General features: G+C 47.9%; 3 protein-coding genes across 7 annotated transcripts; all 3 read left to right on the top strand.

The window, feature by feature from the left end:
- Positions 1–27545: 27545 nt before the first annotated feature.
- Positions 27546–36754, top strand: CNBP (CCHC-type zinc finger nucleic acid binding protein). 5 transcript variants are annotated; one of them, XM_051627448.1, is made up of 5 exons: positions 27546–27639; positions 33925–34044; positions 34350–34445; positions 34608–34809; positions 35676–36754. In XM_051627448.1, exons 2-5 carry the CDS (start codon positions 33942–33944, stop codon positions 35791–35793), a joined length of 519 nt encoding a protein of 172 aa, XP_051483408.1. In that variant the 5' UTR covers positions 27546–27639; positions 33925–33941; the 3' UTR covers positions 35794–36754. The 5 variants fall into 5 exon arrangements, with proteins under 5 accessions (XP_051483408.1, XP_051483411.1, XP_051483410.1 ...); XM_051627451.1 differs by having other exon boundaries at positions 27564–27677; positions 34353–34445; positions 34611–34809; XM_051627450.1 differs by having other exon boundaries at positions 27564–27677; positions 34353–34445.
- A 1990-nt stretch (positions 36755–38744) lies between these two features.
- ISY1 (ISY1 splicing factor homolog) lies at positions 38745–49599 on the top strand. Its single transcript, XM_051627638.1, has 11 exons — positions 38745–38810; positions 38984–39006; positions 39617–39668; positions 40964–41029; positions 41725–41767; positions 41933–42045; positions 42724–42841; positions 43573–43695; positions 46118–46227; positions 47294–47380; positions 48812–49599. Exons 1-11 carry the CDS (start codon positions 38808–38810, stop codon positions 48917–48919), a joined length of 846 nt encoding a protein of 281 aa, XP_051483598.1. The 5' UTR covers positions 38745–38807; the 3' UTR covers positions 48920–49599.
- Positions 49600–52783: 3184 nt separating this feature from the next.
- Positions 52784–67491, top strand: LOC127388292 (haloacid dehalogenase-like hydrolase domain-containing 5). The gene is made up of 8 exons (XM_051627637.1): positions 52784–52880; positions 55528–55737; positions 56774–56886; positions 58485–58578; positions 59733–59766; positions 61039–61213; positions 63620–63808; positions 64902–67491. The coding sequence occupies exons 1-8, from the start codon at positions 52785–52787 to the stop codon at positions 65296–65298; spliced, it is 1308 nt and encodes a 435-aa protein (XP_051483597.1). The 5' UTR covers position 52784; the 3' UTR covers positions 65299–67491.
- The last annotated feature ends 1770 nt before the right edge of the window (positions 67492–69261 follow it).

Genomic DNA, 69261 nt, shown 5'->3' with positions numbered 1-69261 from the left:
GCCCTAGCAGCAACCCAGCATCTCAGCAGGGGCCAAGCCAGGGAGGAGATGCCAGAGTCCTCCAAGCCAAGAAGTACCACTGAGTTACTTGTGGGAGGCAGTTCTGGGGTTCAGTCTCAGCTCTCCACCATCATGTAACCAGGGATGAATTCTCCATGATGCCACTACTGGCAGACATAATGTGGGACTATTGAACAGGGTCAACATGCCACCCAACCTGCATGGAGCAGCAGGAAAGACACACTGAGAGGTAATTAGGATTTTGAAGAATGTGTACCTGCTGTGCACGTTTGGAAGCTGGAAAACATAACCATTATAGGTCCTTTTAAGTAAGCAGAAGTGTCACTGAAGCCAATGTTGCATGAAGAGTGGCATACACACTGAGATAAGGCCAGGATTTCAGCTGAAGTTGTTGGAACAAGGTCTGCAGACCTTCGTGGCTCTTCATTCTTGCTTATCCTGTGCTACAGACGCACAGGAAAAGCCAACATAAAGCATATTTACCTTCATGATACAGGTCAAGAGCCAGGATGAGAACAAAGACACTCCTGGGTGCTGATAACAGCTGCTTTGTGGTTGAAACTGGGCCCTTGATGTTCAGTGCCTTGTTTTATGTGGTAGGGTGGGAGGAGGCCCTGGGCTCCATGGTCTCCTGTTATCAGCTGGGAGCAAGTGCTTGAGTTTCTCTCCTAGTGGAGACTGATTCCTGATGGGGCTCTCTCCAGTTTGTGCAGGGAGCTAAAACAGCTTCTGGAGTACATTTGCTTTGTGAAGGAGTTTGCATCCAGTGCCCTGATCTTAAGAAGAAGGAAAAACAATAAAAATCGAGTCAATGAAAACAGCTTTTTTACTCCTCAGAGATATACATATAAAAATACCTCTAACCAAACATATATCTGTGTGTCCTACATTATCTGCAAACCCAACAGAGCTGTGCAGAGGTGTTAGCAAGTGAAGCTCAGCAGGCAGGAGTTCTGTTAAGCCATCTAGTTTCCCTCTCTAGAAAGAGAGGGAGATTATGGAAACTCCAGTCCAAAGTAAAATAGCAGCTCACTTTCAGATCTAATCATTTAACTACTTAGTAACAATAAGAGCTTCATTTTGGAGGATCTATATTCTAACTTTACAACCACAGACAGACCCTGCTCTGCATCAGGAGACAATCAGGGCCACCACTGGCACCTCAGCACGTGCTCCTTGCACAGGTTTGTAGCCAGAGAATCCAGTACAGAGCCACAGAGCCTTCATTTTTCAGCCTTACTTTAACAAGGTTCTGTGTCCTGCCCAGTACCTTCCTTAGAGACACCCAGAGGTGGGAAGTGAAGCCCTTCAGCAGTGAAAAATTGTAGGGACAGCCCCTGCAAGAGCAGTCTGCAGGTGAGAACAGGAACCTTTTGCAGCTTTCAAGTTCAGACGAGCAACAGCCTGAACTTTCTTGGGTTATTCCTTGCTCTTTGCCATACAAAAAAAAGTAGAAGATCCTGGAAAACAATGGAAGAAATGCTAATTAGAATGAGGATTCTCAAAGCTTGAGGAGCAGAGCACAAAAACAACTTGTGACATGAAAAGCCTCTGATGATTTGTGATGTTTACTTATTTCATGCTAGTGACAGCTTGATATTTCTCACAGTGACTGTAACTGCAGAAGATGTTTTCTGCTTTAATTGTGCTGCTTTGACTCTCCCTGCAGGATTTCAGTGAAGTCACCATAAGCCATTCCTGAGGTTCTTCAGGTAGATGAAGAGCACCTAGGACACATTTGCACGTCTGCTGAGCCAGGGTAGTGACTTCCTAGCAAGAAGAGCAGCACTGAGCAAACAGTTTCCATGTCACAGGTAGGGTTAAGTGAGTTTCACTTGCACATCTTCATTGCTGCCCACGAAGCATGAGTCAGGAGGAACCCTGCTTCACTTTTGCCTCTCCAGGGAGCAGGCAGACTTGGCAGTTCAAGGAAAAACTTGTTTATAAAATGAACACAAGACAGATTGAAGCAGTTCTCCTCAGTGTCACTTTTAGAGTCACTTTTGAGCCTGGAAGTGCCCCTCAGCTGAGCCTGTCACCTGCTCTCAGGTCTGTTTACTGTCCACATTACTAAGTGCAGTTCTCTCTCTCAGCTCTGGGTGCACCTTTTCAAAAGACTTGATGGAAAATGCTTAATGTAAACCTGGCTTGCTCCTCTGGAAGTCCCTCAGCTTTCTAGCTATTGTTCAGCAGAGCACTGGGTATCTGACACTGCATACCAGGGAGGTGAAGTGAATGTCAGTGCCTTGAAAGGCACAGGTACCTGGAGCACTGGAGACTGGGTCTGCCCTTCATCTGTGGTTACACAAAGTCTTTTTCCAAGTCATTATCCATGACTCATTATATTGCCTAAACGGTTTGGGCTATTTCAGACTGGGTCTAAATTCCAAATGACACCTACCCCTAAGGCTTTTTATATAAAGGTAACTGGGCTCTTGCATATATGGTAAAAACACACTCAGCTGCTTTGCATGCTCTGCTGTTCTCCAGCCAGCCTGTCTCACAAGGCCACAGGCAGCCTGCTGACTCAGGCCCAGCATCTCTCACAGCTTGTAGGAGTTCTGTGTCTGCAGCCAAGTCTCCAGAAGAGACACAGGGCAAACCATTGGTGAAAGAGGCACTGGGAAGCATTAAGGGCACCTAGCAAACCAGAAGTGGAGTTCTAACTTCAGTTCAGCGTGAAATGGGAAAAAACTCTGTCAGTTAGAGGTGTTCCTGCATCTCTGAATCTGCCAGGTTCCATATCCTGTGGACTTCATGGTACATGCAAAGAGCAAAGAACACTAACAGTTGAGGTTTACCCTGCAAAGGAAAATGCCCAGCCAGAGCCAAGTGAGCAGGAGAGTAATGTGACCTTTAGCAATTCATCAGTTTCTGCATGCTCAGTCTGTTTGGTTTAGAGGGCACTCATATCCCTTCCCCAGCTCCTCCTTCACCCAGGGTAGGGATACTCACAGGGGAGTGCTTTTGCACCTTGAGGAAGGAGCTCTTTGGTTTCTATATCCAGATTCTTTCCTGCAGATAAGCTGAGAGCAGGAGTGCTGACTGTGTGAAACCTGAGCTCCCGTTCTTTGAGGCACATCTGCACCAGAAAAGCTACCACAGGCTGAAGAGAATGTCTCCCAGAGGAACCTTAACCAGTCAGGGCCAATCAAGAGTCACTGAGAGCTGATTCTCCTCCACCCAATCAGACTTTTGAAAAGATGGCTGAAGTTGATTAGAAATTTTTTGTAACCAGAGGGCAACATTTTTTTCTATCACAACATTAAAGTCCCTTCCCTTCCTACTCCCACTTTTGAATAATCCACAGCTGAAAACCCAGTTCACTTGGTCTTTCAAACCTGGCCTTTGATCTAGAACTCAGCAGGGAGAGCTTTGACCCAAGAGGAATGTACTTATTAAAGCCAGAAACAACAGAAGCAAGGGTGTTAAACTGACTTACCAGCACTGGGCTTTTAAAGGCTGCTGCCTGGGTCTGCTGAGCTCGTGGATAAAGCTTCAGCTTGCAAAGTATAAAATGTTGCATTTATTGGAGCTGTTTCTTCTGGGCAGTCGTTTCCAAATACCAGAGTTAGGTGTTCTAATGGTTTTCATCTATTAACAGCTGTTGAGCCCCTTTGCTCCCCACGCCAGAGGGAGTTCAGTAGCTGGCTAAGAAGTGTCCTGGGAGGCAGGCAGCCAGGGTCTGCCACTGGGGGAGCTTCCAGCCCCTGCCTGGGGTCACTTGCCTTTCCTTTCTTCCACAGAAGAACGGGAATCCTCTACAGAGGGAGATGCTGACAAACTTCAAGGGAACAGTTTGAGATACAAATATGCAGATCATCATTCCCACATTCCTGAACTCCACTGAAGATTCTCTGAAGTGCATGTACAAATTCAAGGTGGCTCAACCATTGTTTCATCCAGTGAAGTTCATAGACTCATAGAATGGTTGGGTTGGAAGGGACCTTAAAGATCACCCAGTTCCAACCCCCTGCATGGGCAGGGACACCTCCCACCATTCCAGGCTGCTCCAAGCCCCATCCAACCTGCCCTTCAACACTGCCAGGGATGGGGCAGCCACAGCTTCCCTGGGCAACCTGGGCCAGGCTCTCACCACACTGAAGAATTTCCTCCTCATGTCCAACCTCAATCTCCCCTCTTCCAGTTTTCATCCTTCCCCCTTGTCCTCTCCCTCCCTGCCCTTGTCCCAAGTCCCTCCCCAGCTTTCCTGGAGCCCCTTCAGGCACTGGAAGGTGCCCTGAGGGCTCCCTGGAGCCTTCTCTTCTCCAGGCTGAACACCCCAACTCTCCCAGCCTGTCTAGGTAGCAGAGCTGCTCCAGCCCTCTGATAATTTTTGGAGCCCTTCTCTGGACTCTCTCCAGGAGTTCCATGTCCCTCTTGTGTTGAAGGCTCCAGAGCTGGACACAATACTCCAGGTAGGATCTTACAAGAGCAGAGGAGAGGGGCAGAATCACCACCCTTGACCTGCTGGCCAGACTTCTTTTGATGCAGCAACCAAATGTCCTGAAGAGATAAATTCTGCCTTTGGAGCCACTGGCCTACTTGTATTGACACAGGACCAGGGCTAACAGCTTTGTGTAATTCATGGTTGTTTAATAAAGGTTTGAAGCCTACGTATGGTAAAGTGCTTAGCAGAGAATGGGTGCTTTTCATACTCAGTGTAAGGATTAGAAATCAGAAATAGTAACTGAAAAAGACCTTCCAGTCACAAGGATCCAATGTGGATAAACTTGAGATTCTTTTTAGAGTCATTGCTGAGCACAGATCACTTCAGTGAGGCTGTACAGCTAATAATAGACTGCTTGCTGCTAAAGGCAAAGCTACTCTACAGCTAAACCACAAATGCTCCTATTTTCTTGTCCAACAAAAGGTACAAGATGCTGTGCTGATATGTTGGTACCACCCAATACCCTCAAATTTCATCCACGATTATTTTTATAGAAGTTTCTCTATCTCCCTGGTGAACAGACTCCTACAAGTTTTTCTCCCTTGATAAGTCTGAACCAGGCTTTAATTTCTGCTGAAGACAGAACAAGCCAGTCTGGGATCTTGCCTCACATTCTCACTGTTGCCACATTTCCTTTCTTATTCACCTCAACAGCAATTTGAACATATCGGTGCAGGGGGGCCCAGCTGGCAAGGGGAAGGCTGCCCTGCACACACAGGCTGACAGGAGCTGGGCCCAACCCTGGTCCCTCAAGGCAACCTTGGCAGAGCCACCCGAGCAGCCCAGACCCAGCACATCACACCTGGGGTGCAGCAGGGGCTGAGGATCAGACGGGGACTACGTGCCGTCCTGGGCACGTGCTGGACCATTTTGGAGATCGTATCCATTGGTGGCTTCAGACATGCATTCTGCATGGACTTACATTTGTTCCAGTGTCAAACTTGAGCCCAACAAGAAGACCAGAAGGGTTAAATCCTGCCCTCTCTACTCATGCCTCAAAGCAAGTGGCATCTTCCCACGTGTTCTTACAGCAAAGAGCCTTGTTTGATGCTGAAGGCCAACAATGTGGTTTTGGTTGTCAGGAGCTTCTAAAAAAAACACTGACACTCTTGTATCCACCCAGGATTTCTGGCTCACTTCTGGCTTGCAGACTGGCCTGGGAAGAGTTAAGAATAATTTCCCTGCTGCCCTGCAGCAAATTCTCCTGCAAAATATCTGCAGGTAGCTGGGAACAAATACTGACCAAGGTAGAGGAGCATGGGGGCACCTGAAAACCTCTTCTGCAGCTACAGACAAGCAGTAACAAGCGTCTCTTCTGATGGCTACATGTAATAGTGGCTGTGGCAGTGCTGGGTGGAGGAAGGGGCTGAAGGGCTTGACTCTCTGAAGCTGCTCTTGGCTTCATCCAGATGCTGGATCATGGGTTCCTTAACGCTCATGTCCGTGCCAGGACTTTCCAAAATATAAAAACAGCCAACAAACAAATACTGGAGTCCCAGTGCTGTGTTCACTGGTAGTCTGGGAGTGCTGGAGCTGGCATGTCATGGCCCTAGACTAAAAAATCCCAGCTACAAGGATGTGAAGCACATGTGGAAGCTTCTGCAGCCAAGTGCTTGCAATCCATAAACCACGAGTGTATCTGGGCTTGTGCAGAGCAGCAGCACTGCAGGTCGTTGGGGAGCCCAGCTGCACATGCAGGGACAGGGCTCTGGGTCTGGGGTAAGGCTGGTTTTGGAGTGTGTGGCTGGATCATGCAGGAGCCATTGCCATGGTCCAGCTGGCTGAGCTGTGCTGGGGACACAGCCACAGGTGGAGGACACTGCCATGGTTGTGCTGATTGAGCTGCACAGCCCCTGACCCAGAGGATGTGTGTTTGTGCCAAGGCCTGGGAAACAAGCACAAAGGTTTGTGCCTTGATACATGTTCCTCAGCCAGTGTAAAGAGGTAGGAAGAAGAGCTAACAATGAAACACTGAGCTGCATTTCATAGCCTGCATCTCACTGCAGGGAGCCAAGCCCAACCAAGCATCTGGCTGCCAAACAGCCAGACAAGATAAATACCTGGTCAAAACAAAAGTCCTACCAGTAAGCAGTTAACATCTAATTTTACATTAGAGCTTCACTTCTTGGAAGTCATCTGTGAGCTGTCCCCTCAAGAGAAGGTTGCAGTCTGCCTCTATATGATGTAATTGTTCTGGCACCAGCAACCTGCTGTGAACTAACTCTGCTGGGATTATTTCCTTCACAGTAACTGAGGTCCTGAGTTAATCTATAGTGCTGCCCAAGTTAGGGCATAGAACTAGAAAGAAATTCCTGGAACCTCTGGTCCAGTCCTGTTCCTATCACCAAAAAAGTGCTCACTACCAGTTGGGTGATGACTTGCCATCTCCAATGCATTCCTTTTTGGATCCTGCCTGAGCCAGTGGGGAAGTCTGAAGGATAACTTAGGACCAGTTGTATAAACAAGCCTGTTTTCTCTGTGTCAGCTGATGCAAGATTTGTTTGCTCATTAATATCACCCACTTGAAAAGATAAGCTTTGACTCAGTGACTTCTTTGCTTTTTAGGTTCTCCTCTTAAATATCCAGGTGGAAACGTGTTCGTTCAGCTGCTGCTAAAGTGTGAAGCAGAAGATGGTGGATACACAGAGCACAGCCAGGTTGTAGGGACTTGACTCTGAATGACACCAGAAGTGGTAAGAATTTGAAACCCAAATGTTAACATGGTTTTGTAACGGGAGCCTCCATGAAGTATAAGCTGCCTGGAATCATCCTGATACCTAAATCTTGAAGTTTTGTCTATTTACATTTTCTGTCATCTGGCCTGTTGGTGTGAGTCACACAGCACCATCATATTTAGAATTATATTAAACTTGAAAAGCCAGCAATCATGAGCACTTGGTATTTATAGAATGGAGAAGTGATAACTAGTACTTTCAACGTAACAATTTAGGCTTGCTGAAACTTTTCCAGCCAGGAGAGTTTTCCATCAGAAAATGTTGATTCAGTGGAAACTTACTGGACTATTTCTGGTCCATCCTTACTTGCTGTTAGCATCTCTCTCTAGGCTGATGTTGAAATGCATCCTGCTTGATTGGATACTGTGGATGACTCCACCTTGCTCACTTTCACCTTCAGCTCAGACCCAGAGCAACCGTGTCCCCCTCTGGCACCCCAGGCAGGCACAACCTTTTGTTAACAGCAGCTTCAGGCACTGAAGTGCTTTTTTTTTTTTACTGCAAAGAATCTTTGAACATGTGGTTGTCACTGCTACATCCCCTCATCAGTCTAGATTGTTTCCCTCCATTTGGGCTTGGATTTGATGATCTCCAGAGATCCCTTCCAGCCCCTTGCTATGATTTACTGTCAGCTGACATGACCCATGGAGTACAGACTGGATTATCACTGCTTACAGCACCAGAGTCTCCCACTGTCAAGTGACTCCTGTGCACTCTAGGAATACCACCCTCCATCCTCCTGCTTCCAGGGCAACCTCTCTCTGGGCTTTGCATTTTCTCAGGGAACTCCTAAACGTGCTGAAGGCTGCTGCCCAACTTCTTGTGACCCTGAGCAAGGTCACAGCACTCTTGTCTTCAGGCTCTGCTGGCTTGTACGCCTGCTTCATCTTGCAGTGGGAACTCCCCTTCTTACTTTTCAAGTGCCCCACCTGGCTTCAGGCTGTCTCAGGCCTCCCCTGGCCCTGCTAGGCACTGCTGCAGCAGGGCTGGTGGCTTTTGTCTCTCTGTCCAACCCCACCGTGTTGGATACAATAGCTGCCTCCTGTGCAGCTTCCCTGGGCCTCATGAACTCCTGCTGAAGTTTCATATTTCAGATGCCAGTTTAAGGCTTCGGTCATAATCTTCAAAGTAGTGAATGGATCGAGCCTTAGCTACATTAAAGGCTGAATTTTGATCTGTGAACCATCATGACAGCTGCATTTCCTTGGGGCAATGCAGAGTACAAAGCCTAGGAGGAAGTGTGTGAAGGGGAGGAACAAGGAACCTTAACTGAGGGAGGCGAGTGATGGAAAAAACATCCAGGAGATATTGTACAGATCCAGACCTTTCAAAATGGAATCACTCCAAACATCAACTTCCCTCCCTATCCTAGCAAACAAAGCCACCAGCAGCACCATCATTCATACAAGTTCTGAGTAAATATTTTCTAGAGAGCTAGCAGAAAGTCTGCTGCAAGCTGGGCTTTTCATGCAAAGTTCTCACACGTCCAAGTGCCAGAACATCTTTACTCCCTTGTCTTCTGTTGTGCCCCTGCACTCACAGGGTGCCCCAGTGTCACCAGCTGGTTTGTAGGAAGCAGAGTCAAGCCACGAAAATGAATGCAAAATAGTCAAGCAGAAACAATCAAGTCCAGATGAGCGGCCTCCAAGAGGGCCTTTCTGGGAAGCTGCTGCTGAGCACAGCACACAGTTTACTTTTCGAAGTCGAACCAGGCTTCTTCATCCCTGTTCTAAGCTAAATCAGTGCATTTCAGGCTTAGTGTTTATCCAAACACAGCAGTCCCACTTGGTTAGTCTTCCACGGAGGTTCCAACCAGTTCAGTTCGACTGGTGCAAACACCCCTGGGAAGGCTCCCAGCTCGCTTTATGTCCATTTGGAACCTGTTTCTGGCAACCCAAACCAAGCTGCTCTTCCACTCGGCTCCAGGGGCCAGCCAGCTCCTTGCACCGATTTCGGCTGAACCGGTTCCGAACAGAACCTTGAGGGAAACTTGGTGCCACCTTCCTGCAAACTGGCAGCTTCCCCCAGCAGGACTGGGCTGCCCCGGTCCCGCAGGGCACGTCTTCCCTCTTGTGGCTGCGGGGGAGACTGGCAGAGCTGGGGAAGCCACCTCCAAGCCCTGGGCTGGCACTTTTGGGGCTGAAAGAGAGAGAAACGGGGCTGCTTGGACAGAGAGGGACACGGTACTTGAAGTGGTTAAGGCGGGAAAAAAAAAAACAACAAAAGGATTGGGCGTTATTTTGGACCGAGGCACCTCCTGATTTAGCAGCGAAGGTGCCTGTTGGAAGGGCTGTGCTAGGAGACACACGCTGGCCTGTTGGGGTAGTGGCCTGATGTGGTTTATTATTTATTAATGGGATCAAATCGGAGCAGAGGAGGTTCAAGGTGAATATTCGAACAAATTTTTTTCCTGTGAGAGTGACAGAGCCCTGGGACAGGCTGCCCAGAGAGGCTGTGGAGGCTCCTTCTCTGGAGACATTCAAACCCACCTGGACACGTTCCTGTGTGATGTGCTCTGGGTGACCCTGCCTGGCAGGGGGGTTGGAGTAGATGATCTTTCCAGGTCCCTTCCAACCCCTGGGATTCTGTGATTCTGTGATTCTATGATTATTGTGGCCCTGAGTCTGGGCTTAGCAGCTCGGGTCATCCACAAGAAGGTATTTGAGGAAGCAAGGAAGCAGTTCCCAAGGAGAGGATGGGCTCACCTGTGCAGGTTTCCCCTCTGACACGCCAGCAGCACACACCAGCACCTCGCCCACCTGGCCTGTCCCGAGGCAGGGGCTGGCAGAGGCAGAAGCTGTGGGACACCTGGGGTACCTGGGAGCTCCTGTGCCAAACAGGAAACATCCCACACCTGCAAGCAACCAGGGGGGCAACACGGCATCAATAGGAGGGGCAACTTTACGAGCCGTGCCAGTAAGTCAGCAGCTAGCTGTAGGTTTTCTCCTGTGCTGCTAAAATCTGATGAAAATTAGAAGTGAACACTCAGTGAAGGGCAGCCTGGATTTTGTGCTCAAGATGCTGGCCAGAGCTGACCAGTAGGAGGGACTTTTGAGGTCACTGGTTCTCTTCAGAAGCATCAGCAGGTCGGTTGATCAGGGAGCTGCACAGGTGAGGAGCAGAGCAGAGTCACCTCCCAGCAGCCCAAGCAGCCAGCAGAATTCACAGCTCCAACCAAGCTGGGCATGGCGTGGGTCGGTGCAAAATAATCCACACAGGACAAAGTGCTTCTGTTTTGCAGGTTGCTGGGATAATCAGAGTTCTGGAGTCCTTACTACTAGAGACTTCATAGAATCAGAGAATGATAGAACCATTCAGGTTGGGAAAGCCCCTTGGGATCACCCAGTCCAACCATCATCCCTGCTCTACAAACTTCTCCCCTAAACCAGCTCCACCAACACCACATCCAAAGACCCTTCCACACACCAGGGATGGTGACTCCACCACCTCCCTGGGCAGCCCCTTCCAGGGTCTGACTACTCTTTGGGTGAAAAAACTTGTCCTGATGTCCAGGCTGACCCTGCCCTGGTGCAGCTTGAAGCCCTTCCCTCTTGTTCTGTGGCTAATGACCTGTGAGGAGAGACCAGCACCAACCTCTCTGCAATGACCTTTCAGGCAGTTGCAGAGACTGATGAGGTTTCCCCTCAGCCTCCTCTTCCTCACACTAACCATTCCAGCATTTCTTCCAAGTCTGTTTTCAGTTATGTTGGCACCAAATGTTGGATGTTCTGAACTCTGGGGGGTCTGCAGACAACTCCAGCCTAACCAGGCTGTGCCCATTGTCAGGGAGCCAGAAGCACCAGCAGCTCCCTAAGGGGTAGGGAGCCACAGAGCCCAGCCCCAGGGGAACCAGCCAAGGGGAGCAGGCCAGACCCACAGACAGTAGCTAGGTTCACCCATGAGGAGCCCAGATCACCCCACAGACTCACAGCCATGAGACAAGGCCAACTGGTCAGTTCACAAGCCAGGACCAGGATCTGATCTCCTGAGAGTACAGTGCAGTGATTGCTGGAGGGCTCCACAGTGAAGAGGCAGGTCCAAGGAAGCTGGAAGGTCAGTCCAAAGGTGAGGGTCAGTGGGGACCATGGCTAGGAACAGCTGTGGCTGGATGCTGCTCCTGGGGCCAGGACTGGAAGGACCAGGGCTGTACTTGCCCACGGGCACTGTGGGTGGAGGAACCAGGCAAGGCTGGTCAAGGCCAGTTGGTGTCCTCAGGGCCCAGTTGAAGAGTGTTGGAGACTTCTGGCAATGCCCTCAGAGAGCACGAGTAGAGATGAATCAAGAATCCCCGTGGGGAAGAACAGAGGCTGGAAGCCCCTGGGGTCTGGGAAGTGGCAAAAGTTTTGGAGAGGCACAGTCAGGAGAGACTCCTGTCACTTGCTAGATATGTCAGGAGTCTGTTTGCCTGCAATCTGCTCAGATTTCTGAGGACACTGGCTTTCCATCAGGCAGAACCAGTATTTGCCTGGTCAACCATTGTAGGATTCAGCCCTTCGAGGAGGAGAGGGGGACACTGAATTTAAAGTGGTCCTGAGTTCCTTTTGTCATGGTTATTCCCACTTCAAATGGAAATGCAGGGTGGGAAAGAACTTCAAGAGAACAGCTAGGCAAAGGATGAAGCATCTCTTCCATACTGAAGGCCAAATAGGGCTTTGGTGACCCATAGTAAAAAAATTACTGTCAGTCAGTAACAAGATGGGAAAAAATCATGTGGCTGTTCAGCTTCACGCTGGAGTTGTACATCGGGCTCCATAGCTTGGGCTCCTCCTCTCTGATCTTGGCTATTCCTCTGTGTTCAGGAGCAGGGGAGTGACAAGTGGCAGGCAGGGCATGGTGGCAGTGCAGAAGTTGTCCTGGCTAACAGCAGTGGGATAAGGGATTTGTAAACTGAGCATCGTGAGAACTGGACAAAACTGTTGCAAAGTTTGGCTTTTTTTTTACGTGTATTAATTCAAGCCACTGACACAGACATTTTGGCCTTCCAGCTCACATGGTTTGCATTAAAGCACTATGAGATCCCAAATTTCGGTGCCAGATGGTTTTGGATTACTTTGCTGGTGTAAAGGATTTAATTTGGGTGCGTGGAAAATGTAAAATACTGGAGTCATAACTTTAGCAGGACTACACAGTCTGCTTTGGCTTTATTCATCAGCTGTGCTATCTGCCTTCTGCACATTATGTTCCTAGTCATGACAAAGCTTTAAAAAACCATGAATTCAAAATGTACTGACTTCCTGGTCATGATAAAACTTAAAAAACATGAATTCAAAATGCACTGACTTCCCAGAACAGACTCTGCTCTGTAAAATGCTTAGAGGGGCTGGCGGGAAATATTCCTAAAGACCCACCATGCTGAGAAACCACGGGGTGAATAAAAATAGACCTCTCTTTCTGAATCCATGCCTCCCAAGAATGCCCTGAGCCTGGTCCTGGATGTGAAGTGAGAAGAGGGAGCACGGGTGAAGGTCAAGGATTCAGCTGCTGCTCTGCCAGGGAGCACTTTCCTTCCTTTCCTTGACGAGCCGAATGAGCTTTTAGCTCCTATGAACAGGGATTGCATTTTTCAGATGATCTCTTCTGGGGGCAACAGATGAGCAGCAGGAGGATGAATACAGAGTTATCTTGAAATCAGAGCTGCTGGAATTCACACCTCCTGCTCTGCATGGCAGGGGCAGAGGGAGGTGGCCCTTCCTGGATTCCAGCAGGCTGGGACCCCCAGCACCGCACGTACCGCGGGGCTCCTGCTGTGTCACCAGGCCAGTCTGGCTTCCCACTCCCCAGTGCAGAATGTGGTCCTGGTTAAACCAGTAGCTTTCTAGGATATACTGGTAAAAATAAACTAGATAGCATTTTGAGATTATAGCATTCGATATATAGCAAATGGATCTTCAGAGGTCCCTTCCAGCCCCTGCGATTCGACCAGTCTATGATCCTGTGGCTCTGTGATCCTACACTTCTATTTCAGGAGAAGACTTTGAAGTTCCTTCCTTAACTGGATGTGATTTTAGTTTGTGTTTTTTGAACTCACTGTAGCTGGGGAAGCTACAAGCCAGCCTTTCTCTCAGTGCCCTCTTTTCTAGATTTGCAGCAATGGGTTGTTTCTTTTCGGGGGCAGCACACGACGTAAGGGCACGATGGAAGAGCAGTGACCTTCTGGTTGGAGACCTGAGGGCAGGGAGGCTGGTGTGGACAGGATTCCCCTGGCTCTCCTCAAGCCCTGCTGGTGGTTTTCACTCTCCTGTTTTCCACGTGTTGTCCAGAGTTTCAGTGTAAAACCCAGAGAGGCATCAAGTGGAAGAACAGAACAGGAGGTTCACTTTAGCTTTGCTGAGGAGTCTGTGTTTCCAGTTGTACTGCAATAAATAGACAGAAAACCATTGACTTGCCTTCCATTTGATCAGTTTCCCAGTACTCTAGAAGAATTACTTGGGGGTCATTTTTCTTTCAAGTTGCTCCCTGAAAAGAAAGTGAAACCAAGCCAAACTCAGGAGCCTTGCAAGCTGCCATCACCACCTGTGAGCTCCACACCAGGTGTGCACAGAGCAGTGGACAGTCACCAGCTTAAAGAGCAACCTGTGAGCTCTGTGAACACTGGTCCCTGTGACACAGTCTCAGGGGAGCCTCCCCAGCTGTGTCTCCTTGCCAGTGCCACTGAGAGCAGCTGCTGGTCTCAGCTCAGTGCTGAGACCTGGGATCCTGAGAGAGGTGAGGTGGGGAGGAGGAGGAGGAACAGTATCAGGAAGGACACCAGGCAATAACCAGGCACTGGGATCTTGCTGAGGTCAGCATCACACCCAGGGCTCAGAAAGGCTGATTCCAGTGTCCTAAGTCAGAAGCTCAGAGCTGAGTATGTGCTGGTTGGTTTGCACAACTCCCAGGTCTTGGGGTGGGGACATTTCAGAATGGAGTTTTTAGAGTCAAAGAGTCAGTGGGCTTTGATGTAACAGCAGGATGGGGAAGTATGTGAAGCGAAGACTATGTCAGTGTTGCCTTTGGGGGCAGGCTGTGCATCTGAATGGCCTTTAGGATCTGTATGAGTAGAAAGTGTACCTGAGCAACCTCTGTTTCAAATGAATTATTAGTGTGGAGGAACTTGAGTGAGTGGTTTGTCACACTCCTTAAAACCTTGTTGTTTGGCCTGTGCTGTCTCCGTGATACACTCTCTAAAGCTGGAAAGACAGGAACTTCCCTGTCTTCCTCACCTTGGCACTTCTCCCACCTATTTAGAGGCATTCCAAAGAGGGACAGAGTCCTGCATATTATTTACCAGTGTTTTCCTCTGGAAGACTCTGGTTGGTTGCTTCTGACTCTACCAAATTCTCATCACCTTCCCACATTTGTCAAGCTGGATGTTTTCCTGGTTAGACACACAATTCATGTTGGGATAACTTAATAAACCTGATTCAACAATTTCCAGGGATGACCCTTGGCCTAGAATAAGTTCCTGTGACCTCTTTTCTGATCACACCAGTGCCCCCCCTGCTGCAGGGTGAAGACTTGCTGGGGCCACTCCTCACTGCTGTGCCTGAGATACAGAACCTGTGAAAATGAAGCACAAACACTCAGTCACCACTGGTGGGAAGCTGAGTTGCTGTGACCTGCCAGGTGTCACACAGAGGTGATCTGTGACACAAAGGTGTCCGAGCCATGAAATTGTCCTTTCCCTTTCCTGCAGGCTCCTGTCTCCTGTATCTCCCAGCTTTTCCAGCAAGGTCAATGTTCCCTTAGCATGCAACCTCAATCACTAAAAGGAGTCATTGAATTGTTTCACTAAAGGCTTCTGTAATCCTGTCCACAAGATTCCTAAACTCAGGTTGTGTGAGCAAACGTAACTCTAGGATGTCCCCACTCTGCAGTGCCTGATCTGCAGCCTTTTGCTTGTATTCTAATAACTGGGTTTGGCTTGTGGAAGAATTTTTTTCTAGAAATTCACAGGCATCACCATCATTCTGCAGCTCCAGTTTCCAGCAGTCTCAGTGCTCAGATCCACGGGCCTGAAGAATTCACAATTCCATTCCCCAGCACTAATGGACAGGCCAAAAGGCAGTTTCCTGTCTCAGTAGAGGGAGGTTTCATTTAGTTAAATAAAAATATCATGAAAGAGCCCACTCAGACCTTCCCTTTACACATGCACACAGGGAAGAGATTTCTGCATCCACCAGATGAGGAACGAGGAGCTGTTTGGTTAATGTGCCTCCCTGTTCTTCCTGCAAATTGAAATCCTGCCCAGACTTGCTGGAATCACCACCTTCAGGGAGCAGAGGTTCTCAGCTCCATGCAGGAGCAGCCTGGCTGCCAGTCGTGGTGTTGCTGAGGGACTTCACTCCCCAGGACCAGCACGACCTGCAGATGTACAAAGAGTCAGTGGCAGTGGGCAGCCCCACGAGGTCCTGCACTCCAGGTCTCTGTCTCCAACCAAACACATGGAGCTTTTAATTACTCCCAGAGGCTGGCAGGAGTTTCATGACCACAAACCTGTTCATCAAGCTGACTAATTAACGTATTTGTTTCTGAATGTTCCAGTGTCAACGTTAGTCACGGTCTAAGGAGCAGGCAACACCCAAGGTCACTCCTAACTCAAAATTTGAAAAGACATTCTTGATGTGCTTTCCATTTGCTCTCACTTTGATCACTTTTCCCACTTGGAAGCTGAGGGCTGCTTCCTGGAAAAGGATCATGACCACAGCAAACACTGTGTTTCATCCCAGCACACACTAAAGATAAAAATGTGATATTTTTTTAAAAAAAGAATGTCTTCTTTCTTCAAAGGCAGAAATCATTTCATTCTATTTACTCTTCAGAGTTATCTCATTTTTTCCCTTCATTTCACATACAACCTCCTTTTTCCTGTCCTTTGCTAAAGACCAGTATTGTGCCATTTTCAGGCTCACATGGATAAAACATCCTTGCAGATGACTTGTTTTGTTAGTGTGACCAACCTTGGAGATGGATGTTTATGACAGAATTATGCCTAGATTTTCAGTTGCCTGAATCTGAAAGGAAGATTATTTTTTAAAAGAAGGCATGAATGTGAAATGTACTTATTAAAGCTGCTGATAATACTAATAATCTAAGGCTAAGATGAATTCTTGCATATGTAGTTATTATAATATGATATTATCAAGGAGGATGCCAGAGAGGAAAAACAAACTATACTCTTGATCAAAGAGAAGCTTCTCCCTCCATTTTGTTGAATAACCAAGGCTGTAAACAAATACCATTTCTGCATCATTTTCTTGGGTGACTCTGTCTACAACTATAGCATTTACATAAATTACAAAAGTCATCCTATCTAGTAAATGCTGCACCACCACCACTTGGAATTAGAGAGGCCTCGAAAACCAAGTGTCTGCAGTTCTGAAATCCACATGAACAAATTGATCTAATTGGCCAAATTGACCAGTGAGGCTTAAATGGCTCTGGGAGTTGACTGGGAATCCCCTTTTGGAGTATAAACAGACTCTTCCTCCCAACCCATCTGTACCTGACACTGAAAAGGAAAGTTTGCTGACAGCTCTCTTAAAGATTACATTATAGGTGGTGTATTCCCACATTTTACTGCTCTTGTAAAGAATTCCTAAAAGAATTAGAATCAAAATACTGGCCAAACCTAATTAGCAGAGCTTTTCAGATCCTGTTTTCCACCCAGGAGGCTCTGCCTCAGCAGTGATCTGTTTATCTTCTTCTGTTCCCAAGGTGGTGTTAAGTTGGGCCAACAGTTGTGAACCACTGGGGGGAAAAAAATAAAGCCTTCAAAGTGTGAACTCCCAATAGCCAGGCAGTGAGGCAGGAAATTCCAACAGCATTTCCACATGTTCTGAAAGACCTGAATTTACTGACTCCGCCATCAGTCTTAAGGCTAAGATCTTTCAAAAATCACTTACTCATTTGCATTAAAAACTCATCTAGTATTTAAGCCATACTCCAGGCAGGCTTGTTCCTGCTCTCTTCCAATTGGGTTTCTCTTTGTGTTGGGCACTATTTTCTTGCCCTTGCCAGGAAGGAGCTTGAGCAGCAGCCTGGATAATGACTCTTCACTTCTGTTCCTTACATCGCAGCTTGGTTGAGCTACAGAACATGCAAGAAGGAGCATCTTTCTTTTTAATTGTTTGTTTCTGCCAGCTTGGGATATAAGTGCTTATTCCTGTGATTTTAAGAATGGTATTTTTTCCATGATGAGCCACCTAAGCCACATTTCTGAAGCAAAGGACTGGTGACACGTTGTCCTGCTGAGGGGTTGGCAAAGCAAGACAGGAGCTGAGTTACAGATCACAACTATGTCCAGCCCCTGGGACAAGAACCCTCTGTACTCCATGTTCTTCTGCAGTCCTGCAGAAGGTGTGAGGGGCTTTTCCACCCACTCCTGAGGGCCCACGTGGGGAGAGGAAACATCAGGAGAACCAAAATATCACTGCATACAACATTACACAACAACCAGCTCCTCTATCGCCCTGGTGCTTGGAAACCTTCCTGGGCATCCGCTGAATCCAGATGTAAGGAATTCCAAGTGTTAGGTGTGCACATAGTGGGGGCTGATGGATAACCCTCTGGGAATCCAGGACTGCCCTTCCCAAGGTGCTCTGCTGACACAGACAGCCCCTGGTCCAGAAGCCACCAAAGTCTCTCAGCTCCCACGTGTGCGGGCGACGTCCCAACACCTGGCGCGACGGCAGCGGGTGCTCGGCCTGTGGGCACCACAGGAGCAGAACTGATGTTTTTAGCTGTGAAATCACGGTCCACGCTACCCCACCAGACCCTGCTGCTCCCCAAGCAATGTCAGAGCCACCTGGACTGTGCAGCACACGGTGCCTGTCTAGGCTTTGCTCGCTACACACCCCTACGTCCCCAGCAACCCTTCTGCACCCACACCCTGCCTAACTGTGACTCCAAGCAGGCTTCAAGCTGAGTAGCAGAGCTGAACGTACCTAAATTAATGAGAAGGAAGGTCTTTGAAGAAGGAAGTGCACTGGCAAACATGTTCTGAAGGGTCAAATGTTACATGGAAGCACTTTCTGCACTCATACCAGAGATGAGTCTGCATAAATGTACTAAGGTGAGCTGCATGTTCCACAGGGAGCTGTTCCTGGATTCCCTAAGACTAATGCACCACAAGATTTTATGAATAATCCATTTTAAAAGCTGGAAAACAGAAGAAAAGCACTTATTAATACAGAGCAGATCACCCCTGTGGTGAATGATGAACTGCAAATGCATATATCAGACTGTCTGTGTATGAGTAAATCCTCTTCTGAGACTCAGGACTGAGGGAACTGAGTTAAATTTGACACAGGAATGAGAAGCCAAGGAAGTGCAGATAGTTCCTTCCCAAGCCAAAGTCTTGCTTGAAACAGTCAGGTGCCCTCCCAGGAGATGAGCACTGACCCCAGTACAGGGCATGTCCTGAGCTGAGCCTTTCTGAGCAGCTTCTACAAGGCCTGGCCTGCCAAGGGGGCTTGAAGTCAGGATCAGACTCTGAACTGGGCAACGCTGGGACACTTCCCTGCCTTCCAACAGCCCCCAAGCCCCAGGACCTCTACCTTGCCATGTCCATTTGCATCTCCAGGACTGAAACCCTTACAATAACTTGAGAATGCTCCAAGAGGAGGAGAGCAGAACCTGGCCATGTGCTTTGAGAAGAAGGAAAAGATGCTTCGTGGTTTTAGGATGATGCCATTTACTGAAAGTCTGCATTGAAGCTGATGATTTTTTCTCTTTGGTTGAAACAAACAGATCTGCAGATTTAGCTTTGTTGTTACAGCTAGAGGAATATGTCATTGTATGAACATTGTTTAATTTCTACCTAATTCATGCAGAATTGCCCTGAAAAAAAGCCATGGAATCATAGAATCATGAAAAACCAGGATATATAAGAGTTTTTACCTGTAGATCTTCACCTTTACAATTCCAAACACAGTATGTTTGCAGTGGTGGTGAACCCCACAGTATCTGGGCTTTTATGAACCCTCACCTGTGTTTCTGCTCTAACTTCCAACTTGTGACATAACTAAAGCCACTCTATTAACCCAGCCCTGCAGAAAACCCACCACAGACATCTGTGTCATAACTTTCAATTCTCATACATCTGCTCTGATGCTTTTCTCTACCTTCAAGCCAAGCACCTCTCTATGACCTTTTACTCACCCTCAGCTTGTAGTTTCTCATGCAACTGAAGTGACACATGCCTATTTTTAGCACACAAAAATATTCTAGGAACTACAGAACTCTCTGTCATCTCTGTAGCCTGATTGTTCTCATTTGTTACTGGGCTGAAATGACCATGGAACTCAGTTATCTTTTTGTTGTAGAGAATGTTTACACTTTGTAGGCAATTTCTGCCTGGACTCTGAGTGACTCACTCTGCTCCTTCCTGACAGGCACACCCCCTAACCTGGCTCTGCACAGATGTGAACATCTTTTTTAATCATCTTTTGGTTATCCCCAGGGTACCAGTGACCATTATGTTTGTATTTCTACTTACTATTTAATGAAGCTACCTTCATTTTTATATCCACATTTCAATAAGGGCTGGGATCACTTCACTTTGCTCACCCTCCTGTGAGCTCTGCAGTCCCTCAGGTAAAACACCACACTGGAAAAAACCATCAAGCAGATAAATCTCTGTAGTATTAACCAACTTTTCTTTCCCCATGAGATGTGTATCTGTCCACACAGAATGTAAGTCTGAAAAGGAATGTGGCTCTAATATTTTCCATTAAATTATCAGGCTGCTAAATCTTCCTTGGCAGAGATTGTGATAAGGTGAAACAACCCAATTGCCTGCTTGACAGATTATTCCAGTACTAATGTAGTTGGGGGGGGGAAAAAAAGTTCTACTTGTTATTTCAGTAATAACAGGTAGAAGGAGGGAAAGTTTTAATCCCTTTTGCTTTTGCAGGCTGCAAAGAGGACACCAAACAGGATATATATAATAAATAAACACTCTGAAGTCTTTGATCCACCTACAGCCAAGTCCTTGCTCAGCCTCCTCTTTCTGAAATCACTTGGAGTCTCGAGACGAAGAGCCTGTTTCATTTTTGGATCCAGGCTGAGTATTCCTGTCTCCAAACTGGGCTAGGAACCTGATCCTGGGGAGAGGTGGGAGCGTGACACGACAAAGCAGCTTTGCTTTTGTACTTCTCTTCCAGGCCCTAGCTGTCAAGTCAAACAGTCTGTTGTCTCTGCTCACAGTTGCCCCTTGAAAGCTTGAAAAAAAGCTGTTCCAGCACCTGGGTATCTCTGGGCTGCTGCTGCACTCCTGACACTCTTTTCTTCCTAAGGATCCCTTTGTTCCCCAGAGTTAACTGGAACAGCTGTGTGGGGATGCCCTCCAAAGCAAGGAAAATCTCTAGTGTCTCAGTTGCAGCTGCCTGACAGCAAACAGATGCTGGTGCAAGATGTGCTGAGTGTGAATCTCAAGTGTAGACTTCATAAGCCACTGGCCACAGTTCAGGAGGGTTGCTCAGCAAGGAGAAGTGTGAGGGATTGGAACCTCCTCTGGAGCCAGGAAGGACCCTGTGGAACTGAACAGAATTGCACATTCATCTGATCTGTATGTCCTGGAAGACTCAGGCCCATGGAGTCCACTTTTGTGAAAGTAATAATTGATATTTTCAGTTGTATTTGGACTAAAACACAACAGGAGATCTTCTGTCCCCTGTTCCTAGCCAGCCAAACTCAAAATTTGGAATCACTCGTGTGAATCCCCGGGAGAAGTGAGCCAAGCATGTGAAAGCAAGAGAAGCAAGCACCCAGGGCTAGGGATTGACTGCAGCAGATGCTGGGGACCTGACAGCTGGTGACACACTTCAGTGTGCTCCAGGGCTGTGCCCGGGGCCACCAGGGGCACCTCCTGCCCTTTGCTCAGCATTGTCCCATTGTAACCTGGGGGCAGGGCACAAAAATAGCAGCAGCAGCAGCACTACACCCTGCCCCCCTTTAGCTGAACACCCCCTTTTAGAGGGATGCCAGAACTCCAGCAAGACTGTCTGCACAGAAACATCTGCTGTTCCCACCCTGGTACGGGTGGGGATGGGGGTTGCCCTGCAGGCTGTGCTGTGTGTGTCCCACCCTTCAGACAGGGCTGCTGCATCGTGCTCCAGGCAGTTCTGAGGGGCCACACAGACCACCAGGCATCACTGGGAGCCTTAGCACTGCCACCAGCCCTGCAGAGGGAGCAACCATGTTTGGGTGGGGTTTTTTTTGAGTCAACTAACCTGCTTTAGAGAAGACTTCATTGAGCCATTTTCTCCCTGTGCCTCAGTCTGGTGTGCTGGGCATCAGTTTTGTTGGATATGACCTCGTGGTGCCTTCATGGGCAGGTTTAATCTCCCCACCTTGATGTGACACCGACCTGCTGCTCCAGGCTTTTGCCCTGACTGAGTCCTGGAGACTTCTTCCCTTCTTCATACCATAGAAGCTCTAGCTTTTTACTCCACAGGACATTCTAAACAACCCATTTTTATGTAATTCATAAACCTGTCTGGCTAGTGAAGTCACCTGTGTGATCAGCAAAAACTCAATGGAGTAACTCACTTAAAAATACGTCACTCTCCAGGACACAGCAGAGTCACTCAGCACCTTTAACAATGCCAAGGCCATGAGTGTCCTAATGGACTTCAGTAATTCCTCTCACCTGGTGCTTCCCCTCAGAACTCTGCCCTCAAACACTCCTGAGCTGCTCTCCAAAGCCCCCAGACCCTGCCTGAGCTTCAGACCCTGCCTGAGCTGCTCTCCAGAGCCCTCAGACCCTGCCTGAGCTCCAGACCCTGCCTGAGCTGCTCTCCAGAACCCTCAGACCCTGCCTGAGCTCCAGACCCTGCCTGAGCTGCTCTCCAGAACCCTCAGACCCTGCCTGAGCTCCAGACCCTGCCTGAGCTGCTCTCCAGAACCCTCAGATCCTGCCTGAGCTCCAGACCCTGCCTGAGCTGCTCTCCAGAGCCCTCAGACCCTGCCTGAGCTGCTCTCCAGAGCCCTCAGACCCTGCCTGAGCTCCAGACCCTGCCTGAGCTGCTCTCCAGAACCCTCAGACCCTGCCTGAGCTGCTCTCCAGAGCCCTCAGACCCTGCCTGAGCTTCAGACCCTGCCTGAGCTGCTCTCCAGAGCCCTCAGACCCTGCCTGAGCTCCAGACCCTGCCTGAGCTGCTCTCCAGAGCCCTCAGACCCTGCCTGAGCTGCTCTCCAGAACCCTCAGACCCTGCCTGAGCTCCAGACCCTGCCTGAGCTGCTCTCCAGAGCCCTCAGACCCTGCCTGAGCTCCAGACCCTGCCTGAGCTGCTCTCCAGCACCATCTTCAGCTGTGGCACAGCCATGGACCCCCCTGGCTCAGAGCCCAGTCCTCCTGGCTCCCTCTCAGCCCTGCCTTTGCCACCACAGACCTCCCTGGCAACCGACCTGCATCTTATCTCGCTCTGTTTACTGCCACAGGACCTGACCCTGATCTGCAAATTGACTTCCCTGGCAACACCTCAGCCCTGCCTTCCTGACGAGGAGCTTGCTTGCTGATCTGGCCTGGGGTTTGACCCCAGCTGCCCTCCCTGGGCTTGCCCTGCCCCCTGATACCAGGCTTGGCTCCTGGCTGCTGGCAGCTGCCCCTCACTGCTCCCTGCCAACCAGCACATGCATTGCTACAGGTATTTATGGATACCTCTGAAAAATCAGACATAGCTGAAGGCTTCATTCTCTTTGGAGAAAGAGAAGGATGAGGGTGTAGCTGGACCCCTTGGTTAGCAAGGGAAGCTCTTTTTGCCTGACTCTAAATGTGGGTATCTGTGCAACAGGCATGAGCTAACTAATCACTCTGGTATTATTATAGATATTAAATAAGTAATTATTTGAATCTCATCAGCTAATTATAATAATTGAAAATGAACTAAGCATCTGGAGTCTGTCAGTGTAATTGCCTCTCTTTATAATAATTTTACCCTAGAAGACTGTGGGTAGCTATTTCACTACAGGCATCCTCAGAAAAATAAATAAACAAATAGATATATATGAGCCTATGAAATAATTCAGCCATGAAGCTTGAATATAAATCTTTTATAAAAAGCACAGACAGATCTTTCCTGTTATCTGTTGCACCCTCCAGGGGATGATGCCTTCTGCATTCCAAGTCTCTGAAGATCACCCCTGGAGCTCCCCGAACTGTCACTCACGTGGACAAGCATCAGCCAGAGTCAGTCCTCCCTCTCTCAGCACCCAGCTGATCTCACTGGGGGTTTGATCAGGCTTCTTTTCAACAGCCACCCAACCACAACTTTCTTTACAAAATAAGCACACAGAGCTGACCAAAGCCTCACTGTTTCTTTCAGCAACAGGTGACTCTCTTTTTGCAGAAGGGACCTTGGCAGGTGCTGCAGTGAAATGAGCTTCCTCGGGTGTGAGACTGCAGGACAGAGTGTCACGAGCCCTCTGCTGAGCTTTCACTGTCACTTCCCAGTCTTTAAAAGTTGGAATGAAATCTACCAGATGTGAGGGCACAGCACCCAGGGTCTGCAAAGCTGGGTGTGGGCTCCTGCTGTGCTGCAGCCTCCTGTTCAGGGGGAAGGAAGGGATGGGGGGACAACCACCACTTCTTCTCCAGCTGCTGCTGGCAAGGGCCTTCCAGCTAAACCATTCCTCAAAAGCAGCTTCTCTTCTCAACACTTACGACCCATAGTGGTTATTTTAGGTCTCCTTGGTTTTGAAAAACCCCACAGACAGGAAGAATCAAGCTTTGCTTGAGCAGTAACAACACGTGGCTGAGAAGCAACGACAGCTGCCCAGCAACTGGGCCCGTTTCCTGCCCGTCCTCAGAGGAAAACTACCCCTGGTTGCAAAGGGTGATGTCTTGTTTCACTTGGTCTTAACATGATTTGGCTCTTCTAAGAACTGTCTGCATGAGGAAAGGCATTGCTGAGACAACAGGTCACCTTCCACTCTTAGTGTCCTTGAGCTCCTCTGAGCACTGATACTCCTAAATTGTTCTTGAAGCTTGGAATGATTGGGCAGAGCTGACACAGCAGAGCAGTCTGGAGCTGACATAAAATTATCCTTCCCTTGCCCATAAGGAATGTAAAGACTTTGTACTTCTACCTTGTTTTCTGTCTACGTTGTTTTCCCTAGGAAGTACCAGCTGAGCCAGGAGCAGATCTCATCCCTCTCACTTCTGCTCTTCAGCTGCCTAAATGTCAAAGAGAAACCTGCAAAACAAGAATTGCAAGCTCTGCTGAGATACCACGAGCCAAAGTCATTCTTGAGGTAAGTACACAAACCAAATGCTGTCAGAAGACTCTCTTATTATCTGCTGGGGAAAAATTTCATCCATTATAATGAAACACAGCTAAAAATACCCTCTATTATATGAACACTGGAACTGTGTTTGAGGCAGTACATTAGGGAGGATGATTAATAGATCTGTCACCAGCAGTAACACTTCTTGAGTCATGTGTTTTCTCTCAGAGTTGCACCCTCTTTCCATTTCAGCTAAGGGAGGGTCCAGGATATGATTTGAAGTTCCATCAAATAAACAGTTTTGATGTGTCTGGGGCAATTTACTGGCTGTATCAGTCACAAAAACTTTGGATGACAGGGAGTCCAGACTGCCACCAAGTTTAAGCTTGGAGTTTCCCAGCCTCCTGGGTCCAAAGATTCATGCAGAATCACAGAATCCCAGGGGTTGGAAAGGACCTGGGAAGATCACCCAGTCCAACCCCCCTGCCAGAGCAGGGTCACCCAGAGCACATCCCACAGGAACGTGTCCAGGGGGGTTTGAATGTCTCCAGAGAAGGAGACTCCACAGCCTTTCTGGGCAGCCTGTTCCAGGGCTCTGTCACTCTCACAGTGAAGAAACTTTTTCTGATATTTACATGGAACCTCCTATGCTCCAGTTTGCACCCACTGCCCCTTGTCCTGTCACTGGACATCACTGAGAAGAGCCTGGCTCCATTGTCCTGACACTCACCCTTTACATATTTACAAATATTAATGGGGTCGCCCCTCAGTCTCTTCTTCTCTAAGCCAAGGAGACCAAACTCCCTCAGCTTTCCTTGTCAGGGAGATGTTCCACTCCCTTCATCATCTTTGTGGCTCTGTGCTGGACTCTCAAGCAGTTCCCTGTCCTTCTTGAACTGAGGGGCCCAGAACTGGACACAATACTCCAGATGTGGCCTCACCAATGCAGAATAGAGGGGGAGGAGAACCTCCCTTGACCTACTAACCACCCCCTTTCTAACCCACCCCAGGATCCATTGGCCTTCTTAGCCACAAGGGCACATTGCTGGCTCATGGTCATCCTCCTGTCCACCAGGACCCCCAGGTCCCTTCCCCCTACCCTGCTCTCCAGCAGCTCAGCCCCCAACCCATACTGGTCCATGGGCTTGTAGGACTTTAAAAAAAGATAAGATTTAAAAAATAAATAACGAAGACACATGATTTTCTGTCCACACACTCTTTTGTAGTGACGTGTACCTGCTGTTTGGTTGGGTTTCTTTGATGCAGGGCAGGCACACTGGTGGTGTGGAAGCTCTGAGCACCCATCGTTTCTCTTCCCTTTATCTCCTGAAAAGAGCAGTCCTTAGAGATAATAATAATAATAATAAAAAAATACAACTCTTTGCTAGCAGGATGGCAACCAGGGGCCATGGAAAGGATGTTGGTATGTGACAGAAGAGACGAAAAGAGATGGGAAGAAACGCTGAGTTCAGAGCTCGCTGAGGTCTTGATGTCGCCGTGGCGGGAGGTTTGCTGAGACGCTGGGGTGCAACATTCCAGAGACACCTGAAAGGCTCCGTCCCCCTTTTTTTCCGAACCTCAGCGCTGCTTTGGCTTGGCAGAAAAGGCAGCACGTGGTAAACAGCAGGGACCGTGAGGCGGGCAAGCACAGCCCACCCACAAAACCAGAGCGATCCCAACTCCGCCTGCAACCCGCAGGGAGGGCGAGACACGCTGCTGCTCCCGTCCCAAGGAAAGAAACCTAAATAAACCCAAACTCTAGAGCTGGGTGAGCGTTGCAGCTTGAGGAGAGGCCGAGCCAAAGCGTCTCCGTGAGGAGCCCACCCCTCGCCCTGCAGCGCGGGGCTTGCGGGGCTTTCCCTGCGGGGGCTGGCGGGATTGGGAAGCACAAACCCGCCAGCCGGAGCAGCCGAGCGCTCCCGCACGCCCGGGCGCTCCCGCAGCGCCGTTCTGGGCGCGACCTTCCGCTGCTCCTTCGCTTTCAAAAGCTCGCAGGGCAAAGGGAGGTGTCGGATCCTCGCAGCGAGCGGGAGCCTCGAGATTCCGACTCATTCGTGGTTTATTTGTTGTTGTTGTTCCCCGGCAGTTCCCAAAAGCATCATCATTCCCTCCCTGCCCCCCCCCCCCGGGAGGCAGCACCCGCGGCCATTTCCTAGCGCCGCCGGCCGCGCCGCCTGCCCGCGAGATGGCGGCGGGACCGCCCCGCCCCGCAGCGCCCGCCCCGCAGCGCCCGCCCCGCAGCGCCCGCCCCGCAGCGCCCGCCCCGCAGCGCCCGCCCCGCAGCGCCCGCCCCGCAGCGCCCGCCCCGCAGCGCCCGCCCCGCAGCGCCCGCCCCGCAGCGCCGCCGGTGCCCCCGCGCTCCGAGGGGCACGGGAGTGCCCCGACCCGGGGGAGGGGAGGGGAGGAGCGGGGAGGAGGCCGGGGCTGCGCGGGCGGTGGGTCCCGGGACACAGGGCAGGGCGGTGGGTCCCGGTGGATCCCGGCAGATCCCGGCACACAGGGCAGGGCAGCGGGTCCCGGGGGGTCCCGGCGGGTCCCGGTGGATCCCGGCAGATCCCGGCACACAGGGCAGGGCAGCGGGTCCCGGGGGGTCCCGGCGGGTCCCGGCAGATCCCGGCACACAGGGCAGTGGGTCCCGGTGGATCCCGGCAGATCCCAGCACACAGGGCAGGGCAGCGGGTCCCGGGGGGTCCTGGCGGGTCCCGGTGGATCCCGGCACACAGGGCAGGGCAGGGCAGGACGGTGGGTCCCGGTGGATCCCGGCACACAGGGCAGTGGGTCCCGGTGGATCCCGGCAGATCCCGGCACACAGGGCAGGGCAGCGGGTCCCGGGGGGTCCCGGCACACGGCAGGGCAGGCAGGGCAGGGCAGGCAGGGCAGGGCAGGCAGGGCAGGGCAGGGCAGGCAGGGAGGGCAGGACGGCGGGTCCCGGCGGGTCCCCGCACACAGCGAGACCCGGTTCCGCAGGGCCCGGGACCCACCGCCCCCGGCGTCCCGCCCCCTCCCACCCCCCGCCGGCGCTGATTGGTTGTCCCCACCTGCAGCTCTCATTGGCCAGCCGGGCGAGCGGCTGGGGCGGCGATTGGCTGAAAGGGAGAGTGCCAGCGAGCCGTGCGCAGAGGAGCCGGGAGGGGCGGGGCGCAGCGCGCGGGGCCGTGTGCAAGCCGCGTGTGGCGCAGGCCGGAGCGGAGCGGGCAGGGCGGGCCGGGCCGCAGCGGCGCTGAGGTGCGGGCGGGACGGGCTGCCGGGCCCGGGGGCCGCAGGTACCGCCCGGGCCGGCCTCGGCGTCCCGGGGGGGAGGGGAGGGGAGTAGGGGGGAAGCAGAGAAGCCGAGGGATGATGGCGCTGGCGCGCTTCGGCCTAGCGCGCGGGAAAGTGGCGCTGAGCGGCCCGGCGGGGCCCGGGCGCGGTGTCCGGGGCTGGGGGCGGGAGGGAGCGGGGTGGGGGGAGCGGGGTGGCCGGCCGGCTGCCGCAGGGCGGGCGGTGGCGGCGGGTGAGTCAGGCCTTGGCGGGTTCCGGGAGGCTGCGCTGCCCCGGGGGGGGGAAGGGAGGCCGAGGCGGGGGTGGGTGAGCGCGGGCCGCTCGGCCGGGCCTGGCGCTGCCCGGGGCCGAGGCCGCGGCTCTGGGGCTGCCGGCGCCGTGTCCCTGCGGCGCGGGGGGTGGGTGGCGGTGGCCTCGCTTCACGGGGCCGGCCCCGCCGTGTGGGGAAGGGGGAACCGCCCGGCCCGGCCCGGCCCGAAGGCGCGGGCTGGGGCGTGTGAGTAACTTCCCTGTGTGGGAGCAAGTTCGGGGAGAAGAAAACCTGCTGAGACCGGGAGCTGGGTGGGAAGGGGGGGCGGGGAGGGGGCGAAGTAAAAACTGCTTCTTGTTCTTTTTTTATTTTTTTTTTACGTTTTTATACGTTTTTTGTAACCCGTGCTGAGCTGCTCCCGCGGTGGCGGAGCGGGGGCGCCCGGGCCCACCACGTGGCTCCCCACGTGTGAGGCTCCGCCGCAGAGCAGAGAGGGTCGAGGTGTTGCAACTGTTCGTCTCCGACCGCAGGCAGGGACGGCGGCCTGCTCCAAATCCAAGTGTGACCTATAAATGGATAGGAAAAATAGCCGGTGACAACTACAGAGCACAGACGAGTGGAGCAGCCTTTTACTTAAGTTCCTGTCAGGCGTAGTTCTCAAGTAACGACTGTTCCTCGTTTAGCATCCGGAATTGTCATAATTATTAAACTTAGTAGGTTTTATTTTCATTTCACCGTTTAATAAGAGCCCGTTGCCGTGCAGGGTTGCCTAGTTCAGCTTTTCTTTCTCCATGCAAAGTTGCCTGGAGAAGCAATCCTGCCTCTTTATTTTAAAAGTGAAGAGGTTAAATGAGTTCAGCTGGGCTCTGCTTAACCCATCACTTTTTTTCAAGCAGACTTTGCTAATGCCTGGACTGAATTTTGTGTTAAAAAAGTTCACATCGAGGTTGGTAGTGTTTACTTCTCTCAGTTTAAAACTTTGTGCAGGTAGCAATGAAAAAAATGAAAGGGGGAGATGGTAGAATCTGCATATTTGGTAGAAAATGTCTGGTTTCTCCCACTTTATGTTAGCTAACATGGGCAGGCAGAAAGTGCTGCTGACTCATTTTAGTGATGAGCTTCTGCTCATTTGTGTCAGCAAAGCTACCCAAGAATTATTGCTCTAATTGAAGTCATGATGTCTTTCTGACCTGGCTTCTGGCCCCTCAGGAGGGATCCAAGTTCTCGAGTTTTAGTTAATATTCAGCATTCTTGGGTGCCCTTGCCTGTGCAGTGGATCAAGAGGGAGCATAGGGTTTGGCTTTTCACTTCTGCAGGTTTTTCTTAAGTTTCAAACTACTTCCTTTCAGAGTAGGGTTTCATCCTTGCTGGTCAGAATACTTAATTTTACATCTTTTCTGGTGAGGTCAAAAGCTGGAGACGGGCATCACTGGCTCTCTCTGTAGCATGTTGTCATGTGGAAGTTCAACCAGCTGAATTTTGAGTAGCTTTGGTGACAGACATTTGTCCTGCATTTAAGAATTCTCAGAACATGCTTCTGGGGAAATAAAAACTCAGGGCTAGCACTTTCTGTTAAATGAGGAATATTTTTACTTCTCTTTTAAAAGTAACTTCTGTTAAAAATCCTTTCTGCCTTTCCATTTATCTTGGAAAGCAAAGCTGTGCTTCCTATTCCAAAGGGGTTTTGCCATGTTTGGCTGGCTGGCCCAGTTCAGGTGTGTGTATGGCAGGTTGGTCGCCAGCAGCCTGGAAAGAAACTGCTGATTTCCCAACATTTGCTGCTTTGATAAAGCTCTCTTGCCAAGGAGCTCCTGTGTGTGTTGGCTTTGGTAGTAGTTTTTATCTAGTCTGTCCTTTGATTGAAAGAGTGAAGTCCTGGTCATACCCAGTGGAAATGGTACTTGTAGATCAAAAGAAGCACCTGGTAAGTATAATGAGGATAATTGCCTGTGTTACATTGGAACAAACTTCTTCCTCAGAGGGCACCTAGGCTGAAAGCCATAAAATAAGGGAGCATAACAGTGAAGCTTATTGGTGGTTTTTTCCATCATCAGCTCTAGATAGGCTGCTAAATCAGACTGGGATGTTGTCTAATCTTGTGAGTGAAGACTGGAGATTAACCTCTCCTCTCCCATGTTGAAAGTTTTGGATGTGGGTTAACTGTAGAGCCACAGAAAGACATTTTCCACTTCAGATTTTCATACAAGAAACTTAAGAGTCACAAAGAAATGTAATTTTAAAGCTGGATTCTTAAGTTGCACTCAAAAACTTCAAACCTGACCTGGGAAACTACTGTGATGGCACCTCTGACTGGAATCTTGGCTGTTCTCAGCTCATGATCTTAAGCAGTGGGGTAGTCATGCAAAATAAATTAGTTGTTAAAAATGTTTTGCCAACAGGTGGGTGACTTCAGCTTCATGCTACAGATAGGGAGCTCTGTAGGAGGAGTTCAGGTAAATTACTGCCTTTGTGGTTTAGTAGAAAGGTGAGGTTTGAGGCAGCTGGACTTGTGTGTGTTGCTTGGGAATCTGGTCCATGAGGCAGTGGTTTAGGACATTGTGCAGAATCTGACCTGGCTGAGGAAAGGAATGCTTGATGAGGACATAGTTCTCATTTGTTTCCCATTATTGCTTTTCCTGTCCTGGTGAGGTAAAAATCTTATTTAGGGGTGTAAAAGGGCTCGAGGGTGGTGGTCAGGCTGGTTTTTTTATAACACAGTTGAGCTGCAGACAGCACTGATAGATGTGATTGAGTGAAAACTTTCCAAGAAGCCTTCTTGCAGAATGCTTGCTTAAGGTGGCCTTGATAGATAAAAAGGAACTGCTGGAAACTTGCCTGTGATGACAAAATGGTGGAGTACTGACTAATAGAGGAGAATTTGAACTTAGGTGGTTTTTACTTTTTTTTTTTTTTTCCTCTTGGAAGTAACTGAAAAATTCAGTGATGTCCAAACTGCTTGGAGGTTATCCATTTAAGGACTTGTCTTCTGAACCAGCCTTTTCTGGATGTTGGTCCTTAAAGGTGGCTGTTGGCTTTATCTGAAAACTTAATCCTTATAGTGGTTATGAAAACAGTTTAGGTCAGTGAGAAATTTTGTCCTGTGCAAGGCTTCTTAGAATGTCAGGCAAGTAAAACTAGTGGCAGCTGCATCCACCTCTAGCTGCTAAACTTGTTTTCAATTTCAGCTCCTTTACAGGAAGAATGCAGAAATTAAACACTAAAATGCTGGCAGAGAGAAATTCCAGTCAAACTATCGGGTACTTTGATATGCTTAAGGTATCTGAAGATGGAGCAGTATGCTTTGTAAACATACTTGTGGCAGCTGTAGCCTTCAGATATTTCTGAGTTCAGGGAGAAAAGGGGCCTCTGAAGAGAAAGGCTTTTAAATTAATTTCTCAAATAGTCTTGAAGGATAGTTATGCAGAGACAGTTGTTTCACTTGAGATTCTGCTACAGTATGTGTCGTCTCACTTTGTCAATTTGCTTTATACCAGAGGAAAAGAAACTTAAGGTTTTCATCTTGAAGGAGCAGTTGAAAAGGAAGCAACTTTGAATCAAATGGGAAACTTCTCTTAGCAGATTCCCTTGGGGCAGTGAGTAGTGAGCTTTGTCCTGCAGGTCCTGACTGGCAGGTTCACTAGATGGAGGCTGACAGGTTATTCTCAGTATAAAAACCTCTGCTGCGTATCTAAAGCAGGTCTTGCTCACCTATTAAACATTTGCCTTTTACCATGTGTTAACCTAACTGGTTCTTCATATGGGTCACTTCATGCTCTAGTCTCAAGTTCATTGTTTGAAATGATAGCCTGGTAGTTGTTAGTGTCTGTAAAGCTGAATTACAATCCCACTAGAGCTGTTTTTAACCGGTGTTATGTTACTCTTCTATCGTGTTTTCATGTGAAGCCTTTTTATAAAAGGAATTGCAAGTTAAAGAATATATCTTGGTCTGTAATACAGAGGCTCCCTCTGGAGATGAGGAGCACCATCACCTATTGTGCCTGAGCCCATCTCCTGCAGTTGGTTTTGCCTGTGGCTCTCTTCTGCAGTGTCAACATGGTTGTTATGAGAACAGACATAAACAATAGCGCACCGGGTGCCAGCTGCTGCCACCACGGCAGGCAGCTCTTCAGCCCTGGGGGTCCTCCTGAGCTAGTTTGAAATCTTGGAACACTGAGGTGAAGTAGAGAAGACTGGTTTATTTGTAAAATCTTGAGTATATCCCTTGAGTGCTCAGACAATGAGTTATTCTCGTTAACATCTGTTTAAGAGCCACTTGCATCCTTTCATTTTCTCAATTTTAAGAGCAGATGGTGTCATCTGGTCCAGCTGGAAGGTAGAGGTGGGATTACACAAGTAGCATACTGAAGTTCCTATCTCTTGGACTTAGCTCAGGCTTCTGCTGTGTTTGGAAGGATGGATGGTCACTTCTGCACTGAGATGATTGGAGAGAGAGAAACTGTTTTTAGGGAGGAGTGGCTAAAAAGCCACAGTAGATTTATTCAACATTGGAGTACTTTAAAAACAGTTCTAAATAAAAAAGTCATGTTTAGCTATATGCTCTCCATTTAGGAGCTAAATGTCAGGATGCTAATTCTGGTTCCTTCTTGAGGTCATGTGTTACTGCTTGTATAGTGGGGTTTTTTCTGCACACAGCTCATGAACATGGGATGCTGGATGGTTTGGGGGGAGGGAAGCATTCTGTAACATGGATCAATTGTAGGGTTACAGGAGGATTATCCTGGTGGTGGATTGGGTAAACTCATTAAACACCAGATAATGATTCTGTGTCTCTGGGTAAAGAGTAACAAATGGAGAGAGCATGTGACGTGTTTCAGCTTACATCAAAACAAAGCTGGACATGGGTACTTTTAAACGAGTGTACTTTAAACTTGCTCTCAAGCACACTTTAAAAAAGGTCTCCAATTTAAATGTTTAACTTCCTTGATCTTTTATTTCTAGTTCTAGAAGTCTTGTGTAACTATTTTACAGCTTAGGGGAATGATGATACCATGACCACAGTCTGTTTAACCTGCCTCATCCTGACTGCTGCTTGAGGGGCTGTGGCATGCTGCCTTTCCTGTTCAATGAAATGCATGCCTCAATTCCCCAATATGGGCAAAAGAAGAGGTTTATGCTGTCTCAGACAGGCATGCCTGTCTGATGTTTCCCTAGCATTCTGAGGATGTTTTCCAAGTTAGCCTTCCTGATAGATGGGAAATGTCTGGTGTCTTTTAGGGAAGCTAAATGTCTTAAACGTTTTCTTTCACGTAAACGTGGGAGTGAAGTGTGCATCCTGAGTATAGGTTAATATATTGAAGCTGTAATTCTTATTTCTCATATTTCAACTGGTCATAAAAGAACTTTAGGCCTTCATATTTAGGGCATAAAATAACTTTAACCTTCAAGTGTTAAACTAATGTGCTCTTTGAGGCTCTGGGTTTAATACTGCCTGTCTTGAAATTAGTTTCTAGAATGAAGCTTGATTAGTCAATAAATGTAGCTGCCAGCCAGGTACTTCAAGAGAAAGCATAAAAACTACCAGGAAGAAATAAATCTCTAGGGAAGGTAGTTGGCTTTTGAGCTTAACTCTGAGGAATAATAAGGAAGAGGTGTGTTACTGAGAGAGAACAGCCATAAGACTGGTAGGATGGTAGTTAAAGAGGTCCACTTTTTTTTCCCCCACTAGTAAGTGTCTTGTGAGTTAATAAAGCAAAGACTGGCTGCAAAAACTAATTAGAGGAAATTTTCTCTAGTAGATTGTTTCTTTGGCTATTCAAAGCTGTCTTACTGCAGGCAAAGTAGAGACAAGCTGCTGTCACCTACAGTGGTTTTAGTAGTCATGTGAGATACTGTACAAGAAAGTATTGGCTTAGCCAGAAGTTTGCTTTGGTTTTCATTGCCTCCTTTGTTTGGACAGTGGGAATGCTCTAAATCTTATTTTAATGTACCCTTTGGTTGGGGGAGGGGAGGCTGTTCTAAAAATACCCTTTCTTCCTCAGGCAGGTGATCTGCAGCCATGAGCAGCAACGAGTGCTTCAAGTGTGGACGTACTGGCCACTGGGCTCGGGAGTGCCCTGCTGGAATTGGCCGTGGTCGTGGGATGCGAAGCCGTGGCAGAGGTGATTGATCGCTGTGGTTTTCAGCTTGCTGGTACCGCAAGACCTGCAGCTGACTGTCCTGAATAGTGTGTAAAACTGGCTTTGTTAGTCTGAAGTAAAGTAGTTAAGACACAAACTGGTACTAAATTGTGTTGGTTCTTAGTTCTGAGTAAGAATTTTGCCAAATGCCTCCCAAGAGTGAGGTTACCTTGTCAGTTCAGCTGAGTAACCTTGTCATTTACTCAGGTGTCCTTGAATAACTCTTCAGGAATATTCTGAACTTCATTTTTAATCCTTTTTTTTTTTCTCCCATTACCCGTTTCAAGCAGGCTTCCAGTTCATGTCGTCGTCTCTGCCGGATATCTGTTACCGCTGCGGTGAGTCTGGCCACCTTGCCAAGGACTGTGATCTTCAGGAGGATGGTAAGTATCACTAAATATTCCATCTCTTCAGCCACAGTCTGTGGGTGAAGGGAAGGATCACAATTCACTGGAGAGGAGCTGTGCGTGTCCTTCATTAGGAGCATGCTACCTCTCACTCTACCAAGGTTTTATAGTCTTGTTTGGTATGTTTTCTTATTGTGGAAGCCTGCTATAACTGCGGCAGAGGTGGCCACATTGCGAAGGACTGCAAGGAGCCCAAGAGGGAGAGGGAGCAGTGCTGCTACAACTGTGGCAAACCCGGGCATCTGGCTCGGGACTGTGACCATGCGGATGAGCAGAAGTGCTATTCTTGTGGAGAGTTTGGACACATTCAAAAAGACTGCACCAAAGTGAAATGCTATAGGTAAGAACTGACAGACAAGGGCAGGTTGTACCTCAAGGGGTAGATGTGTTCTCTATCTAAGTTTTGGTTAGGAAATTAAGCTTTGACCAGGTTGCTTGTTTCTTTAAACAGTCGTCTGCTGTGACTCAAAACTAAAGCTTAAAACCCTGTTGGCAAAGTCCAGTGATAGATGTAAAGATGTGTATCTCTAGGTGGCCAGAACGATGCAGATGTTAAATCACTTCAGTTGTGCAAGGGAAAGGGCTGTAGCTTCTTACAGAAGGTAGCAGGAGGTACTTGCCTGCAGCAGAAACCTTGGCTCCCTGGGTCTTGTGCTGGAGCTAACAGACTCCAGCTGTAGGGATCATCTGACTGACACAGCCAGCCCCAGTGGGAATACACTGAAGAGGTCTTGGTATAACCAAGAACTGCAAGTGGAAGTGGATGCTAAACAGTTGGAAATGCCAACTTCAGAAAGCTTTGAATGTAGGTCTGGACCAGAAGCAGTGTGGTCCCGAGCACGGCGTTCTTCTCCCCCACCAGGATTCCTTTCTGTGGAGGCTGGGGAGTGAGCACAGTGCTTTTGAGTTAAAACTAATTGCTCTCTAAACAAGGCTAAGCTGCAGACAGAAACACTGGAGCAGGCAAGATCCAAAACAGTAGAAAACCCCCAGACTTCTGTATTTAATGGACAGTGGGTTTAGCATATGCAGTGACTAAAGTGAGCTGATAGTTGAGGAGCAGTTTCTGGCGCTGAAGACAAGCTTTGTGACAATTCTGGCGTGTTGCCTGAAATTTAAGTACACAGTACACTGAACAGAATAGGACTGCTTTTCCGAGGGACGCCTCAGGATGATCTTGATGGAAAGTTCCTTTCCTTTTTGCAGGTGTGGTGAGACTGGCCACGTAGCCATCAACTGCAGCAAGACCAGTGAAGTCAACTGCTACCGCTGCGGCGAGTCAGGGCACCTTGCACGGGAATGCACGATTGAAGCTACAGCCTAATGAGCTCCCTTTGTCGCCCCTCCTTTTTCTGATTGATGGTTGTATTATTTTTCTCTGAATCCTCTTCACTGGCCAAAGGTTGGCAGATAGAGGCTACTCCCAGGCCAGTGAGCTTTACTTGCCGTGTAAAAGGAGGAAAGGGGTGGAAAAAAAAAAAAATCAACTTTCTGCATTTAACTACAAAAATGTTTATGTTTAGTTTGGTAGAGGTGTTATGTATAATGCTTTGTTAAAGAACCCCCTTTCCGTGCCACTGGTGAATAGGGATTGATGAGTGGGAAGAGTTGAGTCAGACCAGCAAAAAACCCTGTCTGGGTTACATGGAAGTGATCCTATGCAGGAGGAAAGAAATTCTGGAAGTGTCTAAACTTCCTCATAACTTTAATTTTATTACAATGGCCTTGGATTGTCTGACCTCAGTAGCTGTTAACACCAAGTAATATCTGTATCAGGCCCTACCTAGAGCTTATAGCTGAGTGGGAGTAAACAGAACAAGATGCACATGCCTGTTAATGGCCACGAGAGAGAGAGAGAGAGAAAACAGGAATAAACTTAAAAGTTACAGTAATTCAGTCAATGAATGTTCACGTTGGAGATACAGAACGTATTGGGAAGCTTTTGAATAAATACTGCAAAGTCAAATCTGAATCCCAGACATCCGTGCTCATAGTGCATACAATTTGGAGCTATTCAGGAGTTGCAAATAAGTGAATTTTCACAGAAATCAAGATGTTATTTTTGTATACTATATCACTTAGACAACTGAGTTTCATTTGCTTGTAATCAGTTTTTAAAGTAAGATGGTAAAAGCAAAGTCCTAGAACATAGAAAATGTAATTTTAAACTATCAATAAAGCTGGAGGAGGAAGGGGAGTTTGGCTAAAGTTCCTTTTGTTTATTTTTGGTTTTCATGTACACAGTGCAAAATAACATTAAAAAGGGGTATGTGGAGGTGTAAAAAGTTTTTAGTTTGGACTTTTCTTTTGTACTGTCTTCTGTTTGAGATTCCATCCAGCTGTATCTAACTGCACAGAGTGGAGTCTGCTGTCCTGTCAGACCTGAGTCTCTGCTGATGGGCGTGGGGGGCCTGGGTCAGCTCATCTGTGCTGGTGCAGTTGAAGCATTTCTTTCAGAATTGCCAAAGCCACAGAAGCTGTTGGGAGTGGGTTCCAAATCTGGAGCAGTGTAATGGTCTGTTAGCAGTCCTTCAGCCTCCCCAGGTGTCATGACACTCACCTAAAGCTCTGGGTGTTGCAGGGAGTTCCCATTCCCGTGTGGATTGAGTTGCCCAGATGAGAAGGGGGCTGATGCAGTGTCTTGAGCACACCCACTCCAGGAGTGAGTGGAGTCGTCCTGGTGTGCCAGGAAAACAAGGGTGGGAGTTGTTGACTGGTCAGTGCTTCACCACATGGTGTGCCAGGTGACACTGGCAGCAGCTGCTGCACCTCCTGAGCTCCATCGTGGGGAATCTTGTCCAGTTGTGGCCAGGGATGGTCAGGATGTGTTTGCATCTTCACACACAAACTTTCCTCAAAGTCCCAGGGTGCTTTTTGGAGGCTGGGGGGGGGGAAAAAAACTGCCTGTGCTGTTGGAATGGAGTTGTGTAGGTCTCTAGAGAAGTATCAGACCCATCATCTTACAGCTATGCCAGAGTAAAACTAAACTGGTGCCATTGCTTGTCTCCTAGAGCTGGGGTATAATTAACCAGTATCATATGAACATGTTAACATGTTAACAGCAAGGCTGTTCAATATGGTGCAGCCCTGCCCCTGAAGTTGTCTTCCAGGAGCAACCTGAGCTTGTGCCTTTCAGCAGAGCACAGGGTGTGGGTGAGACTTGGGAGAGGAGCAATGAGAGCTCCTTGGTAGATCAACTAGGAGATCCCAGTGAGGAGACTTACCTGGGAGTGTTTGAAACAGTAAAACCAGCACTGTTGCCTGGTGATCTTATGGTTGTTTTCAGGAAATCAGAGACCTGAACTGTCCAAGAAAATGGTGATGGTCACAGTGGCTGTGTCATGGCAGGTGAGCTCTGGTCAGACTCTGCCTGTTTTGCACTGGGCTGCTGTAGAAATCTGGAGCTTCTTAGCACTTAAAGGTTTATAAAGAACTGAAGTTCTCAGCCCGGGTTTGATGTTCAAAGCCTGTGGGAAGTGTTGAGCTCAGGAAGAAAAAGGAGCTGCTTAAAATAGGAAGTGACTGGAGCCCAGATGGCCTGGCTGGCAGCAGCTGAGCAGGTTTAGGAAGGGCTGGGGTGGGAGGAAATGGGCTGTTGGGAGAAGTCTGTTTGAAGCACCTGAAGAGACAATGTTCTTGGGGGGGGGGGGGGGAAACCCAAACGTTGGCTTCTGCCTGGTCAGTGAGACACACAGAAGGATGCAGAGAGTGTAAAACCCACGGGAGGGGGTGGCAGTGGGCATGTCCAGAGAGCCATGGCCTGCTGCCCCACCTGGGGAGCAAACCTGCCCTTTCACCGGCTGGCACCGAGGGCTGGGGAAGAGGCTCCTGCAGCAGCGGGGCGGGGGCGCTGGGTTTTTTTTGGGGGGGGGGATGGAGGTTGGGTCTCCACGTGGCAGGGACGGCCCGGCCGCGGCACGTGCTGGTGGGTTCAGCCGCATCTCCACGCGTCCCCTCAGTGACCCGGCACGAAAGCTGGAAAAGCTCCGTGACTCGCCAGGCCTGGGGGTCCTGGGGGGGGAGCTGCGGCCGCGCGGGCTGAGCCCCGCCCCCAGCCCGGGGGGACTCCTGCCCGGGCTTGCCCTGCCTGGGGAACCTTGCTGATCTCACGCCGGCAGGGAGCTCAGCGGGCCGCTGCTGCCTCCCCCCGGGCGTGTTTACGCCTCGGAGAAGCGGCCTCGGCCGGGAGCTCCCGCTGCCGGGCGCGACCGGGGCTCGGGGCAGGCCTGCGCGGAGGCGGGGGGGGGTAGGTTCCGTTTCCGGGGCCAGAGCCGCTTCCGCTTCCGGGACGAGGCTCCTTCGGCTGCTGAGGCGGCGGCGGCGGCGGGTGCGGGTGCCATGGTGAGTGCGGGGCTGCCCGGGGGGTGCGGGGCTGCCCGGGGGGTGCGGGGCTGCCCGGGGCTGCCCGGAGAGCCGGGCTGCCGCCAGCAGTGCCCCTCCGGCCCGGGAGGCGCTGCCGGCAGGCCCCGGTGCCCGGCAGCGCCCTCACGGCTCCTCTGTGTTCTCTCTTCCAGGCTCGAAACGCGGAGAAGGCCATGTAAGTACCCGGGGGTCCCTCCCCTGGCTCCTGCTGCCCAGCAGGCGTTTGTCCGTGCAGGGAGCGGGCCCCCCCCTGCCCCGAGCCGGGCACCTGTGTCAGGTTGTCATTCTAGAAACGCCTGTGAGCAGCAGGCAGAGCCCGGGTGGCTGTTCTAGAGGTGCTGGTAAAGGTTCCTCACCCGCTCCCGTGATTTGTGCCTCTCAACCTGTGAAGTGCCCCAGCAGTCAATGAAGCTGCCTGTGTGGGGTCTCTGCTTGGTCCTGAGGGACTCAGAGTGTGTTGGTGATGAACCTGGTGTCCAACTGCAGCTGTCCTCGCTGGAGCTTGGGGTTTTTTTTTACTTCTTTTTGTTTGTTTTGGGATGTAGCCCCTGTTAGGACCTGTAAACTTTGTGCTTGTAACTTGTCCCTTCTGCTGCCAGGGCCTGACCTGCTGGCACCTGCTCAGCAGAAAGTGCCATGAGCTGCTTGCCAGGGCCTATGTTTTCCCAAGAAACTATATTTCTGAGGAGAGTGAGGATTTCTGGTGTTGAGGATGCCACGAGCTGGCAGAACTGCCCTTGAGCATTCCCTGGTTCAAAGGTTCAAGGAAATCTCCTTCTCCCTAGGACGGCCTTGGCAAGGTTCCGGCAAGCTCAGCTGGAGGAAGGAAAAGTCAAGGTATGGTGTGAAAAACCCTGAAGTCTGTAGGGCTCTGTTCAGGAGCAGGATGGGAGGCAGGTGCAGAGCTGTGTGGCAGCTCTCAGGTCACATCCCAGACACAGGATCCCCTGGGAATCTGGCAGGGGTCACAGGAAAGCAGCTGGGGTAGGGGCTGGGCTTCACAGGGACACAGAAGTGGCCACCAGGCTTTTCTGAGCTAAATTACCTGTTTAAAAATGTCTCTGTGTGTGTGTGTGTTGCAGAGGTGGGTGGGCTTGGCTGCTGAGAAGAAAAGGTGAATGAAGCAACCCCTGAATCTTTTTGTGTCACGTGGGTAAAATATGTCGTGGTTTGGTAAAAAACAACCCCCACCAAACAGCTGCAGTGGTTCTGTAAATATGGGGAGCAGAAAATGAACATTCTTTCTGAGACTGATGTTGCCTCCTTTTGCAGCTACAAATCAATACACTGATTTTTACTGGCAGTAATCACAAGGTTTGGATTTCTTCCCAGGAAAGGCAGAGAAACCCTCCTGATGGTCTTGTTCATTGTCAGTGCCCTTAGCAGAACAGAGGCAGGAGGCAGAACCTTGGCAGGTGGTCACCAGCCCATAATAGCTGTGCATCTGCTCACAATTGGCTTCACTGTCCTGCTGCTTTGGTTTTGATTGGTGGAAGGTTGACCCAAAAAATGGACTTGGCAACTTCAAAATTAACAGAAAAGCCTCCCCCCCCCCCACCACTGTAATGAAAGCAATAGCACCCCTGAGCCCACCCAGAACCTCAGACTGATTCCCATCTGTCTCTGGATGTTTCTGTATGGAGAGAAAAGGTGTTTTGGATAAACTGTAGTTGGGAGAGCACAAAACAAGATCACAGTGGAACAAAATCACAGTATTTAGGAGCAGCCCCTTAGAAAAAAAAGGCCTAAACTTAGTAGCTACTTGGAAAACAGTAGTTTTTTTGTAGATACTGGTATATTGATCATGATGGTGTGATTCAGCAGTCCTGAATGGAGTGTTGTTTGCATGGGAGAGGATTGTGGGGTGATTTTAAGAAAAACAACCCAGGTGACTGATGATTTGTTGTTTTTTTTCAACAAAGTGGATTCAGGTAGGGTGTTATGTTCTGTGCTGGTTGGCAGGGCTGTAAGGCATGAGTGCCTTCCACTGCATAAAAACTGGTGGGAGCAGAAGGCAGTGCAGCCTGGTAGCATGGTTTGGGATGAGCCAAGCAATACATTTTGCATGGAATGTTGCCAGTGGATCGATGGCAGGTTAGAACCTGATGGTGTGTGGCTTTTCTGTCAAACAGGAACGAAGACCTTTCCTTGCCTCAGAGTGTAATGAACTGCCTAAAGCTGAGAAGTGGAGGCGACAGGTAATACCAACCTGGAGACCCTTCCAGTCCTGTGGCAGGTGGAGCTTCAGCACCTCCTCCTCAGGCAGCCTGCTTACCCGTGTTTTTCAGCCTTCTCCAGTTAGATCACAGAGTCATTTAGACTAGAAGACCACAGAATTCACCACAGTGTGCAAGGCAGGTCCCACTACGTCAGGTTGCTCAGGGCCATGAATCTCTTCAGGGATGTGGATTCCACAGTGTTTTGGGGCCCCTGCTCCAGTGCTCCATTACCTGCTTAATGATTTCCTCCTTGCATTTGGTTAGGAATTCCCCCATTCCACATTCCCTGTGGCTGTTGCCACTTGTCCTGTTGTCATGCAGCTCCCCAACAGTCTGGCTCTGTCATCTCTAGACCCTCCACCAGGCAGCTGAAGACAGCAACAACCTACTGCCTTCTTGTCTTCTCTTCAGGCAGATCCAACCCAGTTCTCTCACCCTTTCTCTTTACCTCACGTGCCCCTGCCCTCCTTGCCTCTACAGCTGTAAAAATATCTCCTTGGTTTGTAAGCCTCTGAGGTACTTTATTTGTGTCTTAAATAAAATCTCTGTTGATATTGTAAATTGATAAGCTCGGGTCCATTTTCCAGCTCAAAAAGCCAACTTGGAAGTTGGACCTTTCTAGGGCTGCTTCTTAGCCTCTTAGAAATTAAACTTCTGTGTTCTTATTTAACCAGATCATCGGGGAGATTTCCAAGAAAGTGGCACAGATTCAAAATGGTAAGATTTTTCTAATTATGTTTTATTTTTTGAATCTCCAGTCCTAAGTGGTTGCAGTAAAATCACATTTCTTGTCAACTGTACTGTTTCCCTTGCATACATTCTGGAAGGACTCTGTTGCTTCTAGTGAGCTGCCTAATTTATTGCCTTTTCCCCCTCTAACAGCTGGATTAGGTGAATTCAGAATTCGGGACCTGAATGATGAAATAAACAAACTGCTGAGGGAGAAAGGACACTGGGAATTCAGAATAAAGGAGCTTGGAGGTCCTGATTATGCTGTAAGTGGAGATTATTTTGTACTATGTGGTTGTTCTACTTACAAGTAAAGTGACTACTAGAGAAAAACCTGTGCAATGTTTAGTTAACCACATGTTACCTGCCCAAAATTTATTAGAGAAGAGCTTCATTTAGCCCCTAAAAACATCAGGTTGTGTTAGAAGAAATACTTGTTTCTGTGATGAGCAAATTAGACTTCTAATTTGGAGCTCTGGTTCAAGGGGTGGTGAGAGTTTGCAGCAAAGTCTGGGTTTGCCCATCAGGAGGTGTTGGTCTCTGTTGTGCTCTGGCTGTGGAAGGGTTTTCACTTGGCTCATCCAGCTGCTGCTGGAAATGAAATAATGTCTCTAGCTCTCACTTGCCAAAACATCCAAAGGGTGCTTGTTGTGGGGTTTAGTGGGGCTTGTTTAGCTGATACCTGAGGAGATGAGCAGAGGAAGAGGCAGGCTGAGACAGCCTGGTGCAGACACTGGTTTTGTGGGGTCCTGTGCATGTGTGGTTTGTAGTGAAAGGGGAGAACCTGCATAAAAATCAGCTATGGGGCCTTTTCCTTCTGGGGTGGTTTGAGCTGCTGGGGCACCTTTCTCAGTCCTTTGATCTATTCAGCTGCCCAGGAAAACAGAAAACATCAGATGCAAGAGGAATAAAATGTTAAACAATGAACTCTTTTATTTTCCCAGCGGATTGGACCAAAAATGTTAGATCATGAAGGGAAAGAAGTTCCAGGAAACAGAGGTTACAAATATTTTGGAGCTGCAAAGGATTTACCAGGAGTGAGGGAGCTTTTTGAAAAGGAACGTAAGTAAACAGCAGCTCTTCTCAGACATGAGCCTACATGGTGGTGTTTCTGGAGTAAAATGCCTGCTGTAGGGAATGTGGGGAATGCTAAATGAAACGGCAAAGAGAAGGAATTAATTAAATGCTGTTTCTTTGGGCAAAAAAGCACCTTTGGCTGTTGGCAGTGAAAGGAAAATGTAGAAAAGGGTAAACTCTTGTCTTCTACTGGGGAGTTTCAGGTGGTAAGGACTGATGTTCTTTGGAGACTTTCCACCATAACAGGTTAACTTGGCAAGTTCTAACTAGTACTCTTGAGTTCTGAATTAAAAAGGGGAGTTGGCTTGAGCATCATTGAGAATCAGGTTTCATAATAGGAAAAGCTATGTAGGTGGATAAAACTTTTATATATTGGTTTGTCATAGAAGGAGTGGGAATTCCTTGGACCTGGGAGTGAATTGGCTCCTTCTGACTTGCCATCTGCAAAAAATATGGGAAGAACATGAGCTGGGGGAGCTTGGGACACATTTTAGTTCCTTCCCTCGAGAAGCCTTGAGGGGCAGAACCAGCTGGGTGTGTGACAGGGTGGGAATCGTGCCATGTGAATTGGAACTGCCAGAGGAAAACACCAGCCCTCCCAGCAGCTCAGGTGGTGTGGGGGTTATTGGTGTAGTTGCTGTGGGGTTGATGGGAGCAAGGACTGTGCAGGGAGGTGTCAGGATGGAGCTGGGTGGGTGACAGTCGTGTCCTTCCAGCCCTCCCGCCGCCCCGCAAAACTCGAGCCGAGCTCATGAAAAACATTGATGCAGAATATTATGGCTACAGGGATGAAGATGATGGTATTCTGGAGCCACTGGAACAAGAACATGAAAAGAAAGGTACGTGAGATTCAAAACCTGCATAAATCAGCCCAAGAAGGGGTGATGGTGGACTCCAAAGTTACCTATTTTATTTCCCTGCTGAGCTCTCAGATTTCATCTGCCACACCCAGATCACTGCTGTGTGAGGTGTTTCAGGGTCCAGGGGGTGTGCTGGAGAGTTGCCTTTCATCTGGACTGCTGTTTATGTCTTAATATGCTCAGCAAAGTGATCCTCTATTGAAGCAAAATCTTTTTTCCCCCATATCTTTGTCATGCTGAAGAGTGCAGCAGAGCAGGCTGCAGCTGGGAGATCTGTGGAACTCCAGGGGTTGGTTCCCTCCTTTGTGAAAAGTGACCATTCCATCTCTTTCCTGTCTCACCTAATTATTTATCCATAGCCATAGCTGGTTAGTGGTGTTGGAGATTAGGGGTGACTTTCTGGAAGCTCTGAAGTAAGTCTTAAGTGGCCTATGCTGATTTATCCACATGGAGTTCCATATCTTGGATCTTGAATACAGGTGAATATTTTTTCCTTTCAAACCCATACTTTCTCAATAGATTATACTTCTCCAGGTGTCTGCACACTTAGTTCTCTAGCTGTGTTCCTACTGACTTTCCTGGTAAAGACATCAGGATTATGAGTCTAATTCCTGAAACCCTCTTTAAAACTCAGCACTCTGTTCCATCTTCTGGTATTTGTGTGGCTTTAAGCAAGAGGGGTTGGACTCCGTGATCTTTAAAGGTCCCTTCCAACCCCTAAGATTCTGTCATTCTGTGAAGAGACCACACACCACCTTTAAGAGCTCGAGCTGTTTTCTACAGAGTTCTCCTCGTGCTTCTGGTGAGCGTGGTCTGATCCTGGCATTTGTTGCTGTTGTGTTGTGGGTTTGTTTTTTGGTCTGTTCTTCTGAAGCTTCAACTCAGGCAGACCCTCAGTGCACTGTAGGAGATGTCCTTGCATAGGAACCCTTGGCAGGCTCTTCCATGGAACACAGCAGATAAAACAATTGTGCTTTGCTGGAATTGTGCTTCTTTCTGTATGCAGTTATTTCTCTGGAATTAGAAAAACTTTAAACAAAGCTGCAGGAAGCAACTTGTTAAATGATGAGAAGTTGTTGAGCTTGTAACTGTTACCAGTAATTAGTATCTCCTGGTGTGGTCACCTTCTTATGTTCATCCCTTCTCCATGTGTGAAATCTTCATAACACTGTGTCAGTGACCCTTCCTTGGCAGCTGGATTGTAGCACAGGGAGGGAATAAAGGAGCTGTTTCACTTCTCTGTGTCCTGCAGCCTTAACCTAAGTGGAGAGGAGCTGGCTGGCTGACAGCTGCTGGTGTCAGGAGGGGAGTGGCGGGGTGCAGTGCTCCCAGGATGGCCTCCCCCTTTCTGTGTGTCCTGCACATCTTGCTCTCTGCTGGCAGAGAGGTGGCTCCTCTGGGTTTGTGGGGTTATTTTAAAAAAATTAGCATCTTTGCTGATTTTGCATTTTAAAATAACAAGGCTAGAGATGCTGACAGAACCAACAGGCATACTGCACCATAGTTAGGGGTCTTGTAGGGTCACTTGTTTTTTAGACTCATGTTGGTTTTTTTACCTTGTTACCAGAAGAGTCAAATTGTGAAACAAAGTAGTGAAAACACTTAATTTGGGATACCTTTTCTGGTACAAGCCCATGCAACAGTGCAGCCGTGTGCTGCTAGTTAGATCTCTCTTTCTTAGGGAGAGCATTTTTAATGTTTTATATCTGAGAGCCAGAAGGAATGACTATCTTGCACCTCCCTGGGATTTTTGTACACTGGTGATGTCACTGATTAAGCTTCTTAAAACTAGTTATAGCACTTTTACTAGCACTCTGCTGGATAGTAGAGATACAGCAGCCTGAGAGCTCCTAGGTAGCAGCGAGTTACAGAAATGGAATCATGCTGCAAAAGATGAGAAATGCACTATTGAGGTTAAGAGAAACTTATGTGGGTGTTCACTCTAAGGAATGTAATCATGTTTAATTAATTGCAGCGTGATCAACATTCCTATAGCTGTTGACATGCTGCAGGGCTGTAAGAGCCTGGTCACATCACGGCCTGTTACTCAGTTCAGAAAGTAGGTTGATATTTATCCATGACATTGAGAATCTAAAATGTACCCAAATGAAGGCATTAATACCTCACTTTCACAGTGCAGGCACTGGCTTTGGCTCAGACTACATGGATATCTCTTACTAGATAATACATCAAGGTTCTACAGTGTCTGTGTGGCCTCTGATGTAGAAGTTTTAAGCAAGAAATCAAAGTCTGTTGGGATAACCTTGGAAATAGGAGAGAAATCAAGGGAACTTTAGCTTCAGTTGCTGCAGAGCTGCTGTGGGGGAAGCTGGGGCTGCAGTTGGCCTGTGCTGCTTTAACTTGCTCTCAGATTCATTTGTCATTTTGCTTTACTAACCAGTTATAGCAGAAATGGTGGAAAAATGGAAGCAGGAGAGAGAGGCACGACTTGCAAGAGGTGAGGAGGAAGAGGAGGAGGAAGTCAATATCTATGCTGTCAATGATGATGAGGTATGTGGTGGCTAAGGGGGTGTAACATTTCATGTCTTCTGCACTGCCTTCTCATAAGAATGGTTGTTTTGCCAAGGACCCGTGTGCTCCTGCACTCTGCCCTCTGGCTAACTTACTGCCAGTCATCTCTGTGCAGGACAAATCAGTAGCTGATGAGTGGTCCCACTTTGGAGAGTGGTGAAAGCTGACAGCTAGAGACTTCTCACTCGTGTGAGAAACAGCAAAGAGCTGAGAGCTTGTCGTGCTGTGGCTGCCTGGAATGCTGGTGTCTGTGGGGTTGTTGACTGAGCACTGCTCAGTCTTGCCTTGCAGTACCAGCTGCATCAGAAGCAGCACAAGCAGCTCTGTGTACAGCACCATTTCATGCACAGCAAAACCAGGGGTTCTAGTGTCTGTGTCTAGTTGGGTCCTGAGAGAGCAAGGCTGTGCTGCTCTGCAGTCACTGCTGTGGTCTGGCTCCTGCTTTTCCATTCTCCCTGCTGTCAGTGCCAGTAAGACAAGTGAGGGATGTTGCCTGGAAAAGGGATGCTGGAAACAAGTCCCCATTTTGCAATCTGTACCTAAATGGCTTAATGACAAGAATAAAAAGGAGATAGTCCATAGGGTAAAACTGGTTGTTCCTTCAGTCCCCTGTTTTGTTTGGGTTGTCTCATGATTCATAAGCCCAGCTCTCAGGCATGAGAAAGAAGCAGGACAGAGCTGTACAGGGCAACAGTACATGAATTTTTAAGGTACTTGCTTCTTGGTAGGTAACTCCTCTTTTGTTGATAGCTTTGCTATGGCAGCCAGAGAGAGATGGAAGAGAGGGAATATAGCCTTACATTCATGCCCAGGCCACAGCAGAGGAAAAGCCATGTGGAGAATGGAAGCAGCAGCCCTGAAAACAACAAGGGGCAGGATCTGAAAGTGATGCTGGGCATATTCCTTTGTTTGGTCCCATTCACCTGTTTTTTGTTTGTAGCATCAATCAGTCTCTCTTCAGTTCCTCCAGGCAGGGCAAGTAAAAGGTATTTTTGATGACCCCTTCAGAAAGTAAACTTGATGTGGCTTTATTTTATGTTTTCAGTCTGATGAGGAAGGTGACAGGGATAAAGAAGGTGAAGAAGGCCAACAGAAATTTATTGCACATGTTCCAGTGCCATCTCAGCAGGAGGTAAGGCATAACAGAGTTAAGTTGCAGAGATGTACTCTGGCTTTTGCAAGACAGAGATCTTAACTTGTGGCAGGTCATCAGTAAAAATGTCCTCTTATTTCTGTGACTTGACTCTGCAGCTGTGTAATCCTCTTGGAGATCCTGTGGAACTGGCCAGAATTGCTGTAAACCTTTTCATCTGAGAGTTTCCAAACCTTCATAAGTAATACATAAATTGGAAAGAGTTGTGGTGTTATGATCAGGAAAGCCCTGATTGCCTACTGTGTCTTTACTTTTCTGCTGGTGGTCTAGGGGTTTTTTTTTAGTTAATGGGATGATTTCTGAATTGCAGGGTTTGTTCTCCTGTTAATTTGGTGGCATAACCTTGGATTGACTACTATATTTTGTAAATGCTCTAGGGTATAAATTACCTTAACATGGACAGGTTGTTTGAAGTGTCACTCAGGCAAGAAGGTTCTGGAGTTGAGTGTCATTTGGTGGGTTTGCCTTTACAGCACACAGATGGCATCTGGCTGTTTGTCCCCTGCTGGCATCTTGTCAGATAACAATGCTGCTTTTTGCTGTGACATCAGGATCCTGCAGAGTCAACAAAACTTACATGGAATGACTGGTCAAAACTGCAGCAGAGAAATAACCATTAAAAACATTGCTCTCTGGCTGATGGACTTCTCTTAACAAAGAGAGCACAACTGGGAGTCCAAACTGGCTTCTTAATACATAACCACTGATTTACAGAGAAACCTCTTTTCATTAGACAGCAGTCAGTGTACTCTTTTGTTTTTTAGTGGCAAATCACTTATGCCAATGGGAATATGCCTTCTAGATTCTGAATTTCAACAAGCTAAGGTTCAGAACATTTATTTGAGAGAGAATGTGTGTGCTTTGGGCAAATATAAATGACTGAGATAAAACGAGTCTTGCAAGTTGCTCTTAGGTCTTTCAAGTCCACGCTGGTGAGAGACTGGTGTGTTGCTGGCACTTCTAGAAATAAGTTGAGGGAAGAGGTGCCCAGCATTGCTGAGGTGGAAGGCACGCTCACCAGACTGTGACTTCAGGGCTCTGGCTGCTGTGGCACAACTCCACTTGTCTGCTTTTGTTCAAGCTAGAGCTGAGGCTTTGTTTGAAACAGGATTCAAGTGACTGTGCCGAGAGTGAAATCAAATGGCAGCTAAACGCCTCAGTAAAAAGGGTGGGAGCAGAGATCTGAAACAGAGGCATCTATTTTACTGCTGCTTTTGATTTCCTTGAGCTTCAGCAGAGTATTTAAAAAGATACTCCTGACTGCTTTTAATTCAGGTACTTTCTCACTAGTACACACCTCTGACTTTCACAGGCTGTTTCCTGTTTTCCTTCCTCCCAGCTTAACAGCAACACGTGGTAGGTTTTGGCGTCTCAATTAAGCTGAGTGTCATCCTGCTTGTGTATTTGCAGATTGAGGAGGCTCTTGTACGGAGAAAGAAGATGGAACTTCTTCAGAAGTACGCGAGTGAAACCCTCATGGCACAGAGTGAAGAGGCAAAAACACTTTTAGGCTTGTAACGTTGCACCAGGGTGTCCTGGGTTTTACATAATTCATCTTAAACAAGAGGTTCACGTGCTCTGGTAGCAATCACTTCTAGCTCTGAAGACCCCTTTGGATGTTGAGAGTGAACTGATGAAATTCCAGTGTGCTTGGCAGAAGGAATACCATCAAGTTGGTTCATCCACTAGGATGACTTGCACTTCAGTGCCAAAAAAGATCAAGCCTAGGTGAACATGTCTCTACATCTTCAGCAACTGTCTTCATTCCTTTCACTTTGTATAACCGTCTGTGCAGTGGTGGCTCTTACAGACAGAACCATGAACCCAGTGACTCCTTAAATCCTGATGGAAAGCTGACTGATATTGCTGCCATTCTGTCTGCTGTATTCTGACTGTAAGTGTGCACATCTTTCTCCTGTTGGTTTTTACTGACCTGAGGTCAGTCTGTTGTGCCTGGGTGTATTTCCAGACCAGCCTAGAACCTGTCCAGCAGTACCTGATGGCAAGATCTTGTGAGTGGCTTTGCAGTCCATTTGTTCTTTATACAGCACATGCCATGTCTAAAAGCTGTTACCCTTTTTGTGGTTTGTAACCGTGCCTGGGTGATTTGCTTAAGTGCTGGATATTTCAGCAGCTGTTACAAATACTGCCAACTTTGCAATACCTTGTTCAAATATTTCTAGTAAAACTTGCACACAAACTGATGTCTTGTTTTGTTCCAGCTCAAAGGATTATGCTGTGTCCCTCGTGGCAGCCAAAGAATGGGATCATAACCAGCCATCCATGTAGGGATTTGAAACTGTGCATCCCCTGCTGCTCTTGGCTTGTGTGTCCTGTGACAAGAGGCAGATGACAGCAGAGCCTGTTTAGAGTCTTACAGGTGACTAACATTGTTGTACAGGTTATGAAATCTTAAATTGGACATCTGCAGCCATGGAGGAGAAGTGCTATCTAAGGAATACAGTGTTTAACAATCAAGTAACCATGTCTGGGGCTATCCAGAGTTTCTAGATGCTCTTAGTATTCAGCTCTGTCTGTTGTAAATAATCCACTCCAGAGTGGTCAAAGCTCTCAATTGTAGAGGCAAGCTTTGTCTTACTTTGATATAAATGGTTGAACAAAAAAAGGCCTAAAAGAGTGGGAAGCATAGCTGCCAAATTCAAACCTTGAGAAAAAAGACATGAAATGCAAAACTTGAGTACTGATGGCAAGCAGACAGCTACAAGTTCTTTCCTCATCCTGTTAGCAGCTTAACTTTCTCTGCTTTGTGATAAAGCAGGAAATTAGTCTTTCTGACTGGTAATGATTTGTGTGCTCTGAGTTGCAAGCATCTATCCAGAGTTGTTAGTTTTTGCTGGTACCCCTGGAGTGTTCTCTGTTCTTGGGTTTAGAGGAGGGGATGTGCTTTTATCCATGTGCTTCCCTGTATTGCTGTAAAAGACTCTACTTCCCAGAGTTCCTTCCCTGAAACCTCCAACCACCAAGAATGGAAAAGTTACCTCCTTTCCTGTTGGATGTGCTAGCAGGTTTCTGGACTAGCAGTGCTGCAGCACAGCAGTGCACTTCACCTGGGGGAAAGACTAGGGTATGAAGGAGGAAGTTAGTGGCTTAATACCAGGCACCAGAGCCTGAGTTCCTGCAGCTGAATAAATTGGCAGGCAGTCTACCAAGTCCTCATCATGCTTCAGGAGTGTCAGTCAGCAAACCCCAGTGTGACCAGGGCAGGGGACACCAACAAAACAACTGCAGCAGCTAAATGGGCTTGCCAAAAAGGTGAAGCTCTGTTGGGAACAGCCCCTTGCCATCCATGCCCTGCTAGACTGTACATTAATTGTTCTTGTTCAGGGCAACAACTGTTTTTCTTCTAGAGGAACAGTGCTTGTAAGAAGAATACAATGCCAGCCCTCCTGTAGATCTGCTAACTGGACACTGGAAATGAACCAAGCTAGATTTAGAGGGGGAAAAACCCAACTAGTTTCTGTGGTCTGATTCAATCTGGGAGTTTGATAATACCACTGGTTGATCCCTTCTGTCACTATATGAACCTATAGTTACTATATGAATTATATGGCACAGAAAACAGGGTAAAAAGATATCAGGGGCAGAGTGATAGTGAAAGAAGGGATGAAAGTATATTAAAGGGAAAGAATGAGAGAGAAGAGAGTCAGGAGAGTTCATTGCATTAATGCTCAGAGTAGCTGCCAGCCCAGAGCAAAACCAATGTAATGAGGTGAATAGAGAAGTCTTCAAGGCAGTGTTGATCTCTGCTGACCAACACAGAAGTGCCATAAATGTACAAAATTCAACCTGGAAGCTGTGGCTGCTGCAGCAAACACTGGCTCTGCAGCTCTGAGCGCTGAGTGTTTTTAAGCCGAGTGCTCTTTTTGGCTGCATCTGAGCCCACAAATTGCAGAGTAATTGTTTTGCCTGCAGTGGCCTGTAACAAAAGGCCTTCACTCCTCCTGCTGAACAGGCTGTGGAGCTGCTGGGGCAGTTAGCAGGCTGGGCAGGTTCTGCCACCAAGCCCAGGAACCAGCCCCCACAGTTTGTCCTGGAGAAGGAAGGTGCTGGTGGGCTCAGCCTTGCAGCTGTGCTCACACGTGTGGTGTTGGGCTGGAAGCTCCTGTCCCCTGGGTAATACCTCACCTTCAACACCTCTGGGTATACAACAAACACCAGCTTATCCACTCTAGTTCGTTTCATACATGCAGCTGGGTCTGTCTCCTTAAGGCCAGGCTCTGCACTGGGCAGGAGCTTTAGGGGAATAACCTCCCTGTGCTGTTCTCTGCACCAGTTCTGGCTCGATTTTTGTGTCTCAGGAAGGTGCTCAGTTCTGTTTGCTTTAACACCTGCCACGTTGTGGGGCAGGTCACAGACTGGGGGAGTGCGGTGCCCTCCCTGGAGGATCCATTTCTCCCTGGAGCCTGAGGGAGGGTGCTGAGCAACACTGGTTGCAGGGCTGGGAAATAAGTGGCTTTACCCCATCTGGGTCATCAGATGAGCGAGGCCAGCAGGGCGAGCTTTGCAGGGCACCAGCTGATGACACTTTGTGCTTGTTCCCTCCCTTCCAAGCCCGGCTGCAGGGAAGTGCCTTTGCACTGCAGATCCCACATCTAGGACACCGCGCCGTTTGCCTGCGTTCCGTAGCCTGTTGTTTTCCCCCCGGGGCTGCCGGGGCTGGGGGGCTCGGGGGCTCGGAGCTCGGGGCTTGGGGGACTCGGGGCTCGGGGAGTGCCGGGGCTCGGAGCTGGGGGGCTCCGGGCTGCCGGAGCTGGGGGACTCGGGGCTGCCGGGGCTGCGGGGCTCGGGGCTGCAGGGCTCGGGGCTGCCGGGGTTGGGGGGCTCAGGGCTGTCGGGGGCTCGGGGCTGCGGGGCTCGGGGCTGCCGGGGGCTCGGGGCTGGGGGACTCGGGGCTGCGGGGCTCGGGGCTGCCGGGGTTGGGGGGCTCAGGGCTGTCGAGGCTCGGGGCTGGGGGACTCGGGGCTGCCGGGGCTCGGGGCTGGGGGGCTTCGGGCTGCCGGGACTCGGGGCTGCCGGGGTTGGGGGGCTCAGGGCTGTCGGGGGCTCGGGGCTGGGGGGCTCCGGGCTGCCGGGGCTGGCGGGCTCGGGGCTGCGGGGCTCGGGGCTGTCGGGGTTGGGGGGATCAGGGCTGTCGGGGACTCGGGGCTGGGGGACTCGGGGCTGTCGGGGGCTCGGGGCTGCGGGGCTCGGAGCTGGGGGTTCGGAGCTCAGGGCTGGGGGACTCAGGGCTCTGACGCGGCCGGGCTGGCGCTGACGGCTTTTGACGTTGCTCCGTGAGCTCAAACCGGAGCCCGGGGCGGGGCGTGCGGGGAGGGCATCGTCGGGCCCGGCGGGCGTGCGGGGCCGGCGCGCTCCCGCGGTCATGCGGCGCGCGTTCCCGCCGCTCCGCGCGCTCCTCAGGGCCGGCCCCGCGGGGCTTTGCGGGGCACCCGCGGCACCGGGCAGCGGCGGCGGAGCGGTGAGCCCGGCCTGTGTGTGTGTTTGTCGGGGGGCCCGGGATGCTGGGGGCTGGGATGTTTGTTTGTTGGGGGGCCCGGGATGCTGGGGGCTGGGATGTTTGTTTGTTGGGGGGCCCGGGATGCTGGGGGGCTGGGATGTTTGTTGGGGGGCCCGGGATGCTGGGGGGCCCGGGATGTTTGTTTGTTGGGGGGCCCGGGATGCTGGGGGCCCGGGATGTTTGTCGGGGGGGCCGGGATGCTGGGGGGCTGGGATGTTTGTCGGGGGGCCCGGGATGCTGGGGGCCCGGGATGCTGGGGGGCTGGGATGCTGGGGCGCCCGGGATGTTTGTTGGGGGGCCCAGGATGTTTGTCGGGGGGCCCGGGATGTGTCCCGGGAGCGGCAGCCCCGGCCGGGCGGTGCCGGTCGCTCCGAGCGGTGCGAGGCGGATTCGGAGCGAAACCGAAACGGCGCCGGAGCCCGGGCCCGGGCTTGGCCTCCGGTTCCGTCTGGCCCAGCCCAAGGGCTGCGGGCACCGCGCGGGTCCCGCTCCCGGGGCCGTCCCTGCCCGGAGGGATCGTCTCTCTCCGTCGCGTCCGGGATTTGGGAGCTGTTGCCGGGGGTCTCCCCGCCAGCTCCTGCCCTAGCCCCGCTTCCCGGCGGCTTCGGCTCCAGGCGGATGCGAAAGAGGAGCAGGGAAAAGCCGTCCCGTGCCCTGGGGGCTCAGCCCTGCAGGTCGCTGTCGCGGGGAGTTTTCCTCTGTGGTCAACAGGGAAAAAAAAAACCCAGCTGTTCGTTTCCTTATCGTCCTATGGGGAAGACAGACAGAATTCCTTCCTTGGGGCTTTTTTTTTTTTTGTCTCTGTGCACTTGGAAGATTTTTTTCTCCTACAGTTGCCTGTAAAATTCAGGTTTGTGATCTGCGTGATTTACGGAGAGCCAGGTGAGTGTGAGGATCCGTACTTAGAATCACTCAGGTTGGAAGGGACCTTGAAGATCCTCAGGTTCCACCCCCCCTGCCGCGAGCAGGGAGCCGCTGGACCAGGTTTGCAGTCTCAATGCAGCGATTTCAGGACCAGTTCACAAAGCCTGAGCTGACTTGGGTTAACCAGCGAGCTGCCCGGCCCCCCTGCAGAGCAGCTGGGTTGTTCCTGAAACGGCTGCAGGGGGGGTTTGGTTTTAAATCGGGGGCCGACCCCGTGAGCTCGGGCTCTGCTGGGCACGTAGCTGAGGCCGGGTTCCCAGGGGTGGCTGGTGTGTGTGTGTGCTCTGAGCAGGGGCAGCCTGATGAGCCAGGGGGTCTGCAGCCACTGCCCCTTGGCCTGCTGGTGGCCCCTGCCCAGCTGCAGGGAGAAGGGAGATGAGTAATTGATGGAAGAGGCAGGATGCCCTTCTCCCTGCCCGGGAGATGCTGTGGGCTGGATTGCTGGCTGTAGGTGCCCTGAGGGGGCTTGAACACGATGGCTGGCCCACCTCCCCTGGCTGGACCCGTCTCTGCTTGTGCCCCCCAGCAGCCTCACTTGCTTCATCTCTCACCCCCTTTTCCATCAAACAATGAAAGAGGGGATCATTAATCCAGTTAGGCTTGGGAGAGAAATGAAGTTTAGATAATAGACTCTTTTGGTCCATCCTTTTCCATCCTGAATTAGTAATGGTTTCATGGCATGAGAGTCCTCTCTCTCTCTCCACTCCTCAGGGTTATCACCCAGCTCATCTTTCTTACCCCCAGAAAGCCTTGCTCTCCTTTTCTGGGCCCACAAAGTCCAGTTCTTCTCCAAAGGCAACGAGATAACTGTTAGTAACTCAAATAGCATCTTTGTTTAAGGAGGCTCTAACAACAGGCAACAGTTTGCCATATATAACACTAAGAATCAACTGAAGTATAAGGAGCACAACATACCCAACTGTACTCCAACCTGCTGGGTAACAGAGGTACAAGTGACAGCCTGGATGGGTTTAGTATCTAAACATCTTGTTAGGGAGGAGCCAAATGCAATATCTGCATTCAAGACCTACTTGCTGCTGGAAAACCCACTTCCTTATTTTGATAACAGTTTATTTTGTTAGTATTCTGTGCGTTGAAATGACCTGTGCAATAGAGTGGAGTTAATCAGAAGTGAGACTTCCTGGCACAGCAGCATGGATTTTGTACCTCTTCATCAATTGAACTCAATTTGTCCTGATCATAGAACCATTCAGGTTGGAAAAGCCCCTTGGGATCACCCAGTCCAACCATCATCCCTACTCTACAAAGTTCTCCCCTAAACCAGCTCCACCAACACCACATCCAAAGATCCTTCAACACATCCAGGGATGGTGACTCCACCATCTCCCTGGGCAGCCTGTTCCAGGGTCTGACCACTCTTTCTGTGAAAAAAAAAATTCCTAATGTCCTCAGCAATGTTCTGGGACTACTTATGAAGCAAGGCAGAACTCACCAGGCTGTCTGCACAAGGAAAAGGGAGCCCTGGTGCTCCTTTGCTCACAGCAGGTATTGTAGTGTATGCACGTGCCTATAGGTCACATTAAAATACCTGCAGTTAAAGATCCATCCCCACTCTGTGGAGGCTTTTATTTTTTCAGTGGACTTCAGCTTTTGTCAGCCTTATCAAATGGGTGTAAGTGAAGGTGTAACCAATGTGTTCTTTCTTTTAATTTCCTCCTTACAGCTCAGCATCCTGCCATCCTTTGGTTTCCTTTTTGACATCGATGGTGTCCTGGTACGAGGAAAGACTCCAATTCCTGCTGCAAAAACTGCCTTTCAAAAGCTGGTTAATCCTCAGGGCCAGTTCTTGGTGCCTGTAGTGTTTGTCACCAATGCAGGGAATTGCCTTCGCCAGGAAAAAGCTGATCAGTTGTCTCAGCTGCTGGGAGTTCCAGTGAGTAGCTTCAGTCTTACTGAGTTCATTCCTTCTGGTGAAGGAGTCAAAGGTTTTACCCTCCATCAAGTGCTGCTCAGTTAAATCAGTTTTGGTTTTCCCTTAAGCCCACTGAAATGCTTTTGCTGGAGGTATAATAAAAGTAAAAAATACTGGTAAAGGTACTGATTTTTCCAATGGTAAAGCTAATGGTGTGGGGGTTTTTTTTGGTAACATTATTACTGGGGGAATAAGTCTTGCCTTCTCCTCAATAAAAATATGTGTGTGCCAGTAACATGAAACTCTGCTCCAGCAAGCTGTCTTCTGTGACAGTCTACAAGTCTGGAGCTTCCTGCTGCCTTTTGGTGCAAGTGGTAAAACTTGATCCCCCCCCTGATTTGTGGGTGCTGCAGGCAGTGGGACTTCACTGCTAGGGGCTGGGTTTCAGCATCACACAGAGAGAGCCCTCCAGTCAGTTCTGCAGTGCCTTCTGGTTCAGAAGGGGCCAGCAGGCCTGGCTGTGTCTGCAGCAATGAAATCCTGTGTGGCCTGGGTAAAATGGCACATCAATTATTATTTTAGATCTGTAAAGGCCATAAGTACTTGAATAGTAATGTTACTGGTTTGGTACCTGTTGGAAGAATGGGGTGTGTGCACTGGAAGGTGAAGGTCTTCTGACACACCTAGATCAGTGCTTCAGGCCAGCAAATGTTCCACCACTGGAATAAGGGCAGCTGCAGTTCTTCCCTTTTTGTTTTCTAAATGTGTGTGGTGATTCTGTAAAACCAGGAGAGAAAACCTGGTGTTCATGTTGAATAGAGTCGTTCTGGAAGCTGCAAGGGGCATGTGTCACAACTGGTCAGGAATGTCTTTTTTTTTCTGGTGTATTATCAATTTGTCCTCTGTGAAACTTGGGAGAGAAAAGGATAGGGTTCTGCATAGATATCTATGATTGTTTTGTAATTCATAGAATTTGTCACACCTGCTAATTCAATCTACATATGAATAACTTCTCTGAGGAAAAAACAGAAGCCTTTTGTTTTTAAATCCCACACAGATTTCCCAAGATCAAGTGATGATGTCACACAGTCCCCTGAGGATGTTCAAGCATTACCATGAAAAATGTGTTCTTGTGTCTGGACAAGGACCCCTTCTTGATATTGCTCAAGAGTATCTTTAAAAAAAAACCAAGCAAACAGCTTTCTGTTGAAGTATTTTCCTTAATCAAGGCCAGGATCAAGTCAAGACCAGATATTTCAACACTACAAATCCAGTGATAATAGTTCTTGCTAGGACGTCGAATTTACAGTTTGAAAATGGTTGTGTTGATGTTTGCTTTGCTTAGGTCTGTCTTGTTTTTAATGGGGAGGGGAAAAAAGAGAATGATTTTTTTACTTGTGTGTAAAGGAATGACACTTAGCAGAAAGGGCTGGTGCTCTCTTGAGCTTGAGAGCCTGGCATTCAACCTGTTCCTTGTCACATCTGACTTTTAGCTCAGTGGCTCAAGATCTTCATGTAAGCATTCTGGCCAGGCCATGGCACCCAGGTTTTGTAACCAACACCTAGAGTAGAACTATCCTTGAAAATATTTACCTGCTTCTGTACAAACTGCCAAAAGGAACTGGAATTATGTGGATGCAACACAGGTATCAAAGCTTCAAGCTGTAATTTAATGACCTTTGCTTTTGCATAATCCTTGCTCATGCTTCCAGTAACTCCCTTCTGCACTTCTTCTTTATTGGGATATTAATTCCAGTTGGTGGAAATAATAAGTTGTAAAAAATGTATGTGCAGCTTTTAAGTATAAGCTTTATTTTAAACACAAGGATGTGAAAAAGTTACTAAAGGAACTGTCAACATTTGTTAGGTGGGGCCAGGGGAAAAGTATAATACAAGATATAAAAGGTGTATTTCTTTTAGATAGCAGTTTCATACAGGATAATCTTATTTTAAAATAACTTTACAAATGGCCTGTGGTGTTAATTTCAATACAAAATCAGGTGGCTTAGTTTGTATAACATATATTTAAATAGCTTTTATTTCCATTTACAGTGTAAGAAGTCGTCGTGGTGTTGTAGCATCACAACTGCTTTTTACACAAATGAGCAGAGGTAGTTTGCCTACTGTTAATTAAGTTTAAATGAGTGGGATATATCAGCACTGAAGAGCACTGCTATGCAAATCAGGAGGCTGGTTTTTTCCCCTCTAGGTCCTTTCCTTTTTTGATGTGTTTTGGTATTATCTTAACGACCTTCACAGTATGATTAAACCAGATGGTCAGCTCACCATTTTGCAAGAGTCTGAGCTTTACAGTGTTTGTTTGTTTGGCACCATGGCCTAAGGGCAGCACAGTTTATGGAGACAGGACTTTTTCCTCAACTAGCTTGTATTTCTTTCCTATAATAATGACACAAGAAGTCCTGCTGCCAGGTACAAATCTTGTTGTGCTTATGGAAGGATGACCTTGGAGTCCTGCAGGTGTAGAGTGAATTCTTGCTTTTCATCCCATTGTGAGCAAGATTTATATATATATATATATATATATATATATATATAATTTCTGTCTTAAGATTTCAGACACAGAGGTCTCCTGTTTGAACTACTGAGATGATCAGCTTTTTATCTCTCAGAAGAAACAGTCTTCAGTATGTTGTTTCTCACCTAAATAGTTTGCTGTACCAGATAAACTGTGTATGTTAAAATGGAATTACTGATGGTTAGAATCTTTCTCAAGAGCAGTTCTCTGTCCTTAACTGGTTTCCCCCCAGCCTGGGTTTCTGCCAGCCCATTACCATTGAAACCTTGCGGGAGAAACACCCTTTGCTGGATGTAGTTGATCATGACAGGAGACCTGATGTTCTGGTGAGTCAGTATTCTTGTTTTAAAATTCTTTGTTTCTTCATGAGATGACCTCCTATAATAGGGGGCCAATATTTAAACCACTGAGCTAATGCTGTTGGTCTTGCATTGTATTTTGGCTTTGCTTTGCTGCTGCTTTATTTGATTACAGCATTTTCAATAACCACTGCATAGACTGCTTCCTGCCAGTGGAAATTCTTTAACATGACCATTGATTTTGTAACTTACTGTTGTGGGGAAACTTATAATTAAGTACAGGTACCTAATTCAGATTCTGTCCTGGAAAGCTTACTGGCTTCCTCAGATGTGTGGAAGCTTTTTCCTCCAGTGTAGGATTGTCTTGGTGTTGTTCCTAGGCTGTGAGGTTGCTTGGACTGTAAATGAATGCTTTGCAGATAACTGATTTTTCTCCAAAGGACTCCCCTTCTTGTTGATACCATTATTTAAATATATTTAAATACAGTGTGGTAGGTGCAGAATTTCAAAAAGAAGTGAATGCACACACAGGGAAGGTGTGCCTGTGCTGTGCATATTCAGGGTCAGTGCATGGAGTGGATTGGTCAGTAAATTCTGGGTGGTTCCTAGAACCCAAAACTCAGTTATCTCAGTAAAATCACCTTTTGCCTTATTTCTCAACCACACTGGTGTAGAAGTTCAAGAAACTCTTAACTCCCCAAAGAGAGTCAATAATGAAGTGCAAATTCTTATTTGCTTAGCAAATATATTCTGTGTTATACAATGTATTGTTATTCTTTCTTAACAGTGTTAAATACATTTTAAAATGTTTTCTTCAAATGCCTTGTTAATACTAGAAGCCTCTTACTCCTGTGGAAAACCAAACATCCATACTTTAATACACAAGTAAATTAAACAACTGAGTCTTTGTAGCTTGGCAGAGGGAGATGAACAGATGTAGGAGGGCAGGGAATGTAGAACACACAAACTGGTCTGTGGTCCATTTGCCATGACACCCACTTCAGAACTGAACTACAAGTTTCTACCTAGACTGTGACACCAGGTATATACCAAAATAGAGTGTGTTTCCTGTCAGTGTTGCAGAAGGCAACAGTGGAAGCTATCCTTGAATTTGTTCTGTTAAAAATAGTAGTAGAAGTTTAATCTTGTAGAAAACTTACTTTTTTTTTTCCTTATTGCAGTACCCCTCTGCTGTGGAGCTTCCCAAGATTGAGGGTCAGTTATCTTTACTTGCAACTATTAATTAGTAGATGAAATACCTTTATTGTACTTTATAATGAGAATTTCTTTTTAGATTGTTGGGCACTTCATGAAGTTGGCTGAGGCAATTCTAAGATGTCCTTGTTAATTATAGCTGGCACTGATTAGAAATGGATCATGTGTGATAAAGCTGGGGTTTTTTTTTAATGTGTGCAATTCTCAGCCATGTGGTTTTGAAGTCTCAGAAGGCAGGTGAGGCCTGCTTTCCATTGCATCTTCCTTTCTCACAGTCTGTTGTTGCTTTCCTTTGAAAAACTGACGTGTTCAGAAACACTCAGTCTTGTTTGCACAGTGGTCAGAGTGGTCACTTGAGAGTTGTAGCAGGAGAAGCCTCTTGTTGCAGCAAACCATTGTCACCTCCATTGCATCCCAATACAGGAAAGGAGAGACTGGGCTTCAGGATTTTAAAACACCCACATCAGATTATTGCTGGAGGCCAGAAAAATATCTAAAACCAGGATTCAAATATTGTTTTAAGATGCACAAAATGACATCTCTGATGGTTTATTTAAATAGTGTGAATAAACGCTGAGGTTTATTTAAATGTCTATTGGCTGCCTTTCTCTAGCCTGAAACTCTCACCCATGGGTCTTTTGCCAACATGCTGATTAGAGATGGTCTTTGCATCCCAGTAAGGGTATCTGACAAGATCTTTATCCCAAGATCAAGGCAGAAATCCAGTCACAATAACCATTGATATTTCAGTTTGTGTTCATGTTTGAGACTGGGGGAAGGGCAGGGAAGAGAAACTATACATAGAACTATATTAAAATCAAACAAACCCACTATCAGAGATCAAGCCACCTTGTTCTGTGTGTTCCACTTGTGTTTTCTTCCATTCCTTAAAGCACTCATTATATTGTCCTCAGCTCAATTCACAATATGTGGATATTTTAAAATCCTGAAGTCCAGTTCCTGCTTTCCTGTACCCAGATACAGAAGACTCTGAAATACAATCTAGAAGTTATTGTTTTGTGGTGCAATGGAGAATCTTAGCCAATAAAAAACCACATTTCTTAAAGCTGTAGATTTTGCAGTGGGGTCTTGATACTTCTGAGGTTTCCTGTGAATGAAGGTGTATGTCATAAAGCTCAAAGTCAATGTGACTAATGTTCCTGGTTAAATCAGATTCCTTGCTCAGTCTCTTCAGACCATGTTTCAGCATCAGAGATTTGGTGCCCAATTAACTAATTCCATAACTCTAGTTTGAAATTCTTGTTCTCCTAGCTGTTGTTTTGTTTGGGGAGCCAGTCAGATGGGAAACCAACCTCCAGTTGATCATAGACGTTTTGCTGACAAGTGGCTATCCTGGAAATCCATATCACCATGAAAATTATCCTCATATTCCAGTACTTGCTTGTAACATGGATCTGATGTGGGTGGCTGAAGCTCAGTCTCCAAGGTAAGTGCAGTTATAACAGGTAGGTGACAGGAGGTCCCAGCCTGGAATAAAACATCTCTGAAGCAGTGCACATCAGCAAATGCTGCCTTGTTACTCTCTACATTATGGCTTTCAGGAAATCAGTTCCTCAAGATAAAACCTGCTTTTAAGCCCTGAACCTTTTTGTTTCCCCACGCCCAGAAGAGTGGGGAAAGAGATGTTTGCCCCAGGGCCTTGGAGTCTCAGTTCAAAGGAAAAAAAAGTAAAAAAATTATCAAGACCATTTGTTTCATTTCATTGGTTCTTTGGTATTTCATTTTCCAGGCTAGTTTCTGGCAGGGTAAAGAATTGACCCTGGTAGTTGAAAGCAGGGAATGTTTTTGAGCTGAGCACAATATAATGAGTGCTTTAAGGAATGGAAGAAAACACAAGTGGAACACACAGAACAAGGTGGCTTGATCTCTGATAGTGGGTTTGTTTGATTTTAATATAGTTTTATGTATAGTTTCTCTTCCCTGCCCTTCCCCCAGTCTCAAACATGAACACAAACTGAAATATCAATGGTTATTGTGACTGGATTTCTGCCTTGATCTTGGGATAAAGATCTTGTCAGATACCCTTACTGGGATGCAAAGACCATCTCTAATCAGCATGTTGGCAAAAGACCCATGGGTGAGAGTTTCAGGCTAGAGAAAGGCAGCCAATAGGTATCTGCAGTGAACAAGGCAGGTGCTTCCAGTTGTGTTCTTTGGGAACAGTGTAAAGTTCATTTTTCCCTTGGAGTTTGGCAGTGTGACAAGGTGGCATCTGTCAGTGCTGGTCCCTTCACTATTGGAGTAACATCCCGTGGCTAAAGTGCTTTAATCTTGTGATTGCTGGAAATAATTTTATGCTTATTTATTGATGTTTCATAGAACAGAGCAACAAGCAGAGCAGAGAGAAGGAAGGAGGAGTTAACTCAGAATTCAGAACAGCTAATTCTGTCCCACATCAGAAAGTGCTACAACTGCTTCCTTCTTTGTAGTTTTTTTTTCTTGGGAGTCTTTTGGTTTCTAGGCCACTAGTGGTTTCTTAGTTCACCTCTTACAGTTCTGCTGGTTTCTGATTCTCATTATGTTGGTATTTTGAGGTTTTTTGACTGTAGATACTTGGTTTGAGCAGCTATGCTAATCTGTGCACCTTAGAAGTTACCTTGCAGCCCTCCTTAAGTAATGTGTAATTTACTGTATTTGTTATTTAAACTGTTGAATTGTTGTATAGCAGCCTTTTATTCTTCTATGTTTTTGGTAATTCCATATTTCTCAAGTGAGACGTTTTAGTTCCTCCCTAATATCACTCCCCCACTGGAGTAATAAAGTAAAACTGCTTTTGTCATCTTGAGGCTCTAAATTGCTGGTTTGCTGGCTCAGTTGATGACCCATCATCACTGTTTCTACATTGATCAGAATAACTGAGTGACTTACCAAAAAGCATGCTGTGGAATTACAGTTCTTTGATTCTCCTTTGCATCTAGTTTTTTAGAGAAACACCTGCAGGTTTTTCATTTCCACATTACAAGTGGGTTTTGATACACTCTCCTGTTCCAGGAGAGATTGATTTTCCTTCTGTCTGACTTCCCTTTTCCACGTCTCTTCTTTGTTAATTTCCCTGATTCTGTTGGGTCCCTGCAGAGACACAGGTCACTACATCACAGGCTACACATCATTTCAGGGACCATCATTTTTGGAGCTGGTTGTCTTGGTTTAGTGGTCAGGATGAACCAAAACCCAGAGGACAGAATTCCTCTCTGTTACTCCCCTCCAACCTCCCAGGGGAAGATTAAAGGAGAACAAGGACGAGAGACTTTGAGGTTGTAACTAGAACAGGTTTAGTAGAAAAGGGAAGAGATAGCAACGTGGGATGATGAAAAAAATATACAAATATGTACAAATCCCAATTTCAGTGGTCGCTGATGTGTCAGAAGTCCCTTGTGACAGAGGCAATTTGGGAAAAGGGTCCCATGGCTCCAGATCCTGCAGAGCACGTGGTGAGCTGAAGGCAAGAGCAAAGGCAAAAGGGAGCAGGAATGAGTGGATTTCCTGTCCCTGGATCCCTCTCTCTAGCTCCTTGTATTGATGCCATAAAATTAGCCCATGCCCCCTCCAACCATTAGTGCATCTACTGAAATGCAGGTAGCACACAAACCACTGCAGTGTTTTAAAAAATGGGTAGGTCTGTTGTGGCCTCCTGATAACATGTTTTTATGGTGATGTTTATTGTGAAGCTAATCAGCACTTAATTTCCAGTGCAACAGCTGTGGGGACGTTGCAGGCAAACACAGGGAAGTGTGATAGTCACGGGATGGGGTTTATTCCTAAGAGATCATGCAATAAGTAACGTGTGTTTATGTGGACTGACATCATTTCATTTCCTCCTCTGTCTGCCTAGGTTTGGGCACGGCACCTTCATGGTTTGTTTGGAGAACATTTACAAGAAGATCACGGGCAAAGACCTGAAGTACGAGGCCTTGATGGGCAAGCCCAGCCAAGTGACCTACCAGTTTGCAGAGCAGCTCCTGAGGGCGCAGGCAGCCCGGCGCCGCTGGGGACAGCCCATCCACACCCTCTATGCTGTCGGGTGAGGAGCCCCAGGGTCTAACCACTGCAGCAGGGAGGCACCCACACGTGCCAGGAAACAAAAACTACTCCTTTCCTTTCTCATGCCATCAAGGCCACAGCAAGTTCTTGGTGCCGCGGGGTACTCCTGGTGGTGGTTTTTGAGCCTCACTCTTTCTAAGCCTGAAAATTGATAATGCTTTGCTCTCCCTGTGGGCAGTTTATGTAGAAGCACAGAATGTGGCTTGTGTGCACTGAGATTTCTCCCACATTTTATGTTATTTTATTCTTATTTCTCTAATAGGCTGTATGAATCTAACAGAAGGAACTTGCGTGGGTGTTTCGTTAGGTTGATTGATAGAATGTCAAAAAGCTTTGAGTTTCAAGGGCATGTAGTGATAGGACATGGGGTAATGGATAAAAACTGGAAGAGGTGAGATTTAGGTGAGATGTTAGGAAGAAATTATTCACTGTAAGGCTGGTGAGACCCAGGTTGCCCAGAGAAGCTGTGGCTGCCCCATCCCTGGCAGTGTTGAAGGGCAGGTTGGATGGGGCTCTGAGCAGCCTGGGCTGGTGGGAGGTGTCCCTGCCCATGCAGGGGGTTGGGACTGGATCATCTTTAAGGTCCCTTCTAACCCAAACCATTCTAGGACTCTGTTATTCTAAGTGATGGTTATTAGGGAATGTAGAGCTGTCATTTATTTGTGAGATCATTAAGCTCAGTCATATGCTCCTGTCTGTGCTGTCGCATCATAGAATCCTTTTCACAGGAGGATAGAGCTGTATTGTATTAAAGACTGTTCCAGAATCTCCAAGATGGAAATATAATAAGCCCATTCATGGACTGCTAGTACCTATCCTTGTTTTACCCTTCCCCTGCCTCAGTCTGCAATTTCAACATGGAGAAGGATTCACTTTTGTCATCTCATGCTTAATAAAAACGGTGTAATGAAACAGCGGTAGGACTGGGTGTGTGCTTCTCTGCATCCTGCCCCAGAAAGCTTTGTGAAGTACAAAATAAACTGTAAATTGAAGACGTAAACCTGTCTTGCATACCATTGCAATCTGAGCAGTAGAACTGCACTGCTGACTGAAGTTTCCTCTTGTGTTTGCAGAGATAATCTCATGACTGATGTCTACGGTGCCAACCTTTACAACCGCTACCTTGAAGAGAACTCCAGGAAAGGTTCAAAATCACGGGTTCAGGCCCAAGTTGCTGGTGGCAGAGGATCTGCCTCTCTCTCTCAGGTCAATGAAATAGACAACAGCTGGGAGAATGAATTAGCTTCTGCAGCTGCTGCCCACTGTAGGTCCATTCTTGTTTGTACTGGGGTTTACAACCCTCACACAGAGGTACCCCTGGATACCGGAGAGAGAATAACTGAAACTGTGTTCCATGGCCACAGAGATTTTAGATTTGACCCTGGTTTAGTAGAACCAGATCATATTGTGCCAGATGTTGATGCTGCTGTAGACCTGGTCTTCCAGCTGGAGAACTTTGCACCTAATTGAGATGACATGTTTTATTCAGGAATGATCAGTGCTGTGCTTCCCAAAAAAATCAAACTGTGCTTTAAAATCATGCCACAAACTGCTGCTTTCTGAAATGTTTAGCTTTTAAATTAATGTGATACCAAGTCTATTTATTAAAAATATACTTAGGTATATTAATATACTTCGTGCAAGTATATTAAGTATCAATAATGCCTTTCAGAGTATTTTGAAATATGTTATTTCTTGCTTTTATTGTCCTGTATTCTACTTCTGTTCATTATGTGATGTGTTTTAATTGATTTTTTTTAATAATAGCTTATGCTTGTTACTGGTATTTGGATTCCCCCATGACAGGACATTCTTTTGTTTGCTCAAAGATTTAACTTCCAGGTGTTGGGGATCTTGAGGATCCCTGCTGGGGGTGCTGGGGTCACTTGCACAGTTCCAGGTTGGCTGGTGCAGAGCACAGCAAGTGTTGCTGCTGGGTGTTCTGCAAGCAAGGAGTGCCCTTTCAAATCAGAGTCAAGCTCTGTTCTGCTGCTTTGTTCTTGCTCATGTGTCACCCTGCAGCCTTTCTTCCCATCTCTTTTCCCTGTGCCTGGAGCTGCTATTGCTTTGCTCTGCTGACACGTGAAGCCTTAATGGAAATGCCCATGGAAGGTGGAAGAGGCCAACTTGTTAACGCCAGCCAACTTTGGAACTCCAACCAAGCTGAGAAGGAAGTGGATAACAGTGGCATAATGCCTACCCTTTTGGGTCTTTGCCTTTTTATCTGCACTTTTTTGAGGAATTTAGAATCTTAAGACAACTTCATAGAATCATTAAGGTTGGTAAGGGATCTTAAAAGATCACCAAGCTCCAACCCCCCTGCCACGAGCAGGGAACCACCAGAGCAGGCTGCACAAAACCTCATCCAACCTGGCCTTAAAATCCTCCAGGGATGGGGCATCAACAACCTCCCTGGGCAACCCATTCCAGTTCCTCACCACCCTTAGAGTGAAGAATTTCTTCCTCATATCTCACCTAAATCTCCCCTCTCTCAGTTTAAAACCATCACCCCTTGTCCTATCACTATCTTCTCTGATGAAAAGCCCCTCCCCAGCTTTCCTGGAGCCCCTTCAGGCACTGCAAGCTGCTCTGAGGTCTCCAATTAAGCAATTGCTTTATGCATTTCTGTCAGTTGGACTTTTCCACTGAATGAGTGAGTGACCACTGTTTGGGTAAAAAGTGCCTAGTAATTTACTTGAAGCTTCACAGCACTGTGGTAATTAACCAGCCTTTAGTGCAATATATTTCATTCCGTGTCAATGTTATACCTTGTTTGGTGCATGGATTTTATAGCTGTTCATTTAAAAAAAAAAAGAAGTAATTTATGTAGTTATTTTTCTAAAATACTTTAAAATGTTTTCATTCAAAAGATGCCTTTGAGAAAATATTGTTGTGTTACTTTGTTATAACACAGTATGTGGTGGACCTGTGATGTAAGCTTAGAAGACATAAGCCAGTTAAGTGTGTTTAGGCACAAGGTCAATTTACACAGAAAGGTCACTTAACATCCCCATGGGGGCTGGTCAGGTTTTTATGGTTTTGGTTTGTTGTCTTGTTTCAAGTTAGGAATTGTACAAACAAAATTCTGTGTGTCTTTGGTTTCCCCAAGTCCTCGCAGAAAGCTTTGGTGGCATAAAGTGAAAGGACTTCTTCACTGCTTCTTATCCTGAAAGGAAAATCTGAAAACTCCTGTCGTGAAGAGGACATGGCTGCTGTGAAGTCAGAGTTTTTTGGTTGTGTCTCCTCCATTTGCAAACCAGTGTGACCACCTCTCTCTGCTGTTTCAGGTTTGTTGGTTCAGTCCCTCATCATGTAGCTTTCAGCGTGCCCTGCTGGATCCACTTGAAGGACACTGCTCTAAACAGTGCATTTCCTTTTTCTTCACTGGGGAAGCATTTCAAGCAGCATGTCCTTGCCTTTTTAAATCATTACAATGAACAGATACATACACCTGTTTCTTCAGCACTTGTCTGTACTGCGCAGATTGTTTGCAAAGTTTGCCAAATCTTTCTAAGTAAAGACTTGTGAAATGTTGGGGTGACCCAAGTTATGTTGTTTCAGTACTGAAGGACGTTGCAGAGCTCTTCAGCTCTTACTGGAAGTGGTTTCAGGCTGTCAGTGAAGCAAGGAATAAAAATGTACAGGTTGATTAAGAACAGAAAATGTTTTATTTGCTTCCTTCTTTATTTTACCCTCAGATTATGGATGAACACTTGAAAAGGTTCATGAAGGAAATGTGTATATACTTTCTAAACTTCATCTCTCATGGTGATGTGGACTTGTAATGCCTATGTAGAAAGAAACACACCATTTGGCTGCTAATCAGGCTGCTACTGTTTTTTAAGTGATAGCAAGACAGGTTTTTAGTCTGTATCCCTCTCAGACCATTTAGGCTACGCCTGCACTGCCAGTGTTGCCTGATGAGTCTGCTTGAGCTGCCTTTGGATGTGGGGCTGGGACCATCAGCAGGCTGGGGTGCACTGGGTTTGGAGCTGTGTCACCACTGAACAACAGGCAGTTGTTGTCACAGGTGGTGGACAGAGATGGTTAATATATATGGGCACATATATATATATATATATAAAATATGTACCCATATATATTATATATGGGTATATATATATTACTGTGAAACACAAAAGAGATGTTTTAGTGGTGTAGACACTTGGGGTGGCATATGAGTGAACCAGGCACATATTTTGGTGACCTATCTTGGAAAATACATTTTTGAGGAAGGAGCTGAAGAAGTCTGTGGAGTCACCACTGAGGATGTTCACCCTGCAGTGTCCACCCTCGATGCTCCTACAGCTGCACTGCAGTGCTAAGCTAGATACCTTGGTTGTAGATGGTGTATTAATTAGTCCTGCAACCACACAGCACAGATGGAGCCCTAGAGCCTGACAGCAAACTGCTTCCTCAGGGACCTGCTCCAGTGCTTCTGTGCACTGAGCACTCACACTGCTGTTAGAACTCTGAAGTACTGCTGGTATCAGTGGCACAGGAGCTCTTGCCTGAGGTCCTTGCACTTGACTTGGACTTGAGGTCCAGCAAGTGTGTTCCTGTGTCATGGGGTTCCACTCCAGTTTACACTTTTCCTTAAATTTCTGCTGAAAATATTGTTGCCAAGTTACTAGTATGTCACTCGGGCAAACCTTCCATCCCACCTGCTTTACTGAGTTAATACTGGATTCCAGCAAAAGACTTGTCATCTGTTTGTTAATGTGATCCCTCAAAAGGGAGACATTTTTCATTATATTATTACTTAATGTCTTACAAATGAAGATGCTGCACTGACTTCTTTTGTGCCTCCTGTTCCCTCAGGAAGTGGTACAGATGAGAATCTCTTTTTTAGAAGTGTCATACAACTGCATCTCAGTTACCAGTGTCATTTCTCATGTCTCCTGCTCTGGTACCTCAGAGTGAAATCTAGTGATTGATTGTAACAAGCTAAGATGTGGAGATCTTCAGAAGAAACCTCAATCTCTAGTACTGGAAAGGTGTTTTTTCCAGAGTTCTTAGGGAAAACTGACTTCAGTAAAACGTTCTAATTTTTCAGCTAAGAACAAGATGAATGAATATTGTATTAGGTAAGAAAAAGCCCAAGACCCTGCCTTAACTTTTGCTCTCCTCTCCCTGAATGTTCTCTCACCTGGGTTTTCACTTATTACTTTAGCATGTTTTGAGCTTTGATATTCACCTCTTTGAAACAGGTGGTGTTTCCCACACCTGATGCTCATTACACAGGTCAGCTGTTGCATGTTACAACCCTTCTTTCAGGTCTAAACTATACTGTTCAGACACCCAAGTGACCACGATGTGCACAAATAAATCACTGGAATTACTCTCAAGAAATACTTCTGAGGATCTTGCTCAATTTTCTTCTAAGTAGAACTTGCCCTTTGTTTGCATGGTAGTGTTGCTACTCTTGATACC

Source organism: Apus apus, chromosome 9 (assembly GCF_020740795.1).
Source record: "Apus apus isolate bApuApu2 chromosome 9, bApuApu2.pri.cur, whole genome shotgun sequence".
Lineage (NCBI taxonomy): Eukaryota > Metazoa > Chordata > Aves > Apodiformes > Apodidae > Apus > Apus apus.
This window is presented reverse-complemented; position numbering and strand designations above follow the sequence as displayed.

What these genes read in the sequence shown, in the direction of transcription:
- CNBP (XM_051627448.1), top strand. Translation starts at nt 33,942, where the DNA reads ATGAGCAGCAACGAGTGCTTCAAGTGTGGACGTACTGGCCACTGGGCT. An exon ending in CTGTGATCTTCAGGAGGATG is followed by an intron (nt 34,446 to 34,607) that starts GTAAGTATCACT and finishes TTCTTATTGTGG; the next exon opens with AAGCCTGCTATAACTGCGGC. An exon ending in ACCAAAGTGAAATGCTATAG is followed by an intron (nt 34,810 to 35,675) that starts GTAAGAACTGAC and finishes TCCTTTTTGCAG; the next exon opens with GTGTGGTGAGACTGGCCACG.
- ISY1 (XM_051627638.1), top strand. An exon ending in CGAAACGCGGAGAAGGCCAT is followed by an intron (nt 39,007 to 39,616) that starts GTAAGTACCCGG and finishes CCTTCTCCCTAG; the next exon opens with GACGGCCTTGGCAAGGTTCC. An exon ending in TGGAGGAAGGAAAAGTCAAG is followed by an intron (nt 39,669 to 40,963) that starts GTATGGTGTGAA and finishes TCTGTCAAACAG; the next exon opens with GAACGAAGACCTTTCCTTGC.
- LOC127388292 (XM_051627637.1), top strand. Translation starts at nt 52,785, where the DNA reads ATGCGGCGCGCGTTCCCGCCGCTCCGCGCGCTCCTCAGGGCCGGCCCC. An exon ending in CTTCTTGATATTGCTCAAGA is followed by an intron (nt 56,887 to 58,484) that starts GTATCTTTAAAA and finishes GTTTCCCCCCAG; the next exon opens with CCTGGGTTTCTGCCAGCCCA. An exon ending in ACAGGAGACCTGATGTTCTG is followed by an intron (nt 58,579 to 59,732) that starts GTGAGTCAGTAT and finishes TCCTTATTGCAG; the next exon opens with TACCCCTCTGCTGTGGAGCT.